The sequence below is a fragment of the Primulina eburnea genome, chromosome 4 (genome assembly GCF_022965805.1).
Source record: "Primulina eburnea isolate SZY01 chromosome 4, ASM2296580v1, whole genome shotgun sequence".
NCBI lineage: Eukaryota > Viridiplantae > Streptophyta > Magnoliopsida > Lamiales > Gesneriaceae > Primulina > Primulina eburnea.
The window spans coordinates 35,127,570-35,199,658 of NC_133104.1; the positions used below are offsets into that span (position 1 = coordinate 35,127,570).

General features: G+C 35.1%; 2 protein-coding genes, 1 non-coding gene and 1 pseudogene across 3 annotated transcripts; 1 reads left to right on the forward strand and 3 right to left on the reverse strand.

Moving 5' to 3' along the window:
* The first annotated feature begins 4,356 nt into the window (after positions 1 to 4,356).
* On the forward strand, positions 4,357 to 7,007 carry LOC140831000 (ER membrane protein complex subunit 7 homolog). The gene is made up of 7 exons (XM_073194643.1): positions 4,357 to 4,542; positions 4,636 to 4,679; positions 5,639 to 5,747; positions 5,996 to 6,059; positions 6,138 to 6,254; positions 6,334 to 6,433; positions 6,629 to 7,007. The coding sequence occupies exons 1-7, from the start codon at positions 4,466 to 4,468 to the stop codon at positions 6,724 to 6,726; spliced, it is 609 nt and encodes a 202-aa protein (XP_073050744.1). The 5' UTR covers positions 4,357 to 4,465; the 3' UTR covers positions 6,727 to 7,007.
* A 15,141-nt stretch (positions 7,008 to 22,148) lies between these two features.
* On the reverse strand, positions 22,149 to 27,088 carry LOC140831001 (polyadenylate-binding protein-interacting protein 7-like). Its single transcript, XM_073194644.1, has 6 exons — positions 26,770 to 27,088; positions 24,900 to 25,799; positions 23,329 to 23,761; positions 23,154 to 23,224; positions 22,919 to 23,043; positions 22,149 to 22,799 (listed from the first exon to the last, which is right to left on the reverse strand). Exons 2-6 carry the CDS (start codon positions 25,680 to 25,682, stop codon positions 22,511 to 22,513), a joined length of 1,701 nt encoding a protein of 566 aa, XP_073050745.1. The 5' UTR covers positions 25,683 to 25,799; positions 26,770 to 27,088; the 3' UTR covers positions 22,149 to 22,510.
* Positions 27,089 to 57,764: 30,676 nt separating this feature from the next.
* On the reverse strand, positions 57,765 to 57,845 carry TRNAS-GCU (transfer RNA serine (anticodon GCU)). Its single transcript has one exon. It is a non-coding gene; the product is annotated as a tRNA-Ser (tRNA).
* A 13,842-nt stretch (positions 57,846 to 71,687) lies between these two features.
* Positions 71,688 to 72,089, reverse strand: part of LOC140830236 (homeobox protein ATH1-like) — a 1,954-nt pseudogene continuing 1,552 nt past the window's right edge.

The following is a 72,089-nucleotide window of genomic DNA, read 5'->3' on the forward strand; positions in this document are numbered from 1 at the left end:
CATATCTTAAAGAAAAAAGTGTTCCATAAAGAACAAGACAAATTTCGAGGAACATATTTAAAATACAACGTATACAATAATTGAGTCTCATTGTACGATCAAACTTCGCGCCTATAAATAGAAGGTGAAGATCAGTAAATAAATAAATATAAAACACAAGAAAGAAAAGAAAAGGGCACGCTTCAAAGTCATATCAGCTTAAGAGAGAAGCATTCAGCCCAGTCGAGGAAACACTTAAACGTGTTATCAGCTTTAGATTAAAAGCATATTTCCCTCAGTGTGTGAGAACAATTTCGGGTAGTTTTCAGATATCAGTTCTCACGCACACACACACCACCACTCAAATACATTCTTACAAAAAGACGTTAAACTTGTGTATGTAGTCTTTCTCGCATAGACATTAAAGAAGTGTTGACTAGAAGTGCTGCCTTCAGTCTAGTCTAAGAGTCCAGTTAAGATAGTGGGTAAGTCCTAAGCTGGGTGAGTTTGTACAAAGTATTTGTATCGATCAAAGTCTTCTAGTGAATCCTACCCGAGGTAGTAGAAGGGGTAACGTAGGAGCAGTTGAAGTCTCCGAACATCCATAAACATATCTTGTGTATTTAACTAATTTTTTTCAAAATAATTTAACTAGTTAGAGCATCCGTTTGTTCAGTTCTCATCATAACTGAATTAATGAATGCAAAAACTAATCTAGTTTTTTGGTTATTCAGTTACACAAGATATACATATATATCAGTGTTTCTTAACGAATGATTATTTCAAGTGTTTTTCGCTTGGTTCTATACCAAACTTGATCTAATTCATCGGTGTATACATTCTTAGAACACGAGCTATCGCAGCTCTTGGAGAATATTTTGTTTTAATCACCTCAAGATGCTCTGCAAACGATCCTTCAATTAGTATCAGAACCAATGTCATGGGTTCGATTCCCATTGATTACAAATAGTGGAATTATTGGGAGGGTGATTGTTGGGTGCAATAATTGTCCCTGCTTGGTAGAGCGATCGAACCGTGGTGCTTGAGCTGCTGTGCGGTTTAAAAGATTTGAGTTGCACCATTACTGTAACGCCCCAGATTTGACGACTGTCCTCACTGTACCAAGACGAGTCTTTCCAGCGTGCTTATGTCCTCACTCACACGCACCCGAGGAAACTTGCCAGGAGGTCACCCATCCAAAAATTATCCCAAGTCAAGCACGCTTAACTTTAGAGTTCTTATGTGATGAACCACCGGAAAAAAGATGCACCTTCGTGATATGAGTAGTACCAATCAAATCTTTTAAGCCCTCTTCAACTGTACAGTCCATTACATTGAACAGTCTCTGAATCCCTCTCCTTCCGGTGTAAGAACGGTTCATTCATGTTCCCTCCACCTAGAAGCCTGCCAGGAGCCGCTCATTGTCCGTGCCACCACATGGCACCGGCGATCACCCCCCGCCCTCTTCGGCCCTGGGCCTCACATGCCCACCAGCTTCCGCTTGGTTCGTCCCCGAACCACACCGTACTCGGAGAGGTCGGCTTTGATACCACTTGTAACGCCCAGATTTGACGACTGTCCTCACTGTACCAAGACGAGTCTTTCTAGCGTGCTTATGTCCTCACTCACACGCACCCTAGGAAACTTCCCAGGAGGTCACATATCCCAAAATTATCCCAAGTCAAGCACGCTTAACTTTAGAGTTCTTATGTGATGAGCCACCGAAAAAAGATGCACCTTCGTGATATGAGTAGTACCAATCAAATCTTTTAAGCCCTCTTCAACTGTACAGTCCATGTCATTGAACAGTCTCGGAATCCCTCTCCTTCCGGTGTAAGAACGGTTCATTCATGTTCCCTCCACCTAGAAGCCTGCCAGGAGCCGCTCATTGTCCGTGCCACCACATGGCACCGGCGATCACCCCCCGCCCTCTTCGGCCCCGGGCCTCACAATTACCACTGGCTATAGCTTTTGGTAAAGTGGTAAGCACTCGGTCCAACAATATCTCTACGCAAAATGATGATGATTATGCATGTTTAAGTATGTACGATGCAAGCACGTTTATGAAAATGTTTATGGCACGTCTATGTTTATGTAAGTATGTTCAAAGTTTAAATATGTATGTACTACTTTAAAACCTATGTGGCTTTATTATGTACTACTTGCTGTTCTCAATTTATGCATGTTGAGTCTTTAGACTCACTAGACTTGATCGATGTAGGTGATGACGAGTTTGAGGAGACGAGAGGCGCAGACCAGTGAGATGGCTCGGACTGGACGGAGGACTAACCCGATGACCGCTTAAGTTTTAAGGATTTTTATGCATGTTGAAGTCATCTACTCTGATTTTTATGAAACTACTTTATGTCGTCATTTAAACAAGTACTTCTGCAAGCTAGTTGGTTGTGACTTGATGTCACAAAAATAGTTTGGGCTCTTTTATATTTCAAATATTTAGACAAGCATTTTATTTGTATTTTATTTTCGAGATTTTATTACTTATTTAAGAAAAAAAATTATTTTCTGCAAATATTTTAAAATATGTTACATCCACTCTTAAAAGCGTATGTGTGATCATGTGGTATGATACAATACACAAACAATACAATTACATATGCTCCATAATTGAGCACATATTATTCGTCTTTCAAGGTTAAAATTTTGGGCCATTAAGATTAAACTGTCCTACTTAGAATAAATTAGGTTAGAAGTGTACCGAATTCGGAATAATTCATAATTAATCTAGAACATTTTTGGATATTTGAGGCACATACACACATGGTTTTGGATACGAGAAATTCATTTTGTGCACAAACCCGATGTGGTGAACTCATTCACTGCACAATGTCTCCACCTATTTGTATACATTTTATGCGTCAAGTTTCAAGATATTAAAATAAAGATCTTGTACATAATACTTAATAAGTGGTATTGATGATTTGTAGAGTAAGCATGATGACACATTTATATGTAGAGTATATCTCTTGTGAGACGGTTTCACGAATCTTTATCTGTGAGACACGTCAACTCTACAAATATTCATAATAAAAAGTATTACTCTTAGCATAAAAAAATAACATTTTTTCATGGATGACCCAAATAAGAGATCCGTCTCACAAAGTACGACCTGTGAGACCGTTTCACACAGGTTTTTGCCTTACAGAGTAGTTCTCTTGTGAGATGGTCTCACAAATCTTTATCTGTGAGACGTATCCATCCTACCGATATTCATAATAAAAAGTAATAATTTTAGCATAAAAAGTAATATTTTCTCATTGATGACCCAAATAAGATATTCGTCTCACAAAATACGACCCGTGAAACCGTCTTACACAAGTTTTTGCTATTGAAAATATTGTTTTCGACAGCGTCGTCTATTTATAGAAAGATTGTCATCGTAACTTGAAATTGGGGTTTAGTCGATCCTGGTCAAATGGGGAAAGAAAGAAAATTAGATGAGGAACTGACATCCCTTGAATAAACACATTATCGGCATTATCAATGGGACTCTGTACAGTAGGTTTTCAAGCAATATATTACAAAATATACCTTCTGAAAGCTCTGGGCAGCTTCTGCAGTTGCATTTGCACAAATAGACTTCTCCAAGGACTCAAGGGCTCGTGACGGAGATGTGATGGCCGCAACGGTGGCCTTCCCCGGTGGGTGGTGGGTGTTGAGAGCTACCGTGAAAAGTTTTAGGAAAAATGGTGAGAGTCCCAAAATTTTGAACGAACGTAGAGCTCGAGGGCAATATCTAAAAGCCTAAACCATGGTTGGAAAATTACAAGATAAAATAAATCCAAAAGAAATAATAAATAATGACACATGTCAGTCATTGAAAGGCTCATGACAGTGCCCTTAAGCCCAAGATCGACTAAACCAAAGAAACATCCAACGATTTATCGACCAATATAATATTCAAAATATTAATAGAAATTTTCATCAATGCAAATTGTAATTAAACTAAATACCATGAAAAAACCGAAAATACAAAGCTTCATTCATATAATAAATATAATAGAACTCAATTAATTTATCCTAATTAACGAATTTCACTTAAATAATTACTTTTTTTATTTTAGATAATTTTTAAGGGTAGTGTGGTATTTTCGGGAGAAGTCGGTGAAAAATCTTCAATCAAAACATTTATTTGGGTTCACTCCCTACCCACAAAATTGTTGTATTATGTCATACAAAATGTGGTATATTTCATATGGAAATGTGGTACACTTCATGTAGAAATGTGGTATTAAAAAAATATCCAAAGAATGAACACAAAAAAAATCGATGGCCGGAGACTGAAGACGGTTTTACCGTATTTTCGGGGGGCACGAGAGTTGAAAAATATAATTTGGTTGCGTCGGAGAGAAAGTTTGCTATTAGAGATTTAATATTTATAAGCAAATTCCTCTTTTTTTTCTGCACTTAAAAAATAACTAACCAAGCAGCCAAAAACTTTTCAACGTATCTCTCTCCCTCTCCCCCCATGGCAGCGCATCCCTCGTCGATCTTTCTGTCGCTACTCTTACTCTTTCTGCCCTTTGCACTCGGGATCTCTGATAAGTCGGGTTTTTTTTCGATTCGAATCGCTATTACCTTGTAATTGATTTGATTTTCATGAAAAATAGTTTCTTATTGGATATTGATTTTGCCCAGGAATGGCGAGGGATTCAGCATTAATGGTAAAGTTAGATTTCCAGGTACCTTGGTTTCCTTTTAGTTTGCTAAGCTGGATCTTGCAATTTTTAATTTTTTTGTGATAAAGTTTGGATTTTTTTTTTTTTTTTTTTTTTTTTGCAACGATTCGTGCTTAGATGCTTATGATCTCTTCTTTTCTTTTATTACGAGTACTAACAGCTTAAAAAATGAGGCAATTATCCAATTTCTTGCTCATCTTTTTAACTTAGAGATATGGAAATGTTAAATCTAAGAAGTTTGGAATAATAAGAGTTCCATCAGCCGAAACTATATAGTTTACTTGTCAGTTACATAAACTCAATTGGGGATATGAGACATCATAGTTATAGTTACTACTTAATTTGGCCTTTTTTTTGTTTACTATCAGAAGTATGTGCTAATATGTGTGGAGAAAATAGGTGAGATTTTTCCTCATGAGAGCCAACATTTAGTGGAAAGCTATTTCAATGATCACGAGGGCATAATTTGAAAGTTACACGGATATATACTTTGAAACCTCATGTCCACCTTAGGGAATAGAGGATAGAGACCAGGCCAAGTTTTGATAAATGCCACTAATGAGTGACAAGGGACTTGTCTTCCCAAACCTGCTTAGCATGGAGGGGCGTAGAATATTATACTTTGTGTTTCAAGGAAAACATGAAATGGCATGTAAATTCCAATTTTTAAAAATGAACTCCGTCATGGGAGGGGACGCCCCATGGATTAATATTTGGTCTTTAATGCAAAATTCTCATTTGAGGTTTTTGGGCGTGGAAACAAAGTGTACTGGTCTATCATTGAACGGACACCCTATTACTTATATTTGTTCTTTACTGCATAATTTTCATCAAAGTTTTTGTGTCGGTATTGCAACCCTAAACAGAATATCCATCCTTGTCTTGTCTGATGTCCCCTTCTCTCTCTTTTTATTTTTTGGGGGTTAACTTTTTGTTTTATGTTTTGTATTTTCTTCTTCAAGGATTTAGTGCCACAGGATTTGGTCTCCCAGCAAAACTTTCAAATGTCAAAGTCATACTCAATGGTGGCCAGAAAGTTACTTTTTTGAGGCCAGATGGATATTTTTCATTGTATCCTACTCATCTTCTTCTTGTTTCCATCTCACTTTAGGGATTGGAGATGAATTTGACAGATCATTCGTTACTTACAATAATGTTTTTCTGTTGTTTGATGTGGAGACTTTTCAAATGGTGATGGTTTGTGACTAGCATCAGTACCTTGTCATCACTAATATTGTCTTGAAAACTGAAACTATTCATTTTTGTGAAAACATTGTAAAAGTCGACTTATTGTTGTTCTTTAACCATAATCCCTCAAGCCATAATGTGCCAGCAGGGACTCATCTTATTGAAGTGGCTGCAATAGGCTATTTCTTCTCTCCCGTAGGCTTCTTAATTCCTGTATTCAATTTGCAATAAATAGCTTACAACTATAGTATGATATTATTTTCTCGTCGCCAGGTCCGAGTTGATGTCAGTGCTAGGAATCCTGGTAAGGTCCAGGCAGCTTTGACGGAAACCAGAAGAGCATTGACCGAACTTGTTTTGGAGCCTTTGCAAGAGGAACAATATTATGAGGTTAGATCAAACACTTTATTACATTATTTAATATTTGATGCTTCAGTTCTTGATGTTTTATTTCATATAATTCTTGCAGATGAGAGAACCATTTTCTGTTACGTCCATATTTAAAAGCCCCATGGGATTGATGGTTGGATTTATGGTGATTGTGATGTTTGTGATGCCCAAACTTGTTGGTAAGTTTGTTGTCAGTTTATTTATACTTCGTGATTCCATTTAACCTTGCACGTGAACGTTGTACTTGCATTTGGTTAATATGGATTTTCTTCAGCTTTTTCATGATATGATCTTATATATTTGTGAATATATCCCCTTCTTGTTTTTAGATATCCCATATCATAGACCATCAAATTTTATTTATCCTGGAACAGATCCTGAAGAACTTAAACGAGCCCAAGAAGAAATGGGAAACCAGGGTGTTCCCTCTCTTGCAAACCTTTTGACCGGAGCCCAGCAAAGGAACAATTAGAAACTGAAACTGTGATTTTTCATCAGCGGAATTCACAGAAAGAGGTTTTGTGGTGAGGATTTTGAAATTTTGATGAAATGAATTTGAACTTTGTATGGATAGTCAGTCGAGTCAATCAAGAACGAGTTGTTCATTTTTAGCTTTAAATTTCGTACACCTGAATTTTATACTTGGTTGATCTCATTCGAACATAAAGTTTGTTTGTACCTGGCCAACTCAAAAAGTCTACAGATTATCATAATTTATATATTTGATATGGGAATCATTGAAAAGTGTATAAATTTAACATCCTGTTGGCTTTCTTGCTTGGGCAATTGAAACTTTACATGCAATTGTTTAACTGCTGCATTTTATTCAAGGAACTAAACAGGCGCCACAAAACCACCTTTTCTGTGGATCGAGATTCCGTCTCCTCTCTTAAATCATACTCCCTTGCACGCTCTCGATCCTTCTCAATTCCCCACGCCTGAACACAAAGTCGATGTTTCTTGGCAGCTATTATTTCTTCCAGAGCTTTCACCGGTGTGAGTATTTTCTCCACTTCTTTGTATGTAATCAGCATCAACTCATCATCTTCTTCCATCGTACACAAACATGGTCTCATCAATCTTGGCGATCTCTTCTTTAACCTCTTCATTGAGCTTGTAATCTGGGTTTGATTTTGTTGTTATCGGGGCTAGTGGCATATCTGCTATTTCTTGCTACAAACCAGCTAGTTGAGTCGAAAGCTTTTCTTCCTCTGCAGTTGTTCTTCTTTGTAAATTATGGATTGAAGAAAGCTGGATAGCCGAGAGCACAGGGAACGCGCTGCTGCTGCCGCCTCCGCCCCAGCCAACCCTGAAAGGCAAATAATTTCAAATTATAGTTTTGATTATCTAATTCAAGTCACAATCAAACTTGTTTCTTTGATTTTGTGAATTATGATTCTCGAGAATTCAAATAAATAATGGGCCAATTATTTCAAAACAAAAAATTTAAATGCCAAATACTAGATATTTGATAATCTAATGATGCTATTTTTAAAAATAGATTTGTTTGCACTACAATAACTTAGTGAATAAACATTTCATAATATAGCTTTGTATAATTTAATAATTCTAACCTACCTTTTTTGCACTACAATAACTTAGTGAATAATTATTCCCCAAAAAAATATTTTGCCTAAATCATTTCTTAAATATCTCAAATAATCATTGAAATAAATATAATATATTACGTAGTTTTTAGTATATTGTTCAATAATCGTAAATATATGAAAATTTATTTTACTATACTTCATAAATTTATTTTCTGCATTTTTTTAGATTTGATTTAATACTTCGATTCTAATATTTTAATTAAATGATAGTAACAAATCATTATTTTTTCTTTGACATTTTACAAATTATAGCTTTAATATGAAAATATGCTATTATATAAGAAGCAAAAAAATTAATGAGAAATAATTTTTTACTTTATAAATTTTACATTTTAAAGACTAATTTGAATAAAAATTGCGAAAATGGTTATATAAATTATTTTTATGTTCTTAAATTTTTATTTTAAACATTTGAGTACTACATATCGATGTCTATAAATATTTAGATATCTTTTTTTTCCCCGAGAATCATAAATATTTAATTTAGTAAACCATGGCTATATAAACACATTAATTTGCATATATTAATTTATATTTTGTTAAAATAATTTCTATTACACTTAAGTTTTAGTGATTTACAAAATAAATAGTATCAACCGTTTCTAGGATCCAGCCGCTTATTTTATCAATAAACTAATTTTTCAGACCGTTGGATTATTTCAAGCCTTTTCAGAGTTCAAGTCATTCTTTCTGTCTAGAAATCAAACTCTGGACTTTATCGAACTACAGCTGCAAGACATCCTCTGACAAGTAAACAATCCAAACTATTGAACGCAGTACATATTTCAAATCGTTGTTTTCCAACTGCACTTCAGAAAAGGTTAGTATTGAGAATTCCCAAAATGAATGTGAATTTTCAAGTTGTTCAATTGAAAGCTCGATATATTATACAATATCCTATTGAAAGCGAATCGGTTACTGTGCCCGAATGCGCAACGGAATTTGCGAAAAATCATATTTTTCAAGTAAGAAAAACCAAGCACCCACTAGTGTGTGTAGCAAATACCAAAAACACAAAATGTCATACACAAAGTGTTTATAATTTCTTACCTATCAATCACAAGGATTGATGTTTTGGCTCCAACTAAGTTGTAAACAACTTAGCTCTTGAAGGTAGACAATCTACAAGCTTCCTTTGAGCAATCCTTGCTCAAATTTCTTATTTCCTTCAAATTAGGTTCACCACTAACTATGAAGATCCACTCTAATTTTGCACTAGAAAAATTAGATCATTTTTCTTTGAGAAGTGTTTACTTTTCTCAACAAAATGAAGAAGAAAATTGAAGGAAATATTGCTCGAAATTTTCGGTCATATGGTTGCTTGGAGGAGGGAAGAAAACGTTTTTTGGTTCTGTAAAAAGTGTTGTGTATTCCAAAGGCATGCTAGCCTTTAATTTGAAATATTTGACCTCTCAACCCTTCACCTCTCTAGCATGCATTGTATTTGTGCTTGTAACAATTACAAAGTTCATGGACTTTGATTTAAATATTTCAAACACATTTGAGACCATTTAACATTTACTTGAATTTACTCAAGCCCACTAGTTGAATAATTATTTCTAATTGGGCTCTACAAGGCCCAACATTATTTAATTAATTCAAGACTTGAATTAATTTAATTATTTGGACTCTATTAGGTCTACTAATGTTTAATTAATTCAACACTTGAATTAATTTAATTGAGTCCATAATAATGTTTATGAAAATCACAATTTTCAAATACACTATTTATTGAGTCATATTTTAGTTTAGGAACATTTCCATAAATTAAAAGTTACATTCCCCATAATCTTCTTATAGAAGTCATACTTCTATTTTATTTGCGCTTATAAACTCCTGTATAAGCCGTTCAACACATTAAACTATTTTTCTTCTCCACGAGATCTAAAAAGTTAGCACTTGTATGACCCTCAATAGTTCATTGATAAAATTAGCCTTGGGTTCATATCTCAATGTGATTCAGGACTAAACACGTCCTTATATGAGCATACCCCAGTTGCTCCATTCTTACTTATCAACTCCTCGATAATAAGAAAGTCAGAACTCAAGTCTGATAGTGCCCAATCAATCATGTTAAATGCCTAGCAGCATCGCTTACATGATTCCCTAGGTATCAAATGATAGTGCTCGCAAGAACCATTTCATTATGGTTAGCATACAGTACGGTCTCTTCAACTTATATATCCCGACCGATTCGACAACTATTGGTATATCGAGAGCTGTCAAATAATCGATATTATGTGTCATGTTGTAATTGCATCGGTGATGTAATCTAAGAAACCCCTTTCTTAAACATACACATGAGATCACATAGGATATCCATACCCGAAGGTAAGCGGCTAATCCCGACTACAATGCATCGACTCCTACATGTTTCGACAAAACACTCAACCTTGCCACCCGATGACTCCATATGATTCAGTAAACAATTCAAAGTACAATTCTAGCACATAGAGTTTCAATGTTGCCCTGGGTCATAGGACTAATGGTGTACAACCATAAATTAGGACGTTTTCACTCGATAAAATAGAAACACTTGGAAAGTCCTTTATGGAAGGTTGTTCAGTGCACTCTACAAGGAGCGCCTATCTGCATGCTCTGACATCATAATGTCCCCTACCAATGAAACATGGTACTCACATCACAGATACTAGTCTCAAACTCGAGCGGCCTTTATCCATCTTAGCGACGGCTGAATCGACTAAGAACTGTTTATAATATACAATATTCTAAATATGAGTTTAATGATACTCATTATATGGGCATCTCATATTCTTTCTACTATTTGTATATTCAAGGATTTTATCTATGCAACAAGCATGTGTATACAGATAAAGATGTGCCATAACAATAATTTCAAATATTATTAAAATAAAAAATGTTTATACATAGAGTTTCAATGTGAACCCTCGGCCAAAACTTGGCTCAACAGGCACCTACTCTAACACTTATCAACTTCCAGAATAATAGGAGCCACTCTATTAGGATATAGTGTATCAACTTTATCAGAAACATGGACTTAAAGTCAGTTGAAAATTTATGAGAATTTAATGATAAATACGGAGTATGTCCATATTGTGGGGAAATGATATAGATAATTGCTGAAAAGAAATTTATAATTTGAAGCACTCTACTATAAATATGCAGTATATCATCAATTGTGGTGTCATTGGTGGAGTTCACTGTGAGAGGATCTTATTCTCTTTTAGATAATCCAAGAATTCAATACTCAAGTATTCTTCACCTCGATCAGATGGAAGTGTCTTAATACTCATTTCTAATTGTTTTTCTACTTCTGAAACTTTTCAAATGCTTCAGATTTGTGTCTCATCAAATAGAAATACACATAACTCAAATAATCATCAGAAAAGATAATGAAGTAGTATTGCTCATATTTTGTACTAACACTTGACGGACCACAAACGTCTGTGTGGATCAAATCCAGCAGACCATGTGCACGTTCCACATTTACACTAAAAAGAGTTTTGGTCATTTTTCCTTTGAGATAGAATTCACAAGTAGGTAGAGAATTTATGTCTTGACAAGTCAAACATGTCTTCTTCAACTATTTTGTGCATCATTCTTTGAGAAATATGAACTAGTCTAGTGTGCCATATTTGTGCAGGATTTGGATCATCTAATTTTTTTGTGTTTGTTGTTGTTTTCATATGTGCTTGGATATTGTTCAATGAAATATCTTTTAATTTTAAGTTATAAATATTGTTCATTAATTTGACGATTCCTATCAAACATTCATTCTTGTAAATATTGCAAACACATTGCAAAAATACAAGAATAATCATCCTATCAAGCATAGAAATGAAAAAAATGTTTTTAACCAACTCAGAAATATATAAAGCGTGTAACGTACCGTACTTTTTACTAAAAATTTTGCGGAAAAATTAAAAAATTTCTTAAATAAAAGGCGAACCTTCAAAATTCGATAAAATAAACTGTACGTCCCAAAAATAGTTGCAACAAAAGGTCTAAAATAAAGTTTGACAAAATTAGTTGTTTAAAATCTCATAACAAGTAGCGGGAAATCAGAGTATTTGACTTTTCATAAAAACTTAAAACTTGGGCGGTCCTCGGGTCTAGCCTCCTGCTCAGTCCAAGCCAGCTCCTTGGTCCCCACCCCTTTTCTCCTCAAAATCATACTCACCCGCATCGATCAAGTCTAGTGAGTCTAAAGGCTCAACACGTATAAACTGGAAGTAACGAGTAGTACGTAATAAAATCATATGCAAATTTAAAATAGAACATTACATACTTGAACTTTAACATGCATATAAAGCTTGAACTTACACGTAACATAGACGTGCCATAACGTGAAATTTTTCTTAAACATGCTTGCATACTTGTACATACATGAACATACATAAACTTCATAATTTTGCGTAGAGGCATGTTTCAAAGCAAGTGACCCATAACATAAAATGCCTGATCAGACTAAACCACAATACTGGGCTGACAAGGAAAAATCCACTGCCACATACATGAGATCCCCGTTCATGCTTTAACGAGTGGATCGATCCCCGTTCATGATTTAACGCTTTTCAATCCTGATCTAAACCCGTTCATGATTTAATGGGGTGGAGAGGTCCTCGGCCACGTTCACCGACTTCCAAACACATTCATAATTTGGTCACAAGACATTTAGCATACCTCAAAAACTTAAAAGTATTTTATTTCGCACGTCAAACATACTTACTTGGCGTTGAGGGATTCGTTGAATTTCGCTTGGGGCCGCTGCTGCACATGCTAACATGAATTTCAACACTTAACTTGCATAACTTAGATGTAGGTATTCGTGCTCACCACCGAGTCAATTAAATAGCTTATGACATTCTAGATCGCTCGGGACTTGACCTCTTTAAATAACAGTACTAACCTAGGACATCGAACCCCGAAAAATTTCTAAAATGATAATGTGAACATTTCCCAAAAATAATAGACATGAACTCACTATTGAAACTTGAAAATAAGTGGAAACCAAACATTTCTTACAGAAGGGTCCATGCTCGGGCGGTAAAACTTTGCCATTCGAGCGTCAGGTCTACTGGAAAGAACACTCGGGCAGAAAGAGTGGCGCTCGGGTGGTAAAAAGTTACCGCTCGAGCGCCGAGCAAACTGGACTCCGCTACTCAGAAACTTTTACTCTCCAATTTCGATTACACAGACAGTGAACAACACCTCGAGACTCATCCTAGGACACTATGGCACTGATTTGAATCCACAAAACATCCCAAACGATGATGTATGCCAAACAAGCAACAAATTCGTAAACTCAAATTTTGGCACCAATTGATTCCTACGATTTCTAATGCAACCAATGACTATCGACACGAAACGTAGCATCAAAAATCATCCCAAACTCATACTCCATATACCTAAACACAGCAGCGATCACCCGACGGTTCCCAACGAAGCTGGCAACAAATAACTTCAAGAACACATCATTAACATATTTTCAGAAAACGCAGTTTGAGCAGTCCCACAAAAATCACCATAACTCACTCAATTTTTATCCAAATACTTCTAACTTTATATCAAATCGAAGGTATTGAAAAGTTCTACGATTTTTATGTTGAAGGATTTCTCAAAATCGCGACCGAAAAATCGCAGTTTTTAAAAGAACAGCAAAAACGAGATTTTCAGATCCAGAAACGTTCAAAATACGATCTAGACAATTTCTGCTCAAACTTTACATATCACACATGTATTTTTACGCATAAAAACAACGCTACACATACTATGACATGATCGACGCAGGAAAAATAGAATATACGTGCCTTTTGATATTAAAATTAAACGAACCGGCGATACCGAAGCGGAGACGGAGTGAGGGTTGATCCGGGACGAACGTGGCACTATTTTCTTTGAAGAAAATTCACGAAAATGAGCTGGAAGATTGAAGGGGAAGGGGCGGCTGCTCTGAATCTTAGAACCCTAGGTTTCCATCCCTCAAAAATAAGAAAATCTGAAATGATATAAGTGTGTGTGTGTGTTGTGTGTGTTAAAACGTGTATGTGTGTGTGTCTCGGTGTGTGTGTTTAGTCAAATTAGGGGATTAAAGTATTGCTTAATTAAAATTTAACCCCTAATTAAATGTTAATTAAACACTAACTAAAATGTTAACTCTTCACAAAATACTAGCACCTTAAAAATTGAAATAAAATACAAAATGCTAGACTTTAAAAGTTTTAAAATTCTAAAATCACCCAATTAAATAATTTAGGCTTTTAAAATACTAACAACTTAATAAATTATTTAAAATGCCACATCCTTACTTTAAAATAAAATACCATATTTTAAAATTACCAAAATCGTCACCGGTCTCTATTCCTCGATCCTACATCGAGTAATCGCCTGAAACATGAAACTCGAGAAATAGGTGCATCAAATAAACATAATAATTTAAAATAATGCATTTAAATCAATCATGCATCACTAAAACTCATTTTAAATTAAAATAAATGAATTAAAAATTAAATAAATGCATGAGTTTTACATATACTGAATTTTGGGCTCTACAAAGCGTCTCTCAAAAGTAACTTAAAATTATGTTTAAAATCAAAGTAACATTTCCAATGACAGTTGCAGCAACCCTTGCTCCATTCCCTACTCTCAAAAATATTTCGTCATCTCTAAGTCACTTGCTTCTTGCCATCACCTGCAAATCATTGCATAGATAAGAATCACATCTGGTATCCAATACCCAGGAAGAAAAATTATTTGAGACATTTACTTCAATGTAAAACATATCATGGCTAGAACGCTTCTAGGCTAGATACTCCATGAAGTTACGCCTCTAATGTCTAGGTTTGTCGCAGTGGAAATAAATATGTTCTGACTTGTCGGGCTTTGTGGGCCCTGGAGTGGGTTTCTTGTATGACTTTTTATTAGGCTTGTTCTTCTTGGGTAGGGCATAATGCTTCTTCCCTTTATTTCGGGTTTTTTTTTCATACTGGACGATGAGCCCACTCAAAGAACATGCTTTTCTTTCTTGATTGTGGCCTCATAAATAGTAAGCATGTTGACCAACTCTTCAAGAGTGATCTCAAGCTTGTTCATATAAAAATTTACTAAAAATACATCGAACGAGTGGGGCAATGACAACAAGAGAATAACAGTCGAGAGCTCACTAAGAATAATCGCGTCGAGTCCCACCAACTTCTCAATTAGCCCAATTATCATAACACCATGCTCATGGACCGAAGTCCCATCTCACAGGTGTGAGGTCATGAGTTCTTTAACAGTAGCATGTCTCTCTGAGTGAGTTTGTATACCGTACAATTATTTCAGATGAAAGTGAATGTCAGCAACATTCACCGCCTCCTTGAACCTCCTTTGAAGTACATTTGGCATAGAAGCTAACATGTAGTTTTTAGCTTGAAGATCATGGTCTCACAATTTCTAAAGCTTAGTCGATTCAGTCTCAATGACGTCGGAAGATGCTTTCCTCGGTGGCTTCTTATCAAGCACATACACAATCATTTCCAAGTTCAAACAATATTTAAATTTCGAAACATGTCATTATAGTTAGGGACAATTAACTTTTTTTGATCGAAAACTATTTAAAGCGGGTTACGAGACGTCATCGTAAATATACTGAAAACGAAACAGATAATTGTAACTTATTATTTTAAAATATTTTTAAGATATAAAATATATATTTTTATTTTATAAATTGTTCTCCCACTATTTTGATATTTTCACCACTTTCTGATGTAAAAGAGAAATCGTATTTTTTTAGTAGGCACATAGAGCCCAATTAGATAATTATGATCCCAAATAATATCAATCAATTATAATTTCTAAAATGTATAATCCAATTACATACCTATGCAATCTCTCCGTGTTTCGCCTCACGTTTAATAAAGACCCAATAATATGACGTCGTTTATTTTCATGTGTCCAACCGATCCATCAATATTGTATTGTAGTGGACAGTCGCCATGAGTTCTCTCAATAACATGAGATGAAGTAATGAGTGTTCTACTCAATTCACATCATATGTCCTTTGAAAGTCACATCTTTCGGGCGTCCAGGTATCTCCAAGCATTCATCATGCAACCACGGTTTATGGACGGCAATAATAAATTAAATTCTTTTAACTTTTTACTTTTGCGGTTTTATATAAATTTTGAATCTTATTCAAAATGATGGATTTTAATTTTAAAATTATCTCAGTATTTTAATTTAAGATTGAGCACCATGAGTTTGTATGTTTGCCGGATTCATGCAACTATATTATTTAATAATATACATACATGCATAATTATATATCGCACATATATCATCATATGACATTCAACAACAAAAATTAATAAGGATGATCGATCACCAATATTATTAGACATGGATCCAGGACCATAACCTAGGTGAATGCAGAGATGCAAATGCAACTTATTACAAGAGCTTCTAATATTTTACATGTATTCATCTTGTGCATCAGGTCTACCATCTTCCAGTTTTGATCTCCCACTATTTCTAATAATTACATTTCGGTAAACATGTCACATAAGAGATACATCATATGAGGTGGGAACGAGACATAAACTAGATCCACTTTAACAATATCAAATACTAACAAAATGAATAAAATAGTAAAATATCATAACATACACATATCACATTTGTTAAGGCTCTCGATCATCATTCACATTTAATATCATATATTAACGTCAATTAATTAACAAATTTTATTAATTGATTAAACCATGCATCTACTAATTTTATTCCTAACCAACACAATAGTAAATAAATTAAATAAACAGATTTTATTTAATGACCAATTTATTCAATAATATTTGATTTCTTGTAGCAATTCAAGCTCATGATCTAGAACAGTGCTCGAGACGTTCTCGGGCACCTGTCTGCGCTGCCCAATCAAATCGGGCGCTGGCGGGCACGTTGTGCGCATAGGTGGCAACGCAGCTCACACACGGTTTCTGGACAGTTCGATTTTTTTTTGTTTTCTGATTAAAATCAAAATTTTAATGGTGCATCAATTTTTCGAAAAATTTTCTTGCGTGGTTAGAAATAAAATACTCAACATGAAATTAAACCATATGATGCAGAGAACTTGGCTCAGATACCACTATTAGAGATCGGTTTTTTCGTGTCCAAAATACAGCGGAAGTTTAAAAAAAATTATTTTGATGTTCAAATAACATCTTTGGAAACTCATATAGTTTAAATAAATAAAGCATTCATAGGGTGTTAATGAGTATACATTTAGTTAATAAATCACTTGGCACCAACTATTCCAAGATTGACGGAAATATCTCTAGTGGTATTCTCTACGAACGATCTTCTTGAAATCTTCTTTCTCCAATCAAATCTACCACTGAAATATTTGTTCATCCTCTAAATACATTAGAAAATTTATAAGAATTTTATTGTTTGAAAGCAAAAACCAAAAGACGGTTCAAACCCTTAATTCCAATTGAGGTGGCCGAAATTTTGAAGTAATATGGATATAGATTTTCGAAAATTTGCATGTGGTGGATGCTAGAGTTTTTTGCCTCCTCACTTAAAATTAAATCCTTAACCTAATTTCCTTAATTATAGGTTTAGGGTTCCTTAATTAAACTTAATGGACTTAGTTAATTAATTTGGCCAGTCCAACTAGTTTAATTAATTATTATATTAAATTCTATTAAGAAATTTAATTATTTATCATGTTGGACTTGTACTCCTATAAGCCTATTATACATACTTTCCACTACATTAATTTAATCTTTTATAAATCCAACCAATTTAAGTTTAATATTTTAAGCTCTCAATTTTCATACATTCAACTCCTTCAATTTATTCTTTCCAAATTTTAATTATCATAAATTCAATTCCTTGAATTTATTGTTGCAACGGGAACAAATGATTCAGTACTTGTATGACCTTCAATGGTTCAAAGATACAGCTAGCAGTGGGTTCACAACTCTTTGTGATTCAGGAAATTTTCATTTATTCAGGCTTATCCTAATTTGTCTCATTCCATGAACCAACATTTGATCATGAAAATATCAGAAATCATTTTCTGATTAAACCCATCGAATCATGGTAAAAGCATCTAGTAGTATCGCCCCATGATTCCTTAGGTATCACTGATAGTGCCTGCAAATACCAATCAGTTATGATTAACGTACATTACGGTCTCTTTATCTCATATATCCTGAATGAATGTAACAATTGGTTCATCGAGGGTTTCATACTAGATTCGATAGCTATATGATGCATTCATGAAATATTCATAGTGTCATCGTATGTACATCTAGAGAACCATTGTCCCTAGTGTATATCTTACATCTGGCTAGATATTTCACGTACCATTATTCCGTTAAATCACATAGGATATTCACACTCGTGGATGAGCAGTGAATTCCCGAATACAATGTACTGGCTCCTACATATGTCGCAATTACACCCAACCTCGCCATCTTGTGACCCTCGCGGAGTCGATAAACAAGTCAAAGCACAATTCTAGTATGTAGAACATCACTATTGTCTCGGGTCGTAAGGATTAATGATGTATAGTCATAACCACGAACTTTTCCTCTCGATGAATGATTACCACTTGAAAATTCCGAGAGAGAGTTGTTTGCTACAATCATCATATGATTACCCATCTGCGTGATTGGACATCTCTATGTCTTTACCATGAAACACGGTACACAACATCACAGATGTTAGTCTCAATTTCAAGCGGTCTTTATCCTTGTTTTTTGGCGGCTTAATTGACAAGGAACAAATTTAGAATATAAAGTAATTGTACATCCAGAATAGTCCTAAGAAGACATGAACCCAAGCTATCGAAGTACGATTCATTTGTATTAAAATATAATCAAGATCTTTATCTATGTCGATTGCATGAGTATACATATAAAGTAAAACAAAATCATGAAATATAAATCATATTAAAATAAATAATGTTTGTTACATCTGAGTTGATAAATTTTTTAGTCAATCGTTGACTTACACGACATCTACTCTTTAACATTTTTTGCTAAGATAAGATATGTTGTCTTCCTGGTAAGTTTTTGATTACATGGCCGCACGGGAAGGAATGCGTTTAGTGCTTCGGTTACAACTTACAACTACAGCTGTGGGTATTGGAAAGTGATGCTCTCAATGTGGTCCAAGCAATTCAACATATTTTTCCACTTGCACCCGAGGCACATTTTGTTGAGGAAATACAATCTTCTTGTGCACAAGTTTCAAATACTAAAGTTCAACACTGTCCGAGGAAATCGAATTTGGTTGCCCACGATTTGGTTAAGGAAGGTTTAAGTAGTGGCACTAATAATGTTATTTTGAATTTCATACCTTTATGGCTTGGCCCTTCTGTACAAATTGATATGCTTAACTCGTAAATGTGTATTTGGTTTTAAAAAAAAAAAGAAGAAAAAAGATATGCATGTGTCATGCCCATTCAAAAAACGAAAGGCAATAATGACAAGGAAGCTTTTTCTAATGGCCTAAAAAGTATTGTTTTCATTTTGTACCAGTTGTGTACGATTTGCGAGTCCCATTTGCTATAGTAGATGACCAACAAATCAACTTTTGGCTTGAGTTTTATTGATACTTATATAAAAAACAATCTTTATTTTAATATTATTTTACAGTTTTATCCAATTATATCAATTACTTTATTTGTATACTCATGCAAGTTATATAGATAAATCATTTGAATATATAATAGGCACCGTGAGGTCTGCCTCGCAACGTAAGATCATGAAACTCGTTAGAAAGTGTACCGTATATTCTGAATATATTCCTAGTCGAATCAACCACCTAAAATAAGAATAAAGGTCGCTCGACCTTGAGCTTGAGACTAATATATGTGATGTAAACACAATGTTTCATTTGTAAGGACGTGAAAATATCTATTCATACAGATGAGTGATCATTTGAAGATGTACTGAACAAACCTCCATTGACTGACCAAGTAGTTATCACTTATCGAGTGGAATAGTATATGGTTATCGTTGTACATCAATAGTCCTTTGATCCGAGACAACGTAGAGGCTCTACGTACTAACATGCATTTTGATCTGTTTACCGAATCCATTGAGGGTATCAGGTGGCGAGGTTGGATCTAGTTTCGAAATACATAGGAGCCAATGTATTGTATTCGAGGATTCACCATTTCCCTATGGATAAAGATATCATTTATGATCTGATGAGTTAATAGTGCAAGAAATCTCTAGTCAGAGTAAGACATGTGTATTGTGGAAAAGTGTTTCCCCAGTTTCACATATCGTGTCACTGTTATTAATCAAAGATATATCACATCGTTATCGAATTCATTTGTGATTCTCGATATACTAATGATTGCATATTTGATCGAGACATATGAGTTGAAGGGACCGTAGTGTACGCTAACCATAACTTAAAGTTCTTGCAGTCACTATTGGTGATACCTAGAGGATCATGGGGTGATACTAATAGACACTCTTAGCATGATCTGAGGGGTGCAATCAGACTTGAGTTATGACATTCTTGATCAAGAAGTTGATGAAAATAATTGAATTAATTAAGGTAAGTCCGAATAAGAATAATTATTATTCTGAATAATATGATATGAGGCCCAGGGCCGAAGAGGGTGGGGGGTGATTGCCGGTGCCATGAGGTTGCACGGACAATGAGCAGCTCCTAGCAGACTTCTAGGCGAAGAGTAATGAATTAACCGATCTTACACCGGAAGGAGAGGGATTCTAAAAATGTTCAGATGTGAGACTGTGCAGTTGAGGATGACTTAAAATATTTTATTTTTACTACTCATATCAAGAATGTGTATTTTCTTTTCGATAGCTCATCACATAAGAACTCCAAGGTTAAGCATGCTTGACTTGGAGCAATTCTGGAATTGATGACCTACTGAGAAGTTTTTTAGGGTGCATGTGAGTGAGGAGATAAGCACGTTGAAAAGACTCGTCTTAGTACAATGAGAACAGTCGTCGAATTTAGGGCGTTATAGTTTGTATCAGAACCGACATCTCCTAGTATGGTGTGGTTCGGAGACGAATCAAGTGGAAGCTGATGGACATGTGAGGCCCCGGGCTGAAGGAAGGGGGGAGAATTGCCGGTGCCATGAGGTTGCATGGACAATGAGCGACTCCTGACAGGCTTTTAGGCGAAGGGAACATGAGTTACGATCTTACACAGGGAGGAGATAGATTCCAAAATTGTTCAGGTATGGGATTGTGCAGTTAAGGAGGCTTACAAGATTTCATTTTTACTGCTCATATCAAGAAGGTTCATCTTTTTTTCGGTAACTTATCACATAAGAACTCCAAGGTTAAGCGTGCTTGACCTGATGCAATTTTGGGATGGATGACCCCCTGGGAAGTTTCCGATAGTGCGTGTGAGTGAGGACATAAGCACACTAGAGAGACTTGTCTTGGTACAGTGAAGATAGACATTGAATTTGGAGCGTTACATATGAAGTTGTGAGCTCACGACTAGCTGTAATCATGAGCCTTGATTAATTAGTTGATTGGTTAATTAACAATTAATTAAGAAAATTAAATAATGGTTATTTAATTTTACATATATATTGAGATATAAATATCATGCATTATCAAGAATTGATTTTGCATGATATATACTACATGAGAATTTTAATTAATGAAAATAAATAAACCTTAATGAGATTAAGATTATGAGTCCTAGTACAATTGAATTAGTGTATTCTTATTAACATGTTATCAAATATTCTACCTCTTCTCCTAGAAGCAAATTACAACCACCTTTTATTTTGAGGAACAAAAATTCGGTCACCCTCTTCCATCGCCCCGCCCCGACACTGCTGGATTTTTGAAATTCCGACGATCCAATCTCGACATTAAATCGTTTAGATCTCTAATGCGATCTAAACAAGAAACTCAATCTCTGATCGTAGACTTTATTTAACGATCGAAGAAAGAGAGACCCGTTCGTAGAGATTTACCATAAAAATCAACTCTGTTAATCTTGGACTGGTTTGATATATAACATTTATTACGCAAAGTAATCAGATCTAAATAACCTATAAATGTTTAAATCATACGACACCAAAAAACGTTTTGAATGACAACAATAAAAAAAATTAAACTTCCACTATGCCATAAATGTGAGAAAACGATTATCCAGCACCATTACCACACAATCATCTAATTTCTAACCACACAATCATCTAATTTCTTGCTCATTAACATCGAAACCTTTCTTTGAGCAACACGGCAGCAACTCTTTTCTTCCTCTCCTACTGGTGAATCAAGATCAACAAGACAAACAGATATAACAATCCAACTGCTAGATGAATCTTGAACTTCGTGTAAATAGAAGCAAACAAATGTAAAAGATAAGTGGTACAAAAAAAATTACAAAGCCAATACAAATTACAGGCATCTACAAAATCGAACTCTTGAATTCGGCCAACTACACAGTAACAATACAGATACATCTGCCTCCCCCTACTCTTTCAAGATCCCTTCTTTTTCCATTTTTCTAACTTTTCCATTGTGCAGGATATTTGTCCTACTCCATTCTTTCCCATTTACAGGTAAAAAACAAGTTTCTCTTTTTTTAAGTTTTTTGCACTTGCAAAGGAATTGACGGCGAGCTTTTGTCAACTTAATAATCTACTACACCTTTCCTGCTTCAGTATATGACAACTCGAAGGAGGCCTGGCTGTGGCTCAGAGTAAACAAGCCCCTCTTCCTCTAGCAGGTAGCGCTGAACAGCAGTGGGAAGTCGAGCAGGGGTTCGTGAACCCCTTGTGTGGTGACCTGTTCCAACGCATACGTAAGCAAGCAAACACTGGCCTGCAGACCTGGCCGTGTTCTTCAATACTGCGAGTTCCCGTTTGAGCACGTGAATAGCTTCATTTACATGAAGACCGTGTAGATCGATCATTCGCTCTCTTCCATTGCTTTGCGCATCTGGATTCCTGTAAATAAATTGAGTGTGTGTCTTGTGAAAACAGATATAGTTAAAAGGGATTCACAAGAGTAGAATCAGTGGACATAGAAAAGCCAGGAGTGGCCCAAGAGTCCAAGATGCACGAACCTTTGACGATAAATAGATTCTTGAGCCTTTCCATGGGCTGCTTTCATGTGCATGTTATGCAACTGCCCTTTAATACTCAACTCCTTGGCCAAAGCCTTGTTACCAATTAGGTACGCCTGTCGTGCCTATCTCACAGTATATATATTTTAGATATAAACAAACAAGGGAAGTGTGTTTTATTAATTATCCACCCACGTAATGTTCACCCTTCAAGAAATCGACTCAAAGAACATACCTGCTCGAAGTATGAATTACGTACACGTGCATGATCACGAGCTTCCTCCCGCGTTTCAGAATAAATACTTGCTGCCATCTCAACAAAGTTAAAACATACATATGCGTGCATGAAGAATTTTTGCATGATTAAAGTTCTAGAGTGTGATTTAATTATATTGTCTCAAAAACATTACCGACGGCATCTCCAGTTTCAAGCCAGACAGAAGATGCATGAGCAGATCCTCGATTTTGCAACCTGTCACTATAAATGCTTCTGCTTTGGCCACCATTATGTGAGCTTGCCAGTTGCGAACTTCTACTCGACCCAATGCTTGGGTGTGCGGACCCACTTCGTTCATACTTCCAGATGCCAGAATCTTGAGATGCCATTCTTCTGACAACAGAAGCAAAATCTGTGTGTCCTCTTGCCGGAAAGGAGGAGCTGGATTTGAACGTCACTGAACTTTCCTTTTCCGAAAACCGATATGGATCCATCTCACTGCTAAATTTTACCAAACCATTTTGAGCATCTGGTACAGAAAGAGCAGGAAAATCCAATGCACTTAGATTTGGAGCAGACAATGCTTTTGGATTCAGAGTCCGATTCAAGCCCCCATCAACTTGAAGCTGATACCACAAGTGCAGTATACAGTGAAACTTAATCAGATACTGCAAAGCCATCTTTCGTAAACAAATACGAAGGGAAATCTCATCTCTTCAAGGGCCGACACTAAACCGTGGAACAACGGGTAAAAGTCATGTTGAGATGTTTTACTTAAGAACCGGGTTGCATGGGCTAAACACAGTGTGCTTAGTTTTTTCAGGTTAAAAATCTCACTAATACAATACAATTTGAACACACTTCACCTACCACTACTACACCTATAGCACTTAATTTCATGAGATTTCCTTCGTACTTCCGAAATGGAAAAATGAATTGAGTACGAAAATCCATTGTTCTAAAAGGTGCCGACTAGGAATGTACCGGCGGCGCCTAGGTGCTTGGCAGTCGCTCACCACCTCGATTTTTAGAAACCACCTAGGAGGCCGCCTAATGTGATATATAGATTTTTTTTAATTTCAATTTTTTTAAAAAAATATTGTTTGACATATTTTTCAATCAATTTGTATCGTATAAGGAGGAAGAATATGCAATTGATTATGAGCTTGTATCTAATATAGAGGAATTATTGAAGAAATACGGAGAAAAAAAATATATTTAGGTAAAAAAGAAAAAACGTTTAGGCCACCGCCTAAACACCTAGACGTAAGCGGTGCTTACTGCCTACCGTTTTTTAGAACACTTTAAAAATCACTATGTTACTCCCATCAGGGACCAGAATAACATTGACTCAAAGCACTATATGAAATTATTAAGTAATAGACCACTTATTCTTGGTACTTATAAAATCTTGTCTTCTCATGTCAGTTGTATATTCAAAAGCAAAATATTAGAATTAGAACAAAATCAAGTATACCAACAGAACATGATTTAACTCCCAATTCTGGTGGACACGCTAACATTGATCCCACAGTTCCTTCTGAAAATTGAGATAGCACCATGTTACTATATAAGTTAGGCATTTATGTCCTATTTTCATGGTTAAAATTAAAGGGTATGAGCCAAAATAGGATGCATGAATGTGAATGTTTTTGACAAAATAATTAGCAATGTATTAGAATTATAGAGGGCTTACACAAAGCTAGAGATGAACTACAGACCAGAAGTCAATAGTCATGCATTAATGCTGAGGTAAAAGCCTACCTCGAGCTGAGTAAGTATCTCAATCGTCAGATTTAAGTCACCTCCGCTGGCAAAATACACTTCTCCAAGACTTTCTGCAGCAAAACCAGGAAATTGTGAGGCCAAAAATTCAAGGGGGTTCATTTCCACATTATCCACCAATGGTTGATCATTTGACAAGTCAGCTAAAAAACTGTGTCTTGAATTTCCATTATAAGGAGGTCCTTCTCTTCTAACAATCTGATCGTTGCTGATATTCTGTTTGCCCCACGGTCTAGCAAGTGAAGGGAGAAAACCAGTAGGAGATGGGTAATCCTCATATGATGAGAGAGGATATTTCAGCTTCTCGGTAAACCTATTGCCATGACTAGAAGAATGAGGTGATAATCCCTGCTGCCCAGTCAAAGTAAAGCCACTACCAGTCAAATCAGAATATCTTGAGCCTTCATGAACATCAGTTGAGGATAAGTTCAAAGGTGACAAACTGTCAATCTCTTGAGTATCATCAATGCCCATACCCTTGAAGTCAAGAGTAATATCATCTGGAAGCTGATGGCTCCAGTACCGCTGAGCTTCTTCGTCAGACTTATTTGATACTGAGGATTCTGATCTATCTAACATAGCTTTTCCTGGTGAGGCTGCAGCGGAGGTGCTATATTTTGACGAGGCATCTCCAGTGCTACTGCCCACAGCAGGAGGCCTCAGAGCAAAAGGAACAAATTCGGCAGCATTGGGATTCAAAGTTGCTTTTGCAGCACCAAGATTTTTGTCACCGATGGAAGCTCCCTTATCCGGAAAGTTCATAATTTATTGAAATCTTGAATAGGTTATAATTAGGAAAATAAAAAGGTATTCGCGTGCCACAAAAATCTTTCTAAGGAATAAAAGAAGCCATGTTATGGTGTATGTATCAGCCAAACCCTGAAGATGAATAAATACTTACATATCAGAAATCCAAGTTCTGTAAATGCCAAGGCATTTTACAATCATAAGAGGCTCTAATAAACAAAAAAAGAGAAAATACACTGAAGATAACTGTGAGAAAATCAAAAACTCCAAAAACCTAGTGATTTTACAATAATAGGTCTCGGAGGTATTGTAGATTCAAGTAAAAATCATACATGGAATAATAATATGGTCTAAAAAACGTAACAATTTTTTGTATTCACAAAGCAGAGCTCAGTTCGCCGATCAAATTTGAACCACAAGACAATATAAAATCACCCACAATTACAGAAGGCACAATTTACAATTTTTCAGTGAAGATTTTGCTAAATAACTTCAAATATAGTTAGTACATTATAACCTTTTCACAACAAGTCCACAATATCTTCCCTTCCATACCCCAACTCTGGATGGACCAATGATTGGTTGACCCCGGAATAAAAAAAAAATAGTTTCAAGATTTTTTATATTTTTTTGGGGGAATTGCGGATTTCAACCACTCTCAATTCACTAAGTCGGCCTTGCCGAGAGGTGCTAAATTGGAAACTATTAAAGCTTAAGGTCTAGAAAACAAAGCTCTCAACCAACAAGATCTATGGAAAAAGCCACATAAACAAAAAGTTCTCACACTTCAGCAGTTCATTATAGTGAACCAAAATTTTTTCATCAGCAATAACCAACTATCAATACATAAAACCTATTACTAAAAGAATTAAAGTTAAAAACTTAAGACACATAGTTTACCAAAATCTCCACATTCAGCAACCAAAATCAAAACAAAGAGAAGAAAAAAGATAAGATAAGATAAGAGGTAAAAGGAACTACTTTAAACATCAATCACACAACTTACCACACTAGATCTAAAATTTTATAAACAAAAAATAAACATGAATTTTTTTATTAAAAAAAGTCAAAGAAAGACAAAATCTGGGTTCTGTAGATATACCTTTACGAAGCCCTGTCGTGAAAGAAACCAAATCAAAGACATCCATAACCAGAGGGAAAAGATGGGATTTTTACAAAAGCTGGGATTTTGCTATATAAAAGGGCCCGAGTGTTCGTACGTAACTGTTTACCGATTAAGCCCAAAAAACTGAAATCTTGATTCTATTTCCTTCTAACTCTGGTGAGGGTATCGGTTTCTTGATTCTGGAGGAAGAGGTGTGAGTTTTTTCCCCTTCTCTGCCTAATCTTTATCTATATTTCAGGCTTTTTCGTTTTAATCTCTCTCTAGTATGCTCTCTACTGGTTTCATATAGCTATTTCATCCTTCTTTCATTGTTTTCTCTTTTTTGCCCCATAATTGTAATAAATATTATTATTATTATCGACAAATTATATTTATCACCTCCGAAAAACATAGAACACTGCAATTAAATGTATTTCAAACCTCATGTTTTTTAAATCTGGTACATTTGCCATATTTATAGAGATTTTTATGTCTGATTCTAAAAAAAAAGAGCTTTAAAATATCACTAATTTCATGTAGGAGGTTTTTTTTTAAGCTTTTACAAAGACCCTAAATGTAAATTACACTATTATTATTATTATTATTGTTGAAATATTATTTAAAATGTGAAAAATATTTGTGTTGAAAATGTGAATGTTGAATGTTGAAAAATAGGTGTTGAATATTGAAAATTAGTGTGTGATGATATAGGTAATGATGTATTTTATTTTTGGATTATGTGTAAAGATTTCCTATAAATAGATCTCTCATTTGTGAAGAAAATCATAATTGAGTAGAGAGAAAAATATTATAAAGTGTGTTGGTTGGTAAATTTTGAGTGTTTGAGATTTTTACTTTTTACCATAAATTTTTTACTTTTTCACAACACGTTATCAGCACGAAGGTCTAAAAGTCCTACATATTTTTCCAAGCTCCAAACAGAAGAAAAAGGTAACAAAAGTAATTATATTTATTTTACTGTTATTTGTTTATTGTGTATTTATTTAATATACAATATAATGTTATTATTAGAAATAATAAAAATAAATTTTTCATAAACTTGTTATAAATCCTGGGAGGATGTTAAGACGACATCCCACACTCCCGGCAAGGGATACGACAAGTATAAAAGCCTATAAGGTTTTTAAACAAAATAAATTATGACAGTCGTTATAATATTATGATATGATATATATAATTATTTAAACATGTCTAATATTATATATACCATATTATTACCATAAAATTATACAAATACATACATTTATTCTTTTATTCACCAACGGTCATAAACGGTAACAAAACGGCTAGTTTTTGCCCTATAAATATGATCTCTCAAACTCATTCAATCACCCCAACTTTCTCTTCTTCTCTAAAAATTATTCTTCATCAAATTTTCGGAGAAAAAAGAAGATGGCTTTCGCAAGGTTATTTTTAATTATTTTAGTTATCATACTCACGAGTCTTGTATTTATCGGAGAATATCCTCCTCGTGTGTTTTCTTTATTTTTACGAATACTTGTACTTGTTGTTTATCCATTACTTTGTATTGCAATATTCATTAACTAATAAAATGCATCGTGATTTTTAGTACCACCATGGCAAACTTGACAAAGCTCGAATTCATCGCTCTTGACATTACTGGGAAAAATTATATGCCATGGACTCTCGATGTAGAAATGCATCTTGAGTCATTAGGTCTAAATGAGACCATAAAAGAAAATGGCATATGCACATCACAAGAAAAGGCAAGAGCCATGATATTTTTGCGTCGACATCTCGACGATGGATTAAAATGTGAATATATGACTGAAAAAGATCCCATGGCTTTATGGAAGGGATTAAAAGAAAGATTCGAACATATAAGGGAAGTTATACTTCCGATCGCTAGGGATGAATGGAATACGTTAAGATTCCAAGACTTTAAAAAAGTCAGCGATTACAACTCGACGATGTATAGAATAATCTCGCAGTTGAAATTTTGTGGGCACGAGATTACAGAATTGGAAAAGCTTGAGAAAACATTTTCCACTTTTCACGCATCGAATATAACTCTACAACAACAATATAGAGTGCGTGGATTTTTGAGATATTCTGAACTTATCGCCTGTCTCCTTGTGGCGGAAAAGAATAACGAACTATTAATGAGAAATCATCAGGCACGACCTACTGGTTCAACGGCATTTCCTGAAGCAAATGTCGTAAGCAAAAATGAATTTAAATCTGGCAACCAAAATCAAATTTATAGACAAGATTTTGGTCGAGGACGAAATCGAGGTCGTGGTCGTGGTCGTGGACGTGGTCGGGGACGTGGAAATAGTCGTGGTCGTGGACGCGGCCGTGGTTTTGAAAATAATCGAGATAGTTACTTCAATAACTCATCTCAAACGAACGTCCCAAATCATCCACCGAAAAGGCATCAAGAGAACATGAGTGTAAATGAAAATCACTCAAAAAGATTTGAAAGTTCTTGTTTCAAATGTGGTACTCCAGGACATTGGTCCCGTATTTGTCGAGCCCCTGAGCACCTTTGCAAACTTTATAAAGAATCAATAAAAGGGAAAGAAAAGGAGACCAACTTCGCTGAAAACAATGAACCTTTGAGTAATTCAACTCATTTTGATGCTGGAGATTTTCTGATTGATTTCTCAGACAATGATCAATTTGCGGGTGGAATAAATATGTAAAACATTTTATTTTTCATGTAATTGTATGATAATATTTTATCGTGTGTTATATTTTGGCATATGTATTGTATTGTATTTTTATAAATGTATTGTCAGTAATTTTATTTCATTGCATATTTTTTTGAAGTTCAAATATGGAAAATACTATGAACAAAGATGAAGTTTGCATACCTGATAGTGGTACAACGCACACTATCCTCCGAGATAAAAGATATTTCTTGGAACTAAAACCAACAAAAACAATGGTGAATACAATATCAGGTCCTGTAGACTTGATTAAAGGTTGTGGTAAAGCACAATTTTTGTTACCTAATGGTACAAAATTTTTGATCAATGATGCTTTATATTCACCACAATCGAAAAGAAATTTGTTGAGTTTTAATGATATATATTCCCATGGGTATGATACTCAAACAATGAATGAAGGGAATGAGAAATATATGTGTCTTACCACATATAAATCAGGAAAGAAATATGTAGTTGAAAAACTATCAATGCTACCTACTGGATTGCATTATACATATATAAGTCCAATTGAAGCAAACATGGTAGTTGATAATTCTTCAATACTGATCAATTGGCATGATCGATTAGGACATCCTGGTTCAACAATGATGCGAAGAATTATAGAAAATACACATGGTCATCCATTGAAAGACCAGAAGATCTTTCAGAATAATAAGTTTCAATGTAAAGCATGTTCTCTCGGAAAACTTATTATAAGACCATCACCAACCAAAATCCAAACTGAATCACCAATGTTTCTTGAACGTATTCAGGGTGATATTTGTGGACCAATCCATCCACCATGTGGACCATTCAGATACTTTATGGTATTGATTGATGCCTCCAGCAGATGGTCACATGTATGTTTATTGTCAACTCGAAATGTTGCATTTGCAAGATTACTTGCTCAAATAATAAAATTGAGGAATCAATTTCCCGATTATACAATCAAGAAAATTAGACTTGATAATGCTGGTGAATTTACTTCCCAGACTTTCAATGATTATTGTATGTCTATGGGAATCATTGTTGAGCATCCTTTTGCTCATGTACATACACAGAATGGATTGGCTGAATCATTGATTAAACGTCTGCAAATGATTGCTAGACCAATGATTATAAAAACAAAGCTCCCTATTTCTATATGGGGACATGCAATTTTACATGCTGCTGCATTAATTCGTATCAGACCAAGTGCATATCATAAATACTCCCCATTGCAGCTTGCATTTGGTAAAGAACCAGACATTTCTCATCTGAGAATTTTTGGATGTATGGTGTATGTGCCTATTGCACCACCACAACGAAAGAAAATGGGACCTCAGAGAAAGGTTGGAATTTATATCGGTTATGATAGTCCATCAATCATTCGATATCTTGAACCTCAGACAGGCGACGTGTTCACAGCACGTTTTGCTGATTGTCATTTTAATGAGGAAATCTTCCCAATGTTAGGGGGAGAACAGAAACATACCGAAAAGGAAATTACGTGGTATGTATCATCATTGTTACATATGGATCCAAGAACAAAACAATGTGAAAATGATGTACAACAAATTATACACTTGCAAAGAATAGCAAATCAAATACCAGATGCATTTGCAGACACAAAAGGGGTAACTAAATCATATATACATGCTGCAAATGCCCCTGCTCGAATTGAAATTCCAAAGAAACAAATTGAAAATACTCATGATGTCATTAAACGCCTGAAGCGTGGAAGGCCAGTCGGTTCCAAGGATAAAAATCCTCGAAAAAGAAAATTCATAGAGAAACACGATGATCACAAAATAGAGAATGATGTTCCTGAAGAAACACATGATGATCACAAAATAGATAATGATGTTCCTGAAGAAACACATGATGATGAAAATGTTCTGTCAGAACCACAAACTTACGAGAATCGTGAAATATCTATCAATTACATTAATACTGGAAAAATATGGAACCGAAAAGATATAGAAGAAATTGATGATATATTTTCTTATAATGTGGCAATCGACATCATAAATGATAATGAAGATCATGAACCAAAATCTTTTGGTGAATGTAAAAATCGACAGGATTGGGTAAAATAGAAAGATGCTATCCAGGTTGAATTGGATTCGCTAAATAAACGTAATGTTTTTGGACCTATAGTCCTTATACCTGAAGGTGTAAAACCTGTTGGATACAAATGGGTTTTTATTCGAAAGCGAAATGAGAAAAATGAAATAGTAAGATATAAAGCTCGACTTGTTGCACAAGGTTTTTCTCAAAGGCCTGGAATTGATTATGAAGAAACGTATTCTCCCGTGATGGATGCAATTACGTTTCGGTATTTGATTAGCTTGGCGGTATCTGAAAATTTAGAAATGCGTCTTATGGATGTTGTTACAGCTTACTTATATGGATCACTTGATAGTAATATATATATGAAAATCCCTGAAGGATTTAAGATGCCTGAAGCACAAAGTTCAAAACCCAGGGAATGTTATTCTGTGAAATTACAAAGATCATTATATGGGTTAAAGCAATCAGGTCGAATGTGGTATAATCGACTAAGTGATCACTTGATGAAAAAGGGATATGTAAATAATTCAATATGCCCTTGTGTTTTCATTAAGAAAACAACATCCGGATGCGTAATTATTGCTGTATATGTTGATGATTTAAACATCATTGGAACGAATAAGGAAATTCAAGAAATTGTGTCATACTTGAAGGAAGAATTTGAAATGAAGGATCTTGGAAAAACCAAGTATTGTCTGGGTTTACAAATTGAACAAAAAGAATGTGGAATGTTTGTTCACCAGACAAATTATACAGAAAAGATCCTTAAACGTTTTAATATGGATAAAGCAAATCCTTTAAGTACTCCAATGGTTGTTAGATCATTAAACATAGAAAAGGATCCATTCCGTCCATGTGAAGATGATGAAGATATTCTTGGTCCAGAAGTACCATATCTAAGTGCCATCGGTGCCCTTATGTACCTTACAAATTGTACAAGGCCTGATATATCTTTTGCCGTAAATCTGTTGGCAAGATTTAGCACATATCCAACAAAGAGACACTGGAACGGAATTAAACATATATTCCGTTATCTACGAGGAACGACAGACTTGGGACTTTTGTATTCAAAAGATGCTAATTCAAGTATGATTGGTTATGCTGATGCTGGATACTTATCTGATCCACACAAGGCACGTTCCCAAACTGGATATGTATTTACTCGTGGAGGCACTGCAATTTCTTGGCGTTCACAGAAACAAACGCTCGTAACTACTTCATCAAATCATGCTGAGATTATTGCACTACATGAAGCAAGTCGTGAATGTGTGTGGTTAAAATCAATGACCCAACATATTCAAATCTCATGCGGATTATCATTCGATGAGAAACCTGTGATACTATATGAAGATAATGCTGCATGTGTTGCTCAAATGAAAGAAGGATACATAAAAAGCGACAGAACTAAACATATTCCTCCTAAGTTCTTCGCATTCACCAAGGAGCTTGAGAAGAATAAATGTATTGATGTTCGTCACATTCAATCAAGTGAAAACTCATCAGATCTCTTCACAAAGGCACTTCCTACGTCAATATTCAGAAAGCACATATATAATATTGGGATGCGCAATCTACGAAATTTGTGAAGAATTGTTCATGTCAACATCAGGGGGAGTTTACGTGACTGCACTCTTTTTCCCTTACTATGGTTTTTATCCCAATGGGTTTTTCCAAGTAAGGTTTTTAACGAGGCAGTACAAAACACGTAATGAAGACATCATCGTATCATGATCATCATCACAAGGGGGAGTGTTGAAATATTATTTAAAATGTGAAAAATATTTGTGTTGAAAATGTGAATGTTGAATGTTGAAAAATAGGTGTTGAATATTGAAAATTAGTGTGTGATGATGTAGGTAATGATGTATTTTATTTTTGGATTATGTGTAAAGATTTCCTATAAATAGATCTCTCATTTGTGAAGAAAATCATAATTGAGTAGAGAGAAAAATATTATAAAGTGTGTTGGTTGGTAAATTTTGAGTGTTTGAGATTTTTACTTTTTACCATAAATTTTTACTTTTTCACAACAATTATTATTATTATTATTATTATTATTATTATTTGGGTTATGATCTATTTGACAATTTTTTTAAAAAATATATCATAATTAGAAAAAGTATGTTGAAGACACGCATTTGATAAAAATCTGATTTTAGGTCGATATAATTTATATTGTATATTATTAAGATCGACAGATCTAAATTAAGGATATAAATGAATCAAACTGACTTGAAAAATGCAATTATATATTAAATAGATATATTTCGAATCTATATTTTTGAATATCTTGCGAACATGTTTTAATATTTACGAGCCGAGCTGGATCTCAACCTCGAGCCTTATTCAAACCAAACTTGAGTAAATAGTATAAAAAAATAGTTTTATTTGCACCTCTAGTTTATATTAACTAACTTGTGTTATAGGATAATTTTTTCATAAAATTTACGCGAGATGGTTACATTGATCAATTTTGTGAAACAGATATCTGATCAAGCCCACCTAAAAAAAATGTTTATTTTTTACATTACAAGTATTATAATTCATAATAATTATGGATCGAGTCAAACCGTCTCACGGATATAAACTCGTGATACTATATCATAAAAGACTTAATCTCGTTTTTTATGTAGCAAAATACATATATCAAGTTACAAAAGTTCTCTACTTTTTTTTAATAAAAAATTTCATAAAACCTATTTTAGTACTTTGATAATCAACAACTACCATTTTCATCTGCAAGTTAAAATTTAAAATAGATCAAGACTTCTTAATTTTTCACGATTATATAAGATCTCTTATCGGCACATTATCTGATGAGTTTGCCACATAAGATTTGTCTAGTGTGTTTCATCTGATTAAATGATTGCATGATATTGCCTTATTTTGGAAGTTTACTCGATACACATCATAGAATATTGGTTGTGGATTCTCATATTATAAAAAAAAAATTACTATAAAAAACATAAATTCAAAAGTAACTCCTAATATGTATTATTAATACATGTAAAATAAACAGAAAAAAGAAGTATACAAAAGTCAGCAACGAGGTAAATAACTCATGCAGTTCACAACCCAGAAGGTCAAGAAGTTCCTCCTAAGTACCTCATTAGAACCTTTTAATAGAAAAATCCAAAGGGAATAAACATTAGAAAAGGAAAAAGAGTACTCTACATTTAATTAATAAAGAGATCTTACCCAACATGTGTGCTAATAAAATATGAAGCATGAGTCCACCAAGTGTGGCTTTATTGTGATTTGGAAGTAGAGTATGCTACAGAGTTGCCTTCTCGAAATATGTGAGACTCCACTAGGTCTATGTTTTTTATGAGGTTAAGAACGTTGAACCAATGATTACTATGTGTCCATGGAACCTTGGTCGATCTTTCTCTAAGTAACACAACTACATAAGTGGAGTCACTCAGTCACATTCCATTAAAAGCCTAGTTTATTCCTCTTCACAACAGACTCAATGGCTATCATGACCGCAACGAGTTCGGCTTCAAAATCAAATTTTTTCCCAATACGAGCCAAAAAACATCATTGAACGAAGCTGACAGGGAGGGCATGGGATGGCATCTTAAGACACCACCACAAAAATAGTTACTAGGGAAACTTCCATCCATGTTACATTTAAGCCAACAGGGAGGGCATGGGATGGCATCTTACTTTGATATATAATTTTAGGAGCCTTGCACGATCTTCTGGTAACCTGTAATGTTAGAGATTTTCTCTAAAAATCATGTTTCTGCACGTATATAAACATGATAATCAAAAATGCGGAAGCTAAATCGAGCGTTACATCCGGCCATTGAATCATCTGTAATTCTTCTGATTTTCCTCCGATTGAAGCCTTCTAAACACTTCAATCACCAATAGATGGTGTATTATTCTGTATGAGATTGTGTATCTAGGGACCTCAATACCTTCGGTATTTATAGGCAACTCATACCATCAACGAGTTTATTATGGGAGCCTTATTGTCAAAAGAAGAGTCGTGTACGCATCTAAATTTTCTTGGCCGTCGCCAATTTCAATTTGTACACGCTACTTCTTTTAATATGTGTCACGTTTTTCTTACATTCTCCCACTTGACATATATATCTCATTTACCATAGGAGAAAACAAAATACATGAATCATGGCGATATGTCATCTTAAAACGAATATTATCTTCCATGTATTACAATGCATTATGTCTCTCAAATCTATATAACTTAATGAATAAACCCAATGTTTATTCGAGGTCCAACTTTATTGATATTTTTCTCAAGATAACTGAATATGTACATAACTGAATATGAGAAATATCATAACTGAATACGTTTCATTATCAAAACCAAATGTATATAACATAAATTTATTATGGAATCAAATCCATCCGTAATTACCATATGATCCTTTAACATCTGAAATTTGCATGCCTTTAGGTTAAAAGATCATCAATTCAGTGCTAACGTGTTCAATGACCACTTTATTAACACGTTCTCCAACGGTTTAAAATACATTATGTCGATATACTTAATTCGACCACCGCTTTAGTCACAAAGGCCATAACTGAATTGCAGTAATATAATCTTAATGGCTTAGACATAAAATCCATAATTCTAAGACTATAATGAAACTCCTTAAAATACACCACATAATAGTACTTCAATGACGAATTTTGACTCAATAGTGGAAATAGCAAATCACTTCCAAATTGTCAATTCGTCTCGCATAAGCATGTAAAACTTTAATACCATAAAGGTATCCCAAAACATTTTGCAGCTTTTTAGTGGTCAAATATTTATATTACTCTGATAATAATTAAGCTCTCACTGACCTTCTGGTATTCATAATGGCCCACAATATTTTCAACAAAACTTAATGAAGAGATAACATTGTAAAACCTGAAATACCACTAATGTGAGACATGTTTCAATCCATATCATTTTCTTAATCTTGAAATATTAAATATTCTTCATCACTAGAGAAGAATTCTTTATGTTGTTCGATATTGCATAATGAGACTTTATTTGTTTCAAAGACTCATTTAAAAATGAATAGCAATTGAACCAACTTTCTATGAAATTTATATGATTGGTTTCACAATACACCTATTAATTGGAAGATAAAAATGTGTATTGTGAAACCAATCATATAAATTTCATAGAAAGTTGGTTCAATTGCTATTCATTTTTAAAATGAGTCTTTGAAACAAATAGAGTCTCATTAGGCAATATCGAACAACATAAAGAATTCTTCTCTAGTGATTGAAGAATATTTACAATTAATTTTCCGACAAATAATTAAATATCATTAATTGATTTTTATCACCACATATGATATATTGAATTTGTATTTCATTATTTGATATCAGACTTTCTGTCTTCAACAAAGAGTATGCACTATCAATTTTCAAAAACTTTCGTAATGTTCTCAAAAATTTGCTCTCCAATCAAGAAGAAATTTTATTTTTTAAGATTTCAGCAGAGAACTCCAAAGTGCAACCAAGAACAGAATTCTCAAGTAAGTTTCTGAATATTATTATGCCCGACTTCAAATTTCTTACGTAAACTTTCAGAACTCAATTTCTTAAAGTTTATGATATCCAATCTTCCAGCTTCTTAAACAAATTTCAGAAAGAAATTTTCAAAATTTTCAAGGCAGAGGTATCACGGCTCTGATACCAAATGTTAGAGATTTTCTCTAAAAATCATGTTTCTGCACGTATATAAACATGATAATCAAAAATGCGGAAGCTAAAACGAGCGTTACCTCCGGCCATTGAATCATCTGTACTTCTTCTGATTTTCCTCCGATTGAAGCCTTCTAAACACTCCAATCTCCAATAGATGGTGTATTATTCTGTATGAGATTGTGTATCTAGGGACCTCAATACCTTCGGTATTTATAGGCAACTCATACCATCAACGAGTTTATTATGGGAGCCTTATTGTCAAAAGAAGAGTCGTGTACACATCTAAATTTTCTTGGCCGTCGCCAATTTCAATTTGTACACGCTACTTCTTTTAATATGTGTCACGTTTTTCTTACATGTAATGCATGGATGTGAAGTAAGTCATCCTGACTGTTTTACATTGTGCCAATAGGGAGACATTTATTTTCTTTAAATATCGCCCATACAATGGCGGTGATATGACTAACATATGGTGGTTTATTGTCAAATATATACGAATTTTGCGAGTTCCAAATAAACTTGATGGTTGTCACGAAAGCTGCCCTCCAGAGAGACTTAAGTTGTGGGCTCAAGTCTACATTTATCAACTCCACACAAAGCTGACAGAAACTAACTAGGTGATGGAGAGAGATTTGGAACACTGAAAGCACTTTACTACGTATTTCATGTCGGTGAAAAAATGAATGACATCATGAAATGCATTAATGATGCTAGATGCAAATTTGACAAAGGAATCATTCAGACTAGAAGACGTGTTTTCATACACGTTTTCATATGGCCGATGAGCTCTATAAATAAAGCTCTTTCCCATCATTCAGAAATCACCACATTCTCGAGTCCTTCTCTCATCTTTATATATTCTTGTTTGTGTGTGTTGTTGTGTGATATTTGTTGAGTGTTTTGTTCTCCTATATTAAAAAAGATAGTGTTATCTTTGGAAACATAATAAGTGATTATTACCATAAAATATTATATTAGAATTCTTTTCATCTTCCTCATTGTTTTTTATCCTACTAATTTTTAAGAGTTTTTCATGTAAATCTCGATGTTAATTTTATTCTTTATTTTCATATTTATATATATATTAAGATTCCCGCTTAGGACCAACAAATGGTATCGAAGCTTTGGTTTAAATTTTTTTAAGATTCTGAGTATGCTCTGTGGTTGCAGCCTAGACTGATATTCTACAGTAGGAAATATTTTTTTTAGATTTTATTATTAAAGCTTATATTAAATTATTGTAGACATAATAGAGGGCAGGTACGAGATAGCAAAGTTCAATGAGAGGAATTTCATGCTATGAAAAATAAAGATACCAGAAGTTTTAAGAAAAAGAAGAATTGTTTGAAGGTTATTGGAGATAGACCGAGGGAAATGATGAATTATAGAAAATGGAATGAAATGAATGATAATGTTGTTGTTATTTTACAATTGACTATAGCTGAAGAAATACTGTCAAGTGTCTATGAGATAAAGACAAAAAAAATTATATGGGATATTCTGACAAAGATGTATGAAGTCAAATCACTATAAAATAAAAAATTTCCTAAAAGGAAGGTTTAATACTCCTAGGATGGCGGAATCCTCATTAAGGTAAACATATGATTCAAAATAATATGATTCTTATATTAGGTTCTTATAATAGGTTCTGACAAAGATATCAAGAAAGAACTTCTCAGAGTCTTAAGGTAAACATATGATTCAAAATAATAGGTTCTTATAAATAGTACCAGATTCCTCTAAACTCTCTGAAGATCTTAGAGAAATTCAGAAGACAGTACAAAATTATGGCAATATGCTACGTTATGTACCACAAAATGTAGAGAAAATCCTTGAAAACCAGGAAGAAATTCTTGAAATATTAAAGGATATTCGAACAAGACTTCAAACCCTAGAACAACAACCAAGTTCTAGTAAGAGGACTCCAGAAGAAACGTTACTGCCATCCTTTGGTACGGAGCCCTTATTACATCAATGAGGGAAGCTCAAAGTAATGTCAAAACCTTTAACTGAAGAAGAAAAAATGATCAATCTAATTAAATCTGTCTCGAAAAAGAAATTAATATGATGAAAACTTTAGAAAGATTGGTCTCGAGGATCTCCAAGAACTTGCAGAATCATTTGCAAACCTCAAAGTCGTAGATCTGAAGATGAACACAACAAGAGGTGAACCACCCTCCATAAACTGGTCATCTTCTCAAGAACCACCAAGGGAAAGTGTAGGATCTCAAAATATAAATATGAGATAGTCACAACCCGATTTCCATACTATTGGAGAGTCACACCCAGCAGGGACAAGGCCAAGAAAGAGTCAAATTCCTTTGCACCAAACACCCTATGGGAAATCTGTTTTAGAACCGTTACATCCTTATGGGGTTATGCTTAACCTAGATGTATCAGATTTCAAAAAGCAGAGAAAATCTCATAGATGACTGTACATCTGCTATGAGAATCGCAGCAGGCACACTCGATCTCAATAGAGAAGGATTCATTAAACAACTGGGAATGAGTCTTATAGAATCAGTTAAAATATCTTGGGACATGACTTTTGAAGAAACCAAAGAGTCAGTCATAGCCGAAAAATCTCTTAGTGAGATAGCCAGAAGAATGGCTACCCTTTTTAAAGCACAATTTATAGGGGGTAGACTATTTTAACAGTCAAGATACAGAGAAGAAAAGAAATATACTCAAGCTCCGTATAGCCTTGAATTACATTATATATGTTTAGTGGATGAATATATTATGTTGTTCACTAAATAAAGATGTCATTCATGGGTCGAAGAATATATATCAATGCAACTTTTTTTCGCAAAAATGACAAGTCCCTGGAGAACAATTCTCATAAGAGAATATGTCCCTAGAAATCCAGATACATTGGCACAAAAAGCCTCTTTTCTCAAAGAAAAATTGGCAGAATGGTGTCATTTGGCAGCATTACAAAAGAATTACAAGTGATTAAGTGGTATTTACAAACGTACTCCTTTGTGTTGTAAGGAAAATGATCTTCCAACAATTATTGAAAGTAAACCACAAAGGCATAAGAGGAAAAATTTTAGAACTCATCCTTATGCTAAAAGTGGGAGAAGGTCTTGGAAACCAAGAACAGTTTGTTCTAGACAAAAGGTCAGATCTTATAAATCTGGGCAAAGAAGTGGACCATCAAGAAGTAGAATATTATCCCAAGTATCGATTAGATCTCGAAGCACAGAAAAAATACCTACAAATAAATCTTTCAGAAGAGCTCATACTCGAGCTAATGAATGTCTTAAAGATTGTAATTGCTTGACATGTGGAGCAAGAGGTCATATATCAACCAACTGTCCAAAAAATGAAAAACGAGGTATTAAATGCTTCGATCCAGCCCCGGATATTGAAGAAGCAATTTATTACCAAGATCTTATTCGAGTATACTGATTTGAGGATATTTCCTCAGACGAAAGTATATATTAAGAAGAAATCTTAAGTCAGGAAGAATATGATGGAACTGAATCGGAATTTGGCTGAAGACGGGGTGTTTCGACAAAAAATACATGAAGATTTGTCTGGCTTCTTTAGCCAGACAACAATATCTCATAACATTGTCCAAAGGATCATGAGAGAAAATCCTAGTCTTCAGAGATATCAGGGATTCTCTACAGGACATATAAAAAAGTTCTTAGGAAGTATTGGCCTAAGAAACAGAAAACATCATCTAATATATAAAGTTTCCAGAAGGGAAATGGCAATTCCAATGGAACTTACAGAAAATATAATGGAGATGCAACTAATTCCTTCCAAAGAAATTAAGGATGAATTAAAAAACTCAAGATAGAAGTAGCACGAACCATGTTCTGGATTCATATTAGAGCAATTGTCGCATGTTTCCACTACCGCAAGTATACGGTGTCAAGTTTTAGTACTGGGTTGAGTACAGATATCGATCCCACGAAGAGTAATTATCTAAGATTGTATATTAATTACCATAATTGACATAGCTCAACTTTAGTTAGACAAATCAACTAGTTGGTTTATAATCAATTCAAATAAAATAACAAATCCGGTAATTCTAACACGCAATAGAAAATTCACTGAGTAGATAAATCTAGAGATATGATTTCGTCTGGTTTCCCCTATGCTAAATTAAAATTGACTGACATATTATTAAATTGCACCATGTTTACTACCCAAGAACTCGCAATATTTTCTATTCCCTCTGTCGAGTGATAAATAGAAATGTACTACCTATTACTGATTTTAATATGTCTATTCAAAATCACATAACACGTAATAAATGTAAACAAGGTTCTTTTCATGGATTCACCAGAGTTATACGTCTTTTGTACGTTATAACATCTGACGATGCGATTTCCTCTGTCCTAATTTCAATCCCCTCTGTCGAGTATAAGATCTTCATTATTTGATCAATCGAATTATGGCCAGTAATTCAACAACATTAATGACAAGAAATCGCAAATAAACACGAAGAATTAATTCATGAAAATCAAAAATGTCAAGAACATATGGTCAACCAAGACTACATCAATTTCTAGAAAGTAAAATTAGTTCATACTCGAATTTAAATCAATACAAAACATGTTTGTAATCATTAAAAACGTAAAAGTAAGAAACCGAATTAAAAACGTGTTGGCGAGAGAAGAAAGTGCGTCTCCGTGTCCAGATCCAACGTCTTTTATCTCTGTTCTTCGCGCTCTGTCGTTGGCTCTCGCTTTTCCTTTGCACTCTCTGATGGCGGCTGCATGTAAAATTTCAGAACCCTTGAAGAAAACAACGCTGAAACCTATTTAACTTTGAAAGCTCGCACCGCGCGCCCTAAACTCGCGCATATGCGCGGGTGCTTCTGGTGTTGGCCTTCTTCTTGCGCGCATATGTGCGCCATGAGCGGTGCATATGCGCGCTGCTCTCTGGATATCGCCTGTTGTCTCTCGCGCATATGCGCGGCATGAGCGGCGCATATGCGCGAGGCTCACTGTGTGGGTCGCGCAAGTGCGCGGCTTTGGGAGGCGCATGTGCGCCGATCTTTCTGTCCTAGTTGCGCTTGCTTGGCTCACATTTCTTCTACTAAGTGCCATTTTGGTTCATTTTCACGTTCACGTCCATGTCGTGTCCGCACCTAGGCTCCTGCAATCACACCAAAAACAACACGAAACGCATAATTTTGCCCAAAAAAGACTAACAATCTGTATGAGTTATAAAGATAATTTAAGTGCACAAAATGCACTTATCAAATCCCCCCAAACTTAAAGTTTTGCTAGTCCCGAGCAAAATAAAATAAAACATTAACTAAACTAGACTCAACACATCCTACAGAAAATAACTGAACGAGCAAGAATTGTGGAATAAAGGATAACCACTAGCCTCAGAGATTACAGTTTCCATGATATTGAATCAAACACATGCCACATTACTCACAGTTCACGTGCGTGTGTGTTTTGCTATTCTTGTTTACCCACTCCAGAAGCCAAGATAAGTTCATAACTTTTCATCTCATAAAATTTTGGACTCCTCGACACACATGTAATTAGCAAAATCATTGAGGCACACATTTACCCTCACAAATCAACAGGACTTATAGGGTAACATTTGGCTAAACAAAGTGGTATTATGAAGACAACAATTAACCAAATAAACTCCAATATCATGAGATGCGCACATGTACACAATCAAATTCTGTGTCTATCGATGGCATTTTTCAAGTGTCCATAGGCTTAACTTTGACAACTCTTCTCCACTAGTATATTGGGTACGTGCGACTCCGTTAATAGGTATTTTAAGCTTATAACGTTAGGCTATGGCTAATGGCTTCAAATCAAGGTAGGGAGTCAAAAGTGAGAGAAAACAAACCAATTTATTTTTCAACACGCGTCTCATTCCTTTTGTTTCACTTCCACTTGCCTTGCTACAACATATTCACCATTTTGTCCTCTTTTTCACATCACATGTCATACTCTTTTACTCTTTATTCAACATTTTTTTTCTGTTTTATAGACATTTCTTTCTTTCTTTTCATCTTTTAATGATATTCTTATACGTACACAAGGGAGAAGAACTTTTGTAGCGATACATAGGTTCGTTTTCTCTCAGTTTTGGTAGGTATTAGTGTATATGCTCAAAAGTTGGTAGTTGACGTAGGAGTTTAGAATTGATACGAATGGGGGCTTTTGTGAGCCTTGGCACACTCCATTCGATTTCATTAAGCTCAAACATGGGACACTAGGGTGTATATGATGTTATGGGTAGACTTGAAAGGCTCAAACGTTCCAAAAGTCGCATAAATCATCCCTAAGTCACACAATACCCGTATCTCGCCTCGAAGAGTGCCAAACCAAGTTCTAGACTACTTTCAATTTGCCAATCAACAAACACAGATAGATCATGTTTTCGGGTATTCTAATAGAAATAATTCCACATCTCATTCTCATTTAGGCTCAAAGGGCTAACAATTGACAATTTATTCACGGAAAAACAGGCCCAACATAAATCAAAGACTGCCTGAATCATTTTTGTGTTAGTGAACATGTAACTCAACAACAAGTAATCAACATGCAGGTTTTGGAGTCCATTCATACTATACAAATCACAAACCATATGAACACTCTCTTGACATCGGGTGTATCAACAATCATAGCAATCGTGAGTTAATGTGTAAACGGTTTAAGTAAAGGTAGCATGCATTCGGATTCGTAATCAAGGAACAACATGAATTTCGGGTCAACTCTCATCATTGTTTGGTTATTACCTTAATTCCACAATTCTAAAAGAAAAAAATTTAACGACTAAGAAAAACATAAAGACTAAATTAAGTATTTTTTTTTAAATAAATAAATGAACATCAAAATTAAACACTAATGCATCAAATAAACTCAAATCACCCCCCCCAAACTTAAAATATGCATTGTCCTCAATGTATAAACAAGAAAGAACGGGACAATCATACCTCCCACGACGAGCGTCAGTGCTCGCCGTCATCATCATCAACATCCTCGTCCATGGCTGGGGTGGAGCCTGTGGAGGAGGTCCTGGATACTGTGGTGGTGGTCCTGGATACTGTGGTGGCCAAGCAGGTGGCTGGGGAAACATGGGATCCTCTGGACCTATAGGTGGGAACCGCTGAGCAAGCACGGAGGTGAAGTCCATCATGAATCCCATGACATGGTCGGTGCGGTACTAAAGTGAATCTAGCACCTGGCGTTGCTCAACTAGTAACTGCCTCTGATCCTGCATCTCATTCTCTAGTCACCTCAATCTATCTCCCCTGTGCTTTCTGGCTGCTGCCGGTGGTGGTCCTGGAAGCTGTGGATGTGGGAGCTCCTCTTCAACTGGATACTCGTGGGGAACATAAGATGCCGCTCCAAAGAAAGCAACAATGGGAGCCTTCGGCCTGAGTACCCGCTCATCAGGGGCCCATGTGACGCCGGCCTGGCAGCATAGCTCGGTAACCGTGTGAGGACAAGGAAGAGCAACCGTGGCTAACCCTGCGCCAGCTCTCATAATCGAGCCATAAATGAGTTTCCCCACGTCAACTGATTTGCCCTTTAGGATGACATAAACCAATGTGGTTTTGTCTTTACTGACATCGTAGTAGTGATAAGACGGGAGAATTCGGACTAGTACAAAAGATGTCCAAGCGCTGGCGTTAGGCCCCATGTCGGATTTCTTTAAAGATGTAGGCCCGCTCGCGCTCATTTTCCAGATAGCGCCGGCCTCACAAATGGTCCGGATGACCTCTGTGTAATTAACTCCTGTTTCGAGGAACTCACTGTATTCGTCCTGATCGAAACTGGGCATCTGATATAGCGTGTTGATCGTTCGAGAATCGGACGACACCAATTTCCCTCGGACCAATACTTTAGATTCGTCATGCCGAATTCGGAGGTTGGCGTAGAATTCTCGCACAATTGAGATGACGGCGTCCGACGGATGTTGAGCGAATTCAACCCAATGCCTTCGTTCCAGTTCATTTATGATCATACCGCGTGCAATGGACAAATTGAACCCCCGTTCCAGTATTATGGGTCGTGTCATAGTACTATCATATACCTGTTGGGCCTCCTCGTTCCAAAACCCGTGAGAGTCGAAGGTTGACGAGGAAGAAGCACCCTTTTTTGACCTTTTTTTCGGCACCATATCAATTAATGTATCAAATATCACAGTCAACACCAAACTCAACCCAGAGTAACGCCAAAATCGAAGATAATCGGACTTCCCAAACTTGAACAATATGATTTCACCACACCAATTAATCTAGTGAGCAATAGACGTGCAACCCCAATAATCACAAACTAATATAGAACAAATCGAAGCGCCCACTTCACAATAACAGAAGGTCTCCTAAAGATCGAACACAATATTCCAAGTATGCCGACAAATTGTAAAAGATTTGGTTAAAACCCTTACGTGTACTAGAAAATGACCGGAATTAGGAGACGGGCGTAAATCACGACGGTTATTGGCGGCGGCTATCTGCTTTCGGGGGAGGTGCGGCGGCGTCTTTTCGGGAGAGGGGCGGCGGCGAGGGTTTTGTTGAGAGGGGAGTGTGTTTCTGAGAGTTTGTTCGCGATGTCCCCTTTTTTTTCTTTAAACTGAGTCGCGCGCATATGCGCGACTTGAGGTGGCGCATATGCGCGGACTCCACTGTCCATTTGTACTATCGAATGGCGCATATGCGCATCCTAAGTGGTGCATATGCGCGGCTTATACTGTCTAGTTGAGGTGCTTCGCGCATGTGCGCGTTCTAATGTGGCGTATATGAGCGGACTCTACTGCCTTGTGAGTGTGATACATAGACTTTGCGCGCATATGTGCGCCCGGATTGCGCGCGCATATGCGCGACGCCTCTGTCGTCTTCGCGCATGTGCGCGCCTTGAGTGGCGCATGTGCGCGCAAATACGTTGCGCATGTGCGCGGGCCGCTCTGTCCATCAGTTCTTTTCGAATTTTTTTTAAAAAAAAATACCTGCAAAAATAACAAAATGAAAATTAATACTTAAATAGAGAAAGTTAAATTAATAAACTAAGGATTTGAAATAATAAAAACAAAACGAATGCAAAAATAAATAAATGTGGGTTGCCTCTCACACAGCGCTTGGTTTAACGTCGTCAGCCTGACTTTCTCCTGTTCATGGTGGGTCGTATGATTTCTTGGATGCCCTTATTTCCACCAGCTGACTTTCAAATTCCATGGTCATCTTTCCTCGTTTCACGTCAATGATAGCTCCAACAGCAGCCAATAATGGTCGTCCTAGAATGACGTGAACGTCCTGACTATTCTCCATATCGAGTACCAAGAATTCTACTAGAACTTTCAATTTGTCAATCTTCAGTTCAAAATCATCAACAATAACCAATGTCACCTTCACCGATTTATCTGCCAGCTGCACGCTTAATTCGGTGGATCTCATCTTGCTCAATCCAAGTTTCTCGTAGAGAGAACTTGGCATCATATTTATACTTGCTCCTGAGTCACATATAGCTTTTTCTACTAAATGACCTCCTATTTCACATGGTACAATAAATTCATCGGGATCTAGCAACTTCTGAGGACGATTTTTTCGTGTTCCTTCGGTAACTTCACCTTCCACCTGATCTAAAAACTCATTATTAGTGTGTAGGTTCTTGAGATTTTCAAGACCTTTTTTCTTTTGAAATTCAGCTTGTAATTGTAAAAATCGCTGGGGGTAGGGAAGTAAAGAAATATCAATACATTTATTTAAATCATACCTCTCAGATTTCTTACCTCGAGCTCCTTTGGTTGGACTTAGCTTTTCATCCCGAACATGTGTGAGTTCAACCTCCTTCTCTTCTTTGCCTACCACACAAGTCTCTTCATGATGTATAAAAATGGCATCCACCTCTCTCAGATTTGGGTCGGCAGTCTTTTGAACTGCGCCTGACGGTTGAGACGTGAGTTGCTTCGTTATCTGCCCCACTTGCGACTCCAGGATTTTCAAGGTCGCACCAATACTCTCCATGTGTGTCTCAAGGTTATCCAGTCTAGACTCAGTTCTAGACATCCTTTTACCAGATTCAACAACAAATGTTCCAACTAAATCTTCAAAGATGGTTTCCCTTCCCCATTTGATGTATTGAACCCCGGCGGAGGATTCAATACATTCTTATTATTTGCATATGAGAAATTCTCGTGATTTCTCAATCCAGGGTGATAAGTATTAGGGGGAGGGTTACCTCGATATCCGCCAAACCCTCCAACATTTCTGTTGTTGATATACTGAGCTTCTTCAAAAAAATGTGCTTCTTCAACGACTGGCGATGGTCCCTCAGTATTTGATGTGCTCATTTTATTCATGGTTGCTATCTGTGTAGTCAATGCTGATACTTGTGTAGTGAGTGACGTGATAGGATCCACAGCATAAACTCCGACAGTCCTTTGTACTCCTGACATCTCAGACAGCCATTGGTAGCTATTAATAGTCATCTGCTCAAGCAAGTCGTAGGCTTGAGCAGGAGATTTGGCAAAGATTGTGCCACATGCCGCTGCGTCCACTGTTGTCTGTGTCTGACCATTCAACCCATTATAGCAAAGCCCAATCTGGACCCAGTCTTCAAAACCATGATTAGGGCACCTCCGCAATAACTCTTTGTACCTTTCCCACGCCTCATAAAGCTGCTCAAAATCAGTTTGCCTGAAAGTACTGATCACAATCTTCAATTGCGCAGACTTCGCTGGGGGAAAATATTTAGAAAGAAATTTCGTCGCCAGCTCCTGCCATGTAGTGATACTTCCCAAGGGAAGCGATTGGAGCTATCCTCTCGCCTGGTCCCTGAGAGAAAATGGAAACAAGCGCAATCTAATAATATCATCAGAAACATTATTAATTTTTACCGTATCCGTGATCTCCAGGAATATTCTTAAATGAACATGAGGATCAGCAGTGTCAGTTCCTGCAAATTGATTCTGTTGAACCATATTTATCAATGCAGGCTTTAACTCGAAATTGTTGGCGTTTATGGTCCCTCGAGCAATGCCAGAATAATGTGCGTTTATCACTGGTCTAAAGTGGTCTCTGTAGGTATGGCGTCTGGCGGGTCATATCTCGCGTCCTCTCTGTTTTCAGCCATTGTTTGGATTTCTTCCCTTCTCGCTTTTTTTAGTCTCCTCGCAGTTCTTTCGATCTCCGGATCAAAGATAAGCACATCAGGGCTGTGCGATCTTAGCATGCACTGCAAAACAAAAAAGATTATAACGTAACAAAATAAATAAATAAAATCTAAATTAAAGTCAAGACTACTTAGTAACGATATTAATATGCAATTAAATAGTTTACTCCCCGGCAACGGCGCCAAAAACTTGTCGCGTGTTTTCACTACCGTATGTATACGGTGTCAAGTTTTAGTATTGGGTTGAGTACATATATCGATCCCACGAAGAGTAATTATTTAAGATTGTATATTAATTACCATAATTGACATAGCTCAACTTTAGTTAGACAAATCAACTAGTTGGTTTATAATCAATTCAAATAAAATAACAAATCCGGTAATTCTAACACGCAGTAGAAAATTCACTGAGTAGATAAATCTAGAGATATGATTTCGTCTGGTTTCCCCTATGCTAAATTAAAATTGACTGACATATTATTAAATTGCATCATGTTTACTACCCAAGAACTCGCAATATTTTCTATTCCCTCTGTCAAGTGATAAATAGAAATGTACTATTTATTACTGATTTTAATATGTCTATTCAAAATCACGTAACACGTAATAAATGTAAACAAGGTTCTTTTCATGGATTCACCAGAGTTATACGTCTTTGGTACGTAATAAACACCTGACGATGCTATTTCCCCTGTCTTAATTTCAATCCCCTCTGTCGAGTATAAGATCTTAATTATTTGATCAATCGAATTATGGCCAGTAATTCAACGGCATTAATGACAAGAAATCGCAAATAAACACGAAGAATTAATTCATGAAAATCAAAAATGTCAAGAACATAGGGTCAACCAAGACTACGTCAATCTCTAGAAAGTAAAATTAGTTCATACTCGAATTTAAATCAATACAAAACCTGTTTGTAATCATTAAAAACGTAAAAGTAAGAAACCGAATTAAAAACGTGTTGGCGAGAGAAGAAAGTGCATCTCCGTGTCCGGATCCAACGTCTTTTATCTCTGTTCTTCGCGCTCCGTCGTTGGCTCTCGCTTTTCCTTTGCACTCTCTGATGGCGGCTGCGTGTAAAATTTCAGAACCCTTAAAAAAAACAACGCCGAAACCTATTTAACTTTGAAAGCTCGCATATGCGCGCCCTAAACTCGCGCATATGCGCGGGTTCTTCTGGTACTGGCCTTCTTCTTGCGCGCATATGCGCGCCATGAGCGGCGCATATGCGCGCTGCTCTCTGGATATCGCCTGTTGTCTCTCGCGCATATGCGCGCCATGAGCGGCGCATATGCGCGAGGCTCATTGTATGGGTCGCGCATGTGCGCGGCTTGGGAGGCACATGTGCGCCGATCTTTCTGTCCTAGTTGCGCTTGCTTGGCTCACATTTCTTCTACTAAGCGCCATTTTGGTTCATTTTCGCATTCACGCCCATGTCGTGGCCGCACCTAGGCTCCTACAATCACACCAAAAACAACATGAAACGCATAATTTTGCCCAAAAAAGACTAACAATCTGTATGAATTATAAAGATAATTTAAGTGCACAAAATGCACTTATCAGCAATCCAGATTATGATAAAAGCTACTTTAAAAGAAGGAATAGATTCACCCATTGATATTGCTAATAAACGAATGAGAAACCTTCAAGATTCAGTACTGGGAACAATCTCAAAAAATCTCTGTGTAGGAAAAATTGTAGGAGTAATTTATCCAAGAATAACCTACAATCTAGCAGATCGAGATTTCAGTCGAGCTTTGACATTACATCAGAATTTCAAAGAAAAAAGGCTAATGAAAAAAGGTAATAGATCATGTTCTATTACGTATCTGATTTTATATCCTCTATCTATTACACATCATTCAAAATTGTTTATTAGAAATGAGTTCATTGAAATATCTGAGATATTTGAAAAGTTGCCCAGACAATTAATCCAGAAAGAGTTGAGTTTATTTTAATACAGGAAACAGATATCCAAATACAAGACAAACTGATTCTACAAAAGAATCAAAGTCTGAGATTGGAATTAAGAAGACTATATTTTCAGGGAGATAGAATTACTAGTTATAGGTGGGGAAAAGCGCTTGTCCAAGAAACCCAACAGGAGCCAAAAGCTTTTCCACAATAGGAAAGTTTAGATGCCCAGAAGGGTGGAAGGAAGTAGAAATAGTATTTCATATTACGAAATAACAGAATTAATTTCCTTTTAATACCATATATTATTTAGAACAACCCATAATAGAATTTACCAAGGAATGATTAATATCGGAGAATTGGAAATTCATAACAAAAGAATTCCAGGAAAAGAACTAGATTGATTGGTTCTTGGACTAGAGTTTCTCGAGGAACATAAACTTTGAAACATCTGGAATATGAAATGAAGTTTATGGCAGAGGATAGGATGTGGAAAATCCAATGACCACAAGCTCATTCTCGATATACATTCTAGTAGGGATGTTACACGAACAATATAAAGAAGAATACTTTATTGCTTATATTGATTCAGGTGCTGGAATCTGTACAACAAAAAGATGAGTTTTTCAAAATAATTTGGAAGAAGACCTACCAAAGATTGCCGGAAGATATTTTTTCAGAAGAATCTTAATCTTATGTAAGGGGATTAAGTTGACGGAAATTGTGATCGGAGGTGCTAGACAAACTCCTTGGTATAAGGTGAAAACACCACTGATTTATTTTCATGATACATGAGCTGACATTCTGCTAGGAAATAATTTCCTACAAATATTTAAGTCATATACGCAAGAAAATAAGACTAGATGATTAGTGTTCACCACACCTTGTGATCACAAAATCATAGTTCAGAGACTAAGAGGCATTTTACAGAAAATTGCCCATTAAATTTCGTAGCAAGTGTGGTGATGAAGGAAAACTTTTGAACCCAGAAATGAAGGATTCTAGACGGTTTGGAGAAACAATGCTCCAATTAAGAGCAGATAAACAGCTCCAACATGAAGAAATCGAATGCCTTAAGATAGCCATATATCAAAATGAGTAGGGTTTTAATCAAAGGTATTGTTGGAACTTTTCAAGTTCGCAATCTTGATTTTGATGTTAAAAAAACTTGTTATTGTGTTTCTAACATATTTACTAAAGTGTGAAGTTGTTAACACAAGAAGCAAACTGAAACCGAATTATGCACAAACTGAATTTCTGGCGAGCTTTGGTGTTTTGATAATATCTCCCAGCTGGATGATTCAAATGACAATCCGCCAATTGAACTTATCAAGAAACTCAATTTGGAACAAGTCATATTTCACGCCAGTTGGGAAAAATCGGATGTTATCATGGTCTAACTGATCGCTCAATTACCGAACTGATCACACGAAAACAGCAATCAGTTGGGTTTGCTCAGCTACGGTATTTTGGTCATATCTCTCAGCTCGGTTATCGAAATGAAGCGATCTAGTATGCGTTGAAAAGATAAGACAAAGATCTACAAATCATCTTCAGAAGTCAAAGTCTGAATCGAAGTTTACGATGCTGATAAATGACGATAAACCTACTGGTTCTGCACAAACTGAAATCAGCCTAGCTGATTTCAGCACACCAGCTGAAACTGAACCAACTGAACCAGCTGCTGACCAGCTGACCAACCAATTGAACTGAACCAGCTGCTGACCAACTGAACTTAACTGAACTGAACTGAACCAGCTGCTGACCAGATAAACTGAACTAGCTTCTGACCTGCTGAACTGAACTGAACCAGCAGTTGACCAACTGAACTGAACTGAACCAGCTGCTGACCAGTTGAACTGAACGACCAGTTGAGTTGACCAGAGTTGACCAGTTGACAAGTCGGGAAAATGCCCACCAAGCTGAATTTGAAAGCTGAATTTGACCGTTGCAATTTTAGAAACAGTACATAAATTTCTCAAACGGTCATATTCTTGTGTCTAACGTATATATTATTGTTGGCGCTTATAAATACAACATATTGAAGATCAAACAAGAGCTTTGAAGAGGATTCAAAGCATGGGCAGTTAGCATGAAGAAATCAGCTAGTTGAAAGCACAAGCCCTTGTGTGAGGATACATTTGAGATGTATACTGTAACTGATAAATTCTTCACACATGATCACTCACACATATACAAGAGAGTTGAAGTTCAAAGATTAGTTGAGTGAGTCTTGCACAAAGACGTAAAACTTGTGTATGTAGTCTTTGCATATAAGACATTAAACAATATGTTGATTATGAGGTGCTGCCTATAATCTTGAGTGCTAGGAGTTCAGTTTAGGCAGTGGGTTAAGTCCTAGCTGAATGGGTTGTACAAAGTGTTGTACAAAGTGTTGTATAAATCAAACTCTTTTAGTGAATCCTTCCCAGGGGAAGAAGGGGTGACGTAGGAGTATTTAAATCTCCGAACATCCATAAACAAATTCGTGTCAGTTTGTTTATTGCATTTACTTATCATTTCCATAGTTTTAAAGATGCATTGTTGAAGTATTTTATGTGTTCTTCAAATTCAAAAATATTGTATATCAAGTGTTTGATAAAAAGCTTCAACTAAAACATTTTTTCTCATTCAACTTGCATATATTTTTAATACTTTACAAAATATTTAATCGGTTTCTACGAAAGATTATTTCAAGTATCTTCCGCTCAGGTTTTTAACCAAACTCGATTAATTCATCGGTGTTCAATATTTCAAGCACCGACCTATTGTAGCTCAACGATTACCCCCCTAGTCGATCCCAACAGGTATCACTTGAAGATGTCAAGAAAAATATCAAAGAAAATTACAATGAAGATCCCTTGGCATGGTGGGATAAAAATCAGCTCAAAGTCTGTCTTAAAATTAAGGAAGACAAAGAATATGAGTTTGTCTGATGCAAACCAATCCCAATGAACATAATTGATCAAAGGGATATGCAGATTATAATCAATGAACATTTGGACCTTGGTTTGATCATAGCAGGAATTTCACCATATAGCAGTCCGGGATTTCTAGTAAGAAATCATGGTGAGATAAAAAGAAACAAACCCCGTTTAGTTATTAATTACCAAGAAATTAGTAAGATTATGTAGTTTGATGTATATTTTATACCTACAAAGAACATCTAATTAGTTTCATACGCAATGCTAAGATATTCTCTAAATTCGATTGTAAATCCGAATTTTATCGAATTATGATGCAGGAGGAATGCAAGAAATTGACAGATTTCTTTACCCCTCAAAGACATTATATTTGGGATTTTTATTAATGAGATTGGCTAATTCACCCATAGATATTTCAAAGAAAAATGGATAATATATTTAAAGATTATTTAAAGTTTATGTTTATATATAATGATGATGTGTTAATTACATCTAAAAATATGGAAGAACATATTAAATATTTAGAAATTTTCTATGATGTTTGTAAAAAAAGAAGGACTAGTTTTATCTGAAAAGAAAGCAGTCACTGCCAAAAAAATGATTGAATTCCTCGGAATAAAAATCGATGAGTCTGAAATAATTTAGCAAGAGCATTTAGTAGAAAAGTTTCAAAATTTTCCAAACGAGCTAAAAGAAAATAAACAACTTCAAAGTTTTCTAGGAGTTGTTAATTTTGCTGGGATGTTTATTAAAAACCTAGCAAAACACAGAAAAATTTTTAGTCCATTACTGAAAAAAGATGCAAAATTTATATAGACGAAAGAACACACACAAGAACTTAGTCAACTAAAGGAGATTTGTAAAAATCTTCCGAAAATGGCTATTCCCCATGATGAAGATGATCTGGTATTATACACAGATGCCAGTGATCATTGGTGGACGACAGTTTTAACCAATCTCACACAGAAGGGGGTACAACCATGCAGATATTGTAGTGGACTCTTCTCAGACGCAGAAGTCATAAGATGACATATCAACAAAAAAAAAATTTATGCAGTAAAAAAGGCTTTTGAAAAAGGTCCATTATTTTTACTTGCAAGAACATTGACTTTAAAATTTGATAATATACAGGTGAAAGCTTTCTTGAAGAATAGAATAGAGTCTAAACCCGAGAAAGCCATATTATTAAGATGGAAAACGTTATGTCAAAATTATATTTTTGATATTGTGATTATTAAATATCATGAAAATATTCTTGCAGAATTTTTAACAAGAGATAGACATCGGTGATATCGATGCCATCATCAAAATGCAGAAGCATTTAAGGGAACACCTTGAAATGCTTCAAAACAAGTTCAACAAACTGGCCTTAAACGCAGAAGTTGCGGGAAGGCTACAACAAGCTGTCTCTTATTGAATCACAGGATGTTTACAGGCATATACTCTTCTATGGTCTGTTATAAAAAGGCCTCTCCTCCAAGGTATTGAGAAACCACTAGTTTCCCAAATGGAGAGTTTTCGAATACAAGATTCTATACATGGAGCAGGGGATTCAAATACCCTAGCACAAGTGTTAAGTCGGGATCATCTCCAGATGAGTCGGCTGAAACAAAAATTGAGACTCCAGATCTCTATCTCGAGCCCTCAATTCAACCCTTCACCTCGAGGATTGAAGAGTGAAAGATCAACCTTAGACCTAATACTGACAATGGTAAATCTAATGTTGGTACCGATGAAATTACAATTTCTCCATTCCAGGTGTACCAAAAAAACTGGGAGAAATTAAAAACAAGAGTGTGAATTAATCCAGCCACAATCAAGGTTGATGTTTTAGGGAAATATCCTAGGATATGGATGAAACCAAATTCACATCCAAAGGAAGTTAAAGTGTGATATGAATTTTTAGGCTCTTGCCTCAGTTTATACTACATTACCCAGCTTCCCTGAAATTTCAGGATTACCTAAATGGGTCCAAGAAGTTGTTCATGAAACTTGGCCAAATAACGATTATTTTTCCAAATGAGACATTATGGAGCTATACGTTTTCAGTACAGCACCAGAACCAACAGGAAAAGGCTCTCACGAAGCCTTTCATTTCATCAAGTTAAGGAGACCAGATGTTAATTTTCAAAAATTTATCAAAGATCCTCTGATAGAAGAAACACCGCTTTTTGCTTCAATAACTGAAGATAACATTTCTACCAGAAGAGCATGGGGCTTATGGGTCTTTCTGACTGAGATGGACAAAGTCAATTTTTTGTTTAAATATTATCATAATTCGGTAAACGGATCATTCTTGTTAAATACGATGATAGGTAAAACCACAAGTTTTTCAGAAAATTTATTTGAAATGAAAAGAACTCTTCTTGGGAATAGCAAGCTGTCGGGGAGTAAAGAAACTCGTCGGAAATTCTGCAATATGGCTCATGTGAGAAGATGGTCAGAACAGATCTGCCCAGAATGCCCAAACCAGAAGGAGCTAGAATTTGGCAAGGCTTTGGACCTCGGTCAGATAGGAAGCATCTTGCAGAGACACGACCAAGTGGTGAAGGACCACAACCACGTTTTCCTCATGGACACCAAAAGTTTAAGATTACTCGACAAAAATAAGTGGACACGTGACTACCATCACTTTTCCTTGGAGATAGAAAAATTTGAAAAATTCCCCGACAGGAGTTCGTGGGCATGTGATAAACCCACTAAATAACCAAGAAAACTTGAACTCAAACCACTAACGAGAACAAGAAAATTACACAATATTTAACCGAAATTTGGAACTAAAGAAAAATGTACACTACATATCTTAAGGTTTCCAAAAGACGGATTAAAGCATTAAGAAAGCAGGTAATGAATTTTAAAGATCTCTACAAGATGTTAAAAGAAGAAGAGAACGAGATCTCAGCTGATATGATACAAACACATATCTACTGGTTATGCCAGAAAATAAAATCATAAGAACAAGCCATTTCTATATTAATGATCTAAAAAAGGACAAATCAAGAAAAGGTGGAGGGATCATTCAATCACCCACTCAAGAGATAGTGCCAAACACAGCTGGATGACAATAAAGCTATGACAAGAGTTTGAAGTCCGTAAATCAAATCCACAAGGGACTTCTATAAATAAACAGGTAGAAGGAAGATAAATGCATCATTCAACATCTTCATTTTCTTTCAAACATTATAATATTTTTTTATGTGTGTTCTCATTTCGGCTACTATAAGTAGCTAAACAAGTTTCTCCCCCTCTACAGGAGGTTACTATGTAATGATATTTGGTATGATTGAATAAAAGAACCAAGGCTTTTGCCCATCTCATATATTAGTTTCAAATTGAACTACTTTACTATATACCCCGAGGTAGGAAACAAAATAGGGTTGTACTAAGTGCTGTTGAAGGAATCTGCATCAGGAACCATCTGTTGCGACTGGATGGTTAGGCTGTGAGGAGCAGTATGTAAAAACCGGTGGATATAACCCGACGGCATATTTGTCAAAGTGGTAAACTGTTCAATTTATTTTACGGAAGCATGATGAGCCATTTATTAAAAAAAATCGATCATTTTAGCATTATATATAGGCTGGAAACCTTGTGTGGCTATATGCTTTCAAGAACATGCTCGATATGTATAACAATGCCACGTACCAAGATTATAAGAATAAAGGATGTTTTTGAAAATTTTAGAAATTTGGGGAGTTAAAGAATAATAATTGATTTCTCTCGGTTCTTATAATATTTACATTTTTAATGTTATAATTTATATTTTATTCTTTTTTTAAAAAAATTTTACAAGAGAATATGTTTAAATCTTCATATTTTATAATTATAAAATATTATGTTGCTAAACTAAATCAAAAAATTAGAAAACAAATTATCCGTCGCCTGAGAGATTCGACATCTTCATTTTCTTTCAAACATTATAATATTTTTTTATGTGTGTTCTCATTTCGGCTACTATAAGTAGCTAAACAAGTTTCTCCCCCTCTACAGGAGGTTACTATGTAATGATATTTGGTATGATTGAATAAAAGAACCAAGGCTTTTGCCCATCTCATATATTAGTTTCAAATTGAACTACTTTACTATACACCCCGAGGTAGGAAACAAAATAGGGTTGTACTAAGTGCTGTTGAAGGAATCTGCATCAGGAACCATCTGTTGCGATTGGATGGTTAGGCTGTGAGGAGCAGTATGTAAAAACCGGTGGATATAACCCGACGGCATATTTGTCAAAGTGGTAAACTGTTCAATTTATTTTACGGAAGCATGATGAGCCATTTATTAAAAAAATCGATCATTTTAGCATTATATATAGGCTGGAAACCTTGTGTGGCTATATGCTTTCAAGAACATGCTCGATATGTATAACAATGCCACGTACCAAGATTATAAGAATAAAGGATGTTTTTGAAAATTTTAGAAATTTGGGGAGTTAAAGAATAATAATTGATTTCTCTCGGTTCTTATCATATTTACATTTTTAATGTTATAATTTATATTTATTCTTTTGTTTAAAAAAATTTTACAAAGAGAATATGTTTAAATCTTCATATTTTATAATTATAAATATTATGTTGCTAAGCTAAATCAAAAATTAGAAAACAATTATCCGTCGCCTGAGAGATCGAACTCTCGCGGGGAAACCCCAATGTACTTAGCAGGCACCGCCTTAACCACTCGGCCAAAGCGACAAGGTCCTACATTGTGCTTATATAAATATAATTACTGTTAACGGCAACCACCAAAATTGGTTTTACAGACTTTTATATTATATATACAGGACGGACCTATGCTTGGCCCGCCTAAAAAGGCTGTAGCCCACCAGCCCTATTTTTTACACACGGATGTATGAGAGAGATTCCACAATTCTATTTTTTTGGGATCAATTATTAAGATTTAACACAGTCTATTTTTTTTTCAAAAGATATCAAAGATTGAAGGTGTTCATATTATCAAATTCTTTGTACCAGGTACAGAAAAGCTAAAGTTATTGACCACTTCATTTTTAATATCAAAATAGTTTTAAAATGTAAATTTTGAATCTAAGTGAAACTTGTCTTATATTACACGGGTTACATATTAATTTAAATAATATATAAATTTTGAAAATGATATTGGTTAAACTTTTTTTTTTGAAAATTAACTCTCTTATTTCGAATACGCTAGGAAAAATAGGTTATTTTTTAAAAAAAAATACCATGTCATTTTGCTAACTATTTTCATATTAATATCTCATATTTGATATATATATATATATATATATATATATATATATATATATATATATATATATATATATATATATATATTAACTTATTATATTAACTTCAAGCCCACCTCAACTTTAATTTCTGGATCCGTCCCTGATAATATATATATATATATATATATATATATATATATATATATATTGGGTTTTCTTAAATAATATAATTTAAAAAATTATTTATTAAAATATTGTAATTTTTTTAAAAAAAACAAATTAAAAAAAGATTCACAGATTCTTATGAATCCGTGACAAACTCATGGATTCAAATGAATCTGAAAGTTATCTTACGTGATAAATATGCACGCATTTTACTTCATTCTGCTAAATTTATTTGTGCAAAATTCTTCCTTTCTCTGCTTAGATTCTTCCGAAGTCCGACACTGCGTTGGTAATATTTTTTGTTATCGAGCATCATTATATTTTTGAAGTATTTGACTAGTTTTAATCTTATTTTTATTATTATTGAAATAATTTTTTTTATAATGTTATTTTTTGATAAAAATGTTTAACATTGTTAGATAATAATATTATTCGTTTATTTGTCATTTATTTCATACTGAGCGAGTCTTAAAAAATAACAGTTACTTTTTATTGATAATATTTAAATATATTTTGTATTTATTGTTGTTATTATTATAAGAAAAATAAAAAAAATTTATTTAGAGAGTTGTTAGTTGTACGAGATAAATTAGTTTTTCTGACAAATAATTAATTATGAATCATTATTTTGTTTGTAATATGAGATAAACATCATATAGTTAGAAATTTTGTCTTTTCTTATTTGAATTAATGTAATAATATTTGACTTAGATTAAAATATTTTGGATTAACCAATATCAATGTATGACTCAATCACACGTGATTTTCATTCCTACACAATTAGTAAACGAATTATTTCTTTATGTTGTTGTTCACCAAATTAAAAAATGTACTTGTTTAAGTAAGTTTAATTTTAATATCTGTAGTATTTTTGAGTTTATTATTATCTAAACTAATTTCTAAAAATTTGATTGACTAAATTAAATTTTGCACAAGATAATTATAATAACAATATTAAATTTATTTTAATATATTTTTTGTTATTATTTAATTAATTTTAGTATGATATACTATAATAATATTTTAAACTAATGTTCTTTAATTAATATTAGTTAAAATTAGTATGTTTTAAAGTAAAATAATTATTAGTTTTATATATTATTTAAAAATGTTATTGAAACAATTAATATTTGCTTAATATAATAATAATAACAAATTTAATTTTTTTAGTATTTATTTATTATTTGTTAAATAATATTACTATATATTATTATCATATAATATCATCTTATTACAGAAATACTATATACTAATATTCCTTAGTAAAGTCAACTTAATCATTTAAAGTAATTAACTTGTTTACGTATTAATAATTATTAATTATTTTAAAATAAATTATTCAGCTTTATCATATTTATCAATTGATCATCAGCATTTTCATTTTATTATTTACAACATAGAAATAAAATAAATTTATTTAATATAAAATATGTAATTACATTTTATTGATAAAAAAATATAATATTTGTTTTATCTTGATTTTTTGTTTGCAAGATGGTTGAAAATACAGATAATATTTGTTTTGAGGTGATTTTATACGTTGGATCATATTTTTAAACATCATTCGATTTTCGACGAAAATATGAACTTTTCGATAACTCGACTATTATTTTCACAAACTTTCTTAAGAAAATATTTTAAATATTTACTAAAGGACTTAATGGGCCTATTATACTATGATTAATGGGCCTAAGCCTACACTTGAGTTTTAATTAAAATAAAAAGCCATCAAACTTCACAAATACACACACAACTCACGCAAACCACACACACAAACACAAGGACTCTTCTTCCACCAGCCAATCACACACATACACGTAATTTTGAAGAAGAAAAACCATGAAATTTGAAGGAAAAATCAGAAAGGTCGCATCTCTCGTCTTCCGCCAACGTTCTTCGCATCGCAAGCCGTTTTTCGTGCGAAATATATGCAAATGCACACATTAATCTCTTTTTTCTCATCTTTTATATCATATTTTGTGTTTGGTACATGATTGCATGAAAAACATGATATGATTTATATATTTTCTTTTCTATGGCTATACATGTACAAAACTAGTGTTTTCATCTTTCAAAACTCCTCCTAATAAAGCACAAAGGGGCTGCCATGGTAGGAGAACTTGAATGGATGTTTTCCACATATTTAAGGATCTATAGATGCATGTTAAAGGGGCTGGACAGTAGGGGTGCAAGGATGAACGAAAATAAGAGTCCTAGTGACTAAGGAGTCTTCGACTAGGAGTCTTCGAGGGTCACAACTACTAGCTGCTATTAGGGCACGTTTAGGGGTCCTAGGGGGGCTGAACCATAGTCCTAGATAGGTTGTATGATGGCTGGTTTGAGGCTAAGGAGTTGTAGCCATGAGAGGAGGAGTTGCACATGCAAGGGATCAAGTTTGGGGATGCGTGGTTCTAGGTTTTCAAGGCTCGGTCCAGTAGTGTCCTTAGGGGTTAATCATTGGTCCTAGGAGGGTCAAATAAGGTCTGGACATGTGGCTAAGGGACTGGAGTCGAGGTTAGATTAGGATCGAACCAAGTAGGGGCTAGGGTTTCAAAGGAATAAGAACAGAATTTCAGTAGGTATCCTAGGCTGTTCATGGGTTCTAATTGACTTAGTTTGGGTTGAATATGATTTAGTTAAATGTTATTAAGCTTTGGTTCAAGTTTGGTAAAGTTTCGAGTCAAAACCGGGATGCACGTCTAAGCTTTAAAAACGATTTGGGAAGATAGTCGAGGGGCATAAGTTTATGTCTAAGGAATATTTATAGGAGTGTTTTAAGATTATATATTAAGTTTGGAATGATTTGGGACGCCGTTTCGAGGTCTAAGGAAAAATACAAAAAAGAATGCTTCTAGGGGTAAAACGGTTCCGTTGGTGAGTTACCTTGTGTATCTTTCCTGTTAACTTTCCGGTTATGCTTTTGTGAGAAGTATCGATATTATTAATTATATTGAAAATGAAGTTTTTTTTTTGGCTTAAAGAATACACATGTTTTTAAAATTAAAAACGAGAATTCTATTTTTTAACAGAAAAATGGTACCAAGTTTACATTATGAATTGGTTGAGCTTTCAAAAAAATTTGTGCTTTTTTTTTTTATATATAAAAAGTATAACTAGTTTCGTATATATGATTAGCTAAATACAAATAAAGCTTTGACGTACTACTTTGAACACTAAACTTTTGAGGAGAAGAATGTCTACAATCGAATTGTTGACATTACCATTAACTTGATAGCTACTTTTAAGTTTACCGTTTCTGAAATGGTTAATTATACATTTCTCCTCTGAATTTTAGAGTTATTAAGAAACAAAACAATTACATTTGAAGATTATATATACATACTTAGCTACTTACAAAAGACTTACATTCACAACCACAAACTTTAAAATTATAAACTCCTTATTCGATAAAATATGTCAATCTTATAATGTACTAACTATAAATATTTGAAATACGAAGAATTTAGTTATAAATTACATGGACCAACTGTTTTGTCCACAACATTTACAGTTTTGTCACCATTTATGAACAAATACTGTTGTAGCTAGCTTCTAATTGAATATTTATGGTGTCGGTTGTTGCTTCTGATGCCTTGTTGTGGGTGTCTTGCTTGCCTGTTTGTGAGTAATTTGTTGCGCCGACGTTTCGTTGAAGGTCATTTAGCTTTTTTTGTCTCTGTTTCTAACGTCCATCTATTCGTTTCATTTCTCTTGTTTTATTTCGGTCACTGAGTTGCAATGAGATTATGTTAATACACTCTCTGCCATTCCAACCTGTCAAGTTTGTGGGGCATTCAGATTTCCACATGAACCCTCTACATTTTGTTGTGACAGTGGCAAAATTCTTCTTGTATCACCTATTGCACCAGTGGATTTGGTTAATCTTTTAGTCAATCCTTCTTCTTTGATGGCTGTAGAATTCAGTCATAAGATACACTTGTATAATAATGTATTTTCATTTACATCATTCGGTATACAGATTGACAAAAGTCTAGAATCTCTTAATCATGGGGTGTACACCTTCCGTGTTGCTGGGCAAGTGTTTCATGCATTTCCTCTACTTGTGCCACAAGAGGGAAAACCTGAGTATTTAAAGCTTTATTTCTGGGATAATGAAAATGAGTTGTGTAAGGTATGAGATGTATTTTGTTTAATAGCAAAACAAGTAAGATTGTATGTGACTGCAAATTTGTGGTTATCAGAATTAAGTGTTACGTGAAATGTTACAAAATTTCAGACAACATGCTGCAGAATATATAAGTTTGTAACACAAATTTACTTTAAGTAAATACGATAGTACGGAATAAATTTTGCGCAAGTATGCCTCATGGAAAAAATAATCACTAGAAAACCAACAAGTTTACACGAAAACTGTCACTATTGATTTTAATCAAAAATCAATTTTCTCAACATGTTGAAGAAAATCAAATGCTTCCTAAAAAAATCCACATTAAAACAGTATATAAAGAAACAAAACACAATGCTAAAACTGGAGCATCAAAAACAAATCTTCAGCCAACTTCTTCACAGTTGTTGTCTGCAGATGTCTCCAACAATCACGGCAAGATATAAATTCAACACTCTTCGATCAGCAACAACCTTGTAGATTATTTTCTCTAAATTTTATGGCATGTAAAGGTGCAATAGTATGTATGTGCTTATGCGTAAATCACCCTCATTTGCATTAGATGAATCCTCTTATTTATAGCCCATCAACAAGAAACCTACACAATATGGAAAGTAAGAGTTTTATTAGAAACAAACTCTTTTTAAACAAAGATACCATAGCACAAAAATCTTAGCATAATTATTATATTACCTAGAAAGGAAAAACCATATTTAAATATTCAAAATGATGTCAACAAGGAAAAATTAATCTTAAGAAATAAATTTAATACGAAAATTATATTTCCCTTCCATCTCCTCCTTTTTGCTTTTCTGGACAAAATGAGATCAAAGTCAATTTCTCAGTTAAACTCCAGTTAACTCCCCCTTAATAAGAGAATTTTTCTCTCCCTGAATAAAATCAAGTTAGCACGGGTGTTGTTTGTTGTGTTAGCAACACAGGAGACAACACCTGCAAAATATCATTAATAGTTCATTAAAACAAAATCACATCAGGGAAAGCAGAAACTTTTATCATTCAAAAGAAAGAGAACTTAACAGAGTAGAACATTAAAAGAGAAAGCAAGAAAAACAATTTGTAAAACATTAAAGGTATAAGATAGATGGTGTCATTTGATCTTTTCAATTCACAATCCTTTCACCATCCTTCGTGGTCCTCGATGGTCCAGTAGCATCAGCATCAGCATCAGCATCAGCTTGGGTTTGAGTTGCATCTCCTCCCCATTTTGTCCAGAATGGACAGCTACCTCCATAGCTAGTCAATAGTCAGAAACTAAGTTCTAGTAGTAGACCAGAACAACTGTGGACTGAATTATATTTGTTAGAGCATGGTATATTTGGGTTTGGATGGAAGTCGTTGAGAGCATTACATATCCCGTAGATCCGGAAGTATCGTGAATTCTTTGAGGGATATCATCCATAGCTGGAGACGTATGAGGATCAGACCATGGAAGATCAATCTTTCGATTAACCTTGAAGAAAGCCGGAGAAATTTTAAATGTATCACTGGTGTCAGAGAGTTGCTCATCAATGTCTCAAAAAAAATCCTTGAGATACAAGCATTCCATATATCAGTGGGGGGAATGTAAGCTTTGATGCTTTGAGGCCTCCTTCATCATATTGAAGCACAGTCTTAAAGACTAGCTTCCCAAAGTTAAAAACTCCTTTAGTCCAAATGTAGTATAAAACCAAAGCTTGGTGTCAGGTCACGATGGTGGAATTTGTAGAAGGTATCCAATTTCAGATCATCGACCTTGGTGATAAGACCTCCGGTTAGTGTGGATGTGACATCGTGAATGTTAGGAGGGAGTCCTTCTTCAGAATCAATTGGTGTATGGTAGTGCAGATTGATCATAGCAGGATTGAACTCATAAATTTTGTTTTGAACAAATACTTTCCCATATTGAGCTTATCTTTAATCACCGACTCCGAGTGATAGATTGACATAGAATTCCAGCACCAGTTTGCGACAAAATGGTGTGACGGCTGAAACCGTTGAATAAAGCTGGCAATCCGTAAGAAATTCTATCAAATTTTGCTTTTCAAAGGCATCACCATCCACATTCTTTTCTTCCAGAAAGTCTCGATGCGCATACAGGTGCCACTGAGCAACTGATTTTTCAGTGTAGAACTTGTTACTGAAATCCATAGTCAGATCACAACCATTGAGATCAGTGTTGTCTCCAGTGTCCTCAACATCTTCGGCAACATCTGCAGCAGTAGAGGAGTCTTCACTGCTTGCATCAACAGTACCAGTAGCCTCATCAAGGGCTTCAACAGAGCTGTGAGAAGATGAGGAAGAATCGGAACCCTCGGGACGATTGTCCTCAAATTCTTGCATCATTTCAGCATCTGGTTCATCATCGGATTCTTGCTTGGTAGGCGCAGTACTAGAAGGGACATAAGACTTGTCCCTCTTCAAAGTGGCCATGAACTGGGCCAAAGAGATTTCATCCTCATCAGGCTGGGTAGTCTCTTGTGGAGGAACAGTGGTGCTTCATCACACAAAGAGCTACTCATCTTTGCCAATACAACTTTCTTTCGAGCCACGAATTCAGAATCCGCATCTTCTGAGTCATCCCCCGAAGTGTTCTCTGGATCAGCAAGGGATGTTCGGATAGGCCCTTCTCCTTTGTGGCGAAATCGCTTGGATTTGGTCAGATCAAGGTTGTACCTTTCTTGTATTTTGATCTTATGACTTGCGATGGAGGTGGACATGCCCTGTTGATAGCAGTAAAATCAGGCAGATTATCAATGTTAATTTCATTCCCCGGCTAGCCTGGGGTGATTACTTCCAGTGTTACAGGCTTTTCAATGGCGGGTGTCATCTCCAGAGATGGCTCAACAGTAGATGTTGCGGTACATGATATGGGAACATGAGTAACACCATCCCTGTGTCCCATTTCACTTCTAATGTCGAGTTGGTCGTATCCACTTCCTGTCATTGATACAAACTGAATTGCGAGTACGGAAGAAGAACAGAGAACTTTCAGAGAATTTGGAAAAAATAGAACAAAGAGAAATCACGAAATCTTGTGGAAATAATTTTGCAGATAATGTGAAGTGAAACATTGTGGATTAAAGAGAGAAGCATATATGCTCAGTACAAGTAAAAAAAAAGAACAAGTCAAGATTCACTCAACCAATTGATTTGATCCTAACTGTAAAAAATAACGGGCAAAATATTTTTAGCCGTAATCACTTTCAAATTACCAAGATAATTGCATCCAATATCATTTCAAAAATAGTTTCCAGAATTGAAGCTCATATCGATTTAACACCACTGAACCATCAAAAATCACAAATATTTTATTTCTAGAAATATCTGGATTTTCGCCGAATTTTTTCTGTTGAAATACTCAACTCTTCATAACGCAACAATATTCACAATATTTATGTTTATGAATGACCTATTGATGTCTAGAAACAGAATATAACAGGAATAGAAACATGAAAACAAGTATGAAATATATTCATAGATGAAGTGTTTTCACAAATGTTGGCAACATCTCCAGACAACACGTCCAATTCCAAACATTTATTGTGAATTTTCTGCACACTTAGAGGCTTATCAACTTTCTAATCATAGAAGTGATGGCTCACACACTAGAAGAACGGTCTTCTTTAGGACTCCTCTAGGTAGCTTTTTCCAATTTATTCTATTTTGACTTTTGTATTAAATTCAGAAGAGGTAGTTCCTACACTAAAAGCACAATATTCATTGAAATCTTTTAGTTAGTTTCTTCTAATCTTTTCTTCTGATACAGAGCATATTTATACTTTATTTTTCTTTTTACTCAATCTTCTCAAGTCACCTTTCGCATGGGTCAATGTCATGGAGTACATGATCATCCTTCAACTACTTTATGATTTAATCAGATTATTAATAATGCCCAAGTGTGTTAAGTTAAATAGAACAAGAAATTGTAAGTACACAAGAAAATTATTCTACATTATTCCAACATATCATATCACGGTATGAATATAATGCAGAATACCTAAGTCCTAAAAATGCACATGCATGTTAGGTGTTGTCCGAGATGTTGTAACATCTAAGACAACATCTGTGATGGTTCAGGCAGAACACATGCTGAGAGACTTTCTTAGATTGGAAAGTCCTTCATAATCCAATGCTTTTGTGAATATGTCGGCCAGTTGGTTATTTTTACTAACAAATTCCATTCGAATCAACCCTTTTTCTACTAGATATCGAATAAAATGATATCGGATGTCAATGTGTTTTGTTCGAGACTGTTGTACTGGATTTTTTGAAATATCAGTTGCACTAGAATTATCACAGTACACAAGAGGAGTTTCACTCTTAGTCCATAGTCTTCTATCATTTGATTCATCCATAACAGTTGAGAGCAACAACTTTCAGCTACCACATATTCAAATTCAGCAGTTGAAAGTGAAACACAATTTTGTTTCCTGCTATGCCATGAGATTAAATTATTACCAAGATAAAAACAACATCCAGATGTACTCTTTCTATCATCTAAATCACAAGCCCAACCAGCATAAAAAAAACCTACCAAATTGGAGTTAGTTTCCTGAGTGTACCATAATCCTAAATCAGTTGTTCCTGCTATGTAGCGTAGAATACGCTTAACAGCTTTTCAGTGAGAAATTTTAGGATTGGCTTGACATCTAGCACACAAGCATACACTAAACATGATGTCAGGTAGACTGGCTATCAAATACAGGAGGCTTACAATGATGTGCGGTATAAAGTGTTGTTAACATTTTCGTCAGCATCATCTTTGCACAATTTTTTACTCGAGCCTATAGGTGTCTTCATGTGTGGAGTTTTCATTTGCAAATTTCTTACTAGTTTTTTGGAATGCTTACTTTGACAGAGAAAAATGTCATCATGCATTTGTTTAATTTGCAAAGCAAGAAAAAAACTCAACTCACCAACCATGCTGAAAGGATTTGTTAGACGGTGATAAGTGTTTAGAAGGGGGGTTGAATAAACACTCACATATTATATATATTTTTTAAAAATTGAGTTCAATTTAGTGACAAACTGACGCTCGGTATCTCGTCAGTCGATAACAATCAGTTTAACTGAAGAAAACAGTTGCGTAAGTAAACTGACTGAAAGTAATAGCTGAAATAAAATGCACACGGTTTGTTTCTGGATGTTCGTAGAATAGAATAACTCCTACATCACCCCTTCTATCACGAAGATAGGATTATCACTGAACGACTTTGATCGAATACAAAAGTTGTACTGACCCACTTTAGTTTGGACTTAACACTGCCAAAACTGAAACTCTTAGTTCACAAAAACTTTTACAATGCGTGATTGAATATAACACGACTGAATGAATCTAACAAAGATTTCAAAGTGCTAACAAGCTCGTAAATATAGCCTTGATTGCTACTGATATATCTGATAAGAGTGAGCTCTTGATATTTGAATACGAGTAGAGAGAGTAACAGCAAGCTTGAATAAAATAGTTGTTCGTGTTGTTGTCTTCTCAGCTTCCCTCATCACCTATTTATAGGCTTCTCTCTCAACGGTAATATTAAATAATATTTGAATCCATATATCCGTTGACTATGCACGTCAATATTATCTGACATTCGTACACCGTAGACTCTGAAATGCGGCGTTCCACTACGAGTTGCAGTTTGTTGTACTATTTGTCGATTGTCGTTCTTAATTGATGACATGTACAGCTGAGAACGACAATCGACAAATAGTACAGTCATGCTGGAAACTGATCAATTGAAGAATTCAGTTATGAGTTCCCAACTGATCAGTCAGTTAGATTCTGCTTCAACTGATCAGTTCGACGTAGATAAGATTTAGCTGGTACGCATTAATCTTCAGCTAATGACAACTAATAGTTGTAAGATTTTAGTTAGTTAAGCTCATTTTCCTTTGATCAGTTATTCCAATGAGTTCGATGCTTAGTTTGTCAAATCACTGAAATTTAGTTTCAAACAATTTCCCCCTTTTTGGTGATTGACAAAACTTGGAACTTTAATAAATTGATCTGTTGAAGTAAAGAGAATGCTTTGAATCATTGTAGATAAAATAATTTTTCTAGTGTATAGATTCATACCAAGAAAACAAATAATCTTCGACTAATAACTGACAACAGTTTTCTTTTCAGTTCTGATCCTCTCTCGCTTTTTCTTTCATCAATCTAGCTGCTTCCCATTTTTTGTCAAGCACATCGACTTTGCAAGATAAAATCCTAATATTAGCTGCAATATCTTTGACAGCAGTCAATACAGTGGTTTGCAGCAAGTCGATTTTCTTCGAAACAGATGTCTCCATATATTATACTCGTTTGCTGATTGAGTCTTGAGTTAGGGAGAGACTCTCAGCTAAGCCTCTATTCTTTTTAAGTTCATCGATCGCAAAGGAGATAGAGGTCACATCAATTTGAAGTGATTTCAGTTTCCCTGAATTAAATTCACTTGAGGAGTTCAGCTTCAGAGAGTGAGCACTGAGTATTCTGAATTTCCTTTATTTTTTGCATTATCTTTGACATGTTGAGCTGAATGTCCTAAATCTCTTCAAGTACTAAATCCATGTCTGAGGATGGATGAGGAGATACAGGTTCAGTCATCCTTGGTTCCTGTTCCCATGTAGTTTGATCAAAGACCACCATAGTCCTGTCAGATACTACCGTTTTAGCATGTGTCAGCTCTGGAACGTCTTGCATACTGGCTTCTTCTTGAATAGGAGTAGAAGATTGATTCGGAGCAGCAGATGAACTGTACTGCTGATTAAGTTGATGATATGTGGGAGTTTCAGTTGGAGGGTCAGTGACTGGTGGTTCTGATTGTTGGTCAACTGAAACTTGTTGCGGCTCGTCAGTTGGAAAATTTTGAATATCATGCAACTGAGCCTCCACAGTGTCAACAGTTTCTAGATTTGTCACGATAGGTGATTGAATGGGCATATCAGTTTGAACAATTTGTTCAGCAGAGACAAGAGGATGAACTGGTTCCTCAGTGAAAGAGATAGGAGCATATGTAGTTGATTGATATGTTGGGAGATCAACTGATTCAGTTAAAGGCACATTCGTTTGAAATTCTTGGGCTACTGACTGAATGATCTCATTGATATGAGCAAGTGTCAAGTCAGCGTCCGAGTATAGTTGAGGATCAGCAGTAGAAGAAGATGGTGGCACAACCTGAATCTTCTCTACTGTTGTAGTAGCAGCTTGTTCTGGGGATGGCTCTTTGTGATGTGATGATGATTCATCTTCTTCATCTTTGGAAAAGCCTTCATGATTGACTAATTCCTGATCTAGTTCCCAAAACTTTATCTACGATTGCAGAGCAATAAGATCTGTATCCAACTGAGTAAGCACATCTCGATCATTGTAAGCAGTTGAATTTGTAGAAATGTAGTTGCTTTTGAGCTTCTCAATCAGTTGTCCCAACTTTTTTTCTCTTATTTGATCAAAGGAATAATTTTTTCTCCCCAGTGCCTGAACAATGGTAGCAGCTTTGACCACTTTGAGAACAATTCCTTCCAATTTGATGAATTTATTCAGTTTAGACTTCTTTTTCAACTGTTTGGCAAAAGTGTGAGTTCTGAAACTTGTCTAAGCATTATAAGCTTTCAGTTTGGATTCAACAAATGCATTGAACTGTTCCCAGATAAGGTCAATGTGAGTTTGAATTGCATTTGATGGCCTGAGGTCTTCGATTAACTTGCCCTTGCCTTTCTCATCAGAGAGAATGTGCAGGAATGTTCAGTCCAGAATGAGTAGCATCCACTAGTTCCTGAATTTTGATTCCTTTGGGTCGAGCGGGAGCAAGGATGGTAGGTCGATTGATATTGATCAAAGGAGCTGAAACTCTTGCTGATTCCTTCTTTTTACTAGATGTAGTGATGACCTTTTGGATGGATCAGTTGGTGGAGGTAACTGATCTTTAGCTAAAACATCAGCTGGAATGGCTTTTAAAGGAATAGCCTGAATAGGCTGTTGAGCGTCTGATTGCTTCAATCTATCAGCTGGGAAAAGTTCCAAAATTGCTACAGGCTTGGTTTTCTGTGTCCTTTGTTTCTTTGTAATCTTCTGAGACGGTCTTCTCATAATCTAATTCACTGACAATCAATTTTCTCTTGATTGATTGTTTTCAGCTGAGCCAAAGTTTTTCCTTCTTTACTGACTTGGGAACATCCTGCTGCGTACCTATCTCCTTTTTATCTTTACAAACTGATCATGAGAGATGTCTAATTTATTATTGGGTGGCTAAACGTTCTTGGCGTTGAAGACTTTGAATTTGACCGATTTTTCAGCATTATCAGCCACTAGCCCCTTGACCTTCAAAAGATAACTGATTTGAACTGCATACCCCCTTGACTGCTTGGTTGATTTGAGCATGTTGCGCAGATCAACTAAATTCGGAAATATTATTTCCTTTCAATTTTCATACATGGAACAGATCGAATAAGGCTTCCATCGATAGTTTCTTCAATTGTTGCTTTAGGAATAACAGGAAGAACTTGCATAAAATCCCCTCCTAATAATAATACTTTTCCATCAAACTGTTTTTTGTTACCAACAAGGTCTTGCAAAGTACGATCAACAGCTTCGATTGTGTATCGTCTACACATCGGAGGTTAGTCCCAAACAATAAGCCTAGTCAAATGTAGCAGATCAGCGAGCCCACTCCAAAACATTAAACTAACGCGTTAAAGAAATGATAGGTTTCTCTAGACTTGCAGATGACATCGGTTTGTATGTAATGAACTGGCACGCAGCTACAATTGCGAAGGAAAAATATGAGCCATGATAAGTGCAAACAAATAACATATGATGTAACTTATATAGAGAAGGACATCAACATCAGTGGTCTATTCATATTCTCATTGAAGCAAAACATATATAGATTTGAAGTTACAATTCTAAAGATGTCAAAGTAAATTCATAATTAAAGTGACACATTTATATATTCATATTCTCATTGAAGCAAAACACGTATAGATTTGAAGTTACAATTAGTAAGTGAGTCAAAGTAAATTCATAATTGAAATGACATATTTATATATATAATAGAAATATACCGAGTTTATATATTTCAATCGATGGGAAACCTTCTTCTATCAAAGTGCATCTGATTTCTATTGAAACTGCCATGATCAGTTTGATCTTTCACCATTTCGACAAGCTTTCCTCCTGCTCGTCTCTGCATACATTTCCTCTATCATCGGCTTCCACAGACGAACATGAGCATTTATAAACCAATTCGAAACCTAGACAGAAATATTCATCTGAAATTATATATCGACATATCATCATAGGAAACAAGTTTTGATCTCCGGCTAGAGGATAACAAGTTAATAGCTCACCTGGTTCCTAGTCAATCCACTTTTTATAGCCAGAAGGTGCTTCTCTGCATCTTTTGGATACCTGATGAATTAGGAAAACACTAGTGAGAATGAATTCCAATTGACAAAACA

Coding starts and splice junctions, on each gene's coding strand:
- LOC140831000 (XM_073194643.1), top strand. CDS start 4,466: ATGGCAGCGCATCCCTCGTCGATCTTTCTGTCGCTACTCTTACTCTTT. Junction 5,748..5,995: donor CCAGATGGATATTTTTCATT/GTATCCTACTCA, acceptor TAATCCCTCAAG/CCATAATGTGCCAGCAGGGA. Junction 6,434..6,628: donor TGTGATGCCCAAACTTGTTG/GTAAGTTTGTTG, acceptor ATCCTGGAACAG/ATCCTGAAGAACTTAAACGA.
- LOC140831001 (XM_073194644.1), bottom strand. CDS start 25,682: ATGAACTTTCCGGATAAGGGAGCTTCCATCGGTGACAAAAATCTTGGT. Junction 23,225..23,328: donor TGAAACTGGAGATGCCGTCG/GTAATGTTTTTG, acceptor TTGAGATGGCAG/CAAGTATTTATTCTGAAACG. Junction 23,044..23,153: donor GTAATTCATACTTCGAGCAG/GTATGTTCTTTG, acceptor ACTGTGAGATAG/GCACGACAGGCGTACCTAAT.